Below are 72,089 nucleotides of genomic sequence, written 5' to 3' on the forward strand. Positions count from 1 at the left end.
CACAGAATGCAGAAATAGTCGTTCTCTTTCGGGCTGACGCTCTCGGCCCAGAAGTCCTGTTTTATTCATTTCCTTGGGAACCTGCGACAGTCCAGCCGTTTTAATTTAACACTGGGCAGCCTGGCTATCCGTCAAGCCACTCACGTGCGCTTTCTTGCTGTCACCCTGGACCGCAGATATTGGCGACGGGCAGTCGACATGACTATTCCGGCTCTGCTTCTCCGTGTGAACGTTTTCAGGAGGTGTGTGGAGCTAAGTGGGGGAATCACTCGGCATCCATCATTAAGCTGCACTGAGCACTGATTATGAGTCGTATTCTTTACCACTCCCTTCCGATCTCCCCTTCCGAATCCCAGTATGAGCTTCTCGAAGCGTTGCATAGGAAATGGCTGATGATAGCAAGTGGAGTTCCTCTGGAAGCGGCGAACGAGAAGGTTATACGGGAGAGCCAGTCTGCTACACTCCGCTTGATGGCGTCACAGAGGTTACTGACGCAGGTAATGTGTACAGGGGAAACAAGTGCTGGAAGAGAAATACTACGGCGGCGGCGAACAACGACGCAATGGTAGGCCAAGCCCCTTCAGGCACCTCAGCCGTTCAGCCCCGGCGGCGGCGTCAGTACACCTTGACGCCAGTACACCTTGGCCGAAGCGACCCGCCAGCAGGACGTCATTCGTCAAGCTCACCCACGAGACAGCCGCCAACCCGAAAATCACGCGAAGTTGCTGAATTCGCGGAACATATCCCTTTCAGGTTTTATGGATTCCTTTGACGGAGGAATCAACCACAGTTTTTTTGCCTTTTTAAACCCTGCTGCCTCGGAAAAGCGTAGTTGCTCATTTGTTAATTAGTTATGCTCATTTGCCTTTTATTTTTAAGTGCGAATGCACTTGATAAGCGACCCCAAACCATCCACCGCCGGCGGCGGCGGCGGCGGCGTTGGCGTCCGCAGTGCTCCTCTATATTTAAAAAAGAAACAGCATCCGGCGCCAGGTTTCGATCCGAGGACTTTGCGGCCGCAGCGCGACGCTCTACCGACCAAGCCACGGACCCGACGCTGATATCAGTGTTAGTGACGCGCCTTATATCTTTAACGCATTCAAACTACGTCGTCAGCGGCGTGCGTTGGCGACTCAGCGGCGTTATAGCGGCTTGATAACTGCGTGGTGTACACGTGATACTACAAACCCGATGGAAGAGATGGAAGAGAAGGCGGCGAGGCGGTGGGCTGCGGGGGCCGAGCGCAAGCGCCGCAAGCGGGCCGACAACCGTGCATTCGCACTTTCACATTCTCCCCCTCGGGGAAATGCGGGGGAATTTTTTTTCTATCCAATTTGGGAATAGGTAATTTATTCACTGGAATGTATCCAACTTCTACTCTCATGGTGCAAAGAAAATCCGGAACCTAAATCGTGGTTGAGTCGTTCACTTGGCACTCTGGATGCCGTATTCATGATTTAGCGTTACTCATGGGTTTCAGTTGGAGTTTGCAAAGAAAATGAACAAATGTAAGCGTTTGTTTAGAGCATCTGTAACACTGCGAATTGCTTCAGTTGGGGTGAACTGTGATCAAAACGCCAACAAAAAATACGAACGCGGAGCTAGTTTGTTTTCCATACCGTTTTTCGACGACATAGGGTGGCATAGCCTGTATGACGTGCCGTTTTATGGTTTTTATTGCTCAGTGGCAACAGCAACATTTTTTTGCTTCTACGAACGAAAGTTTCATAATTTCGGCAGCGAATGACTTAATTTCACGGCTAGTGTACCATATATTGCTGGCTTTAAACTGAAAATAAAGACAGCAATGTCACTCCAAATAAAATATAAAGCACCAAACGTTGCAGCAACGTTGTACCATTGTATTTTTAACGACGTTGTTCCTATATTGGCTGCAGGTTTGTGGAATAAGGGGATAGTTGAAGGGGCTTGAAGGCGCCTTTCTGAAGCCCCGATACCAGATTTTCGTTCCACGTTACATGTCATCGGGGTACGAGACAGGTGGGGAAGGATCGCGAATATCATTTTTCATCAAGATTCTCTTTTAACCAATAGCATTTCACCCGCTCCAAAAATGTCTGTCCGTGCCAAGTCGCGTTCACGTTGAAATACACAAAACGGATCCGCTGTCGCACGCGAAAATTGGGGTGACTTCACCTCAGATTCAACTGTCAAATGAGCGTAACCGAGGGTTGTCTACCAATGAAATGACGAAGGCTAGAATTATTTCACCGTACGCGAAGTACTGATGACTTGTTCAAATTCTGCTATGGCGAATTATGTTTCACCGAAGCCACAAAAATAATTGTTAACGGAGAGGAAACCGGATAAGTACATGCAAAATCTGCTATTGGGAACTGTTGTTTCCCGAGCCCAGTTTTAGAGTCTACCATTTTAAAGCGAAGCTTTATGTGCCTGATTGGTGGCGCTGAACCCAAAAACAGATGGCAGGAAAGCCAACTTTGGACAGTAGCCGGACACAAGAACAAGAGGAAGAAGAAGAACCAGATAATGACAATGGCAGAACGCGAAGCATTCTTCAGAAAAGAAAAAAAACCCTTCCCGTGGGTAGAATCGAATCTTCGTCCCCGCGGTAATAAAGCCGACGTGCATCTAATTGCGCCATTCTTTTTTTTTTTCGATTTATTCTCCACGTGACATTTATTGCACTACAAGTCACTTAAGGAGCCCATAATTACAACACTCATTTACGACAATGTACACTTTAGTTGAACACAAGGTAACTAACAAAAGTAAACGTAGTGAACAATTCTGTACATTTGGATTACAACGGGAGAACAGTGAACAACTAATAAGCAGGGCATATCAGTCAAGGCGAGAATCATTGTGGTCGTACACATCTTTAAGATTATTGATCATTTCGCAAAACTGTGATCTTCAAGGAAGCACAGGTTCACTGTTTCTATCCATAATTTTTTTGTTTTTCATAAACTATGCAAAGTGATTAGGAAAGAAATGGTCGAAACAGTTTGTATTTTCACTTTCGCTTTGACTCAGGGTCCACGAGAGAAAGCTTCGTGTTTTAACCATGTTTCTCTTACTTAAGGGGCCGTGATATTTTTGTTTGAATTACATTGGCAATAAGTTGACTCATGCACCAGCATTTTTATGTACTTACGATTACATTGAATATAACAAAGAAAACAATGCGCAGTACAAGTATCTCGACATTGAAGGAATCACCATGTTTTCTAGCTGCATCCCAAAACCAGAGATCTTGTTCCCATCACTTATTTTACGCCTGCGATATGTTTTTTTCATTTTTTGATTACATGTCTTGATGGTGTTTATTCCCGTCAGAAAGGCTTGTTTTTATGTTGGAGCGAACTTCCGGCGTCAACCGCAGTTATGTTCGGGTCTTCGTATTCTGTAGGTCGTCCTCACTCCGCTGAGCCGGCTATGGGTAGAGTTCAAGACTGCATAAGGAAAAAAACGGGAACACATACACATCATTGAGTACTGCATTAGGGAAAAGTTAGCACAGTCTGTATGAATATTTCGAACGAAGGATACCCAAAACAAGGATGGGAAACGAAGCATTGTTTTCTAACTGACTGAATAGCGTGGTTTATATTGCGTAATAACAGTTCACTTTCTACCTGTCCCTAAAGTACACGTTCTTGGATGTACATGAAACTAATGTCTATTTTTTGTAGCAAGAACGTATGTATTTTGGTCGTGTCACTTCAAAGATTGCACAAGTATAAACAGAGAGCAGCAAGGCATGCTTATCATAAAAGTGGAAGCATCAAACATTGCATGAAGTTGATTCGTTCGTAAATTTCACTGGCGCTGTTAACATATTCACTCCGGATTTTTAAATACACCTGGGCTTTTGTGCTATCTGTTTATACTGGATTTTCAAATTGCACAGCTGTCCCCTTCATACCAGTATACAGCAACATTAATCACTCATTGCAATAGAAGAAGTAAATCCCTCATTTTGAATTAAAAAACGCAGTTTTCTTCGAGAAGGACACGTCATAGAACCTGTGGGGCGCGCATCAAAGAATAATGCAGCGAACCTTTGCCCGAACTCACAGTTTTTCGTGCGAACATGGAGAAAAAGTGGGCAGAAATTTCCCTTTTATGAATTTTGGTCCTGTGTTTCCCGTCCTCAGAGTCAGCAGTTCAACACTTTCTTTGTATACGATTTGTGCTTCACATTTTCCCTTAGTAGCAGTTAGAAAACACGCTGTACAGTATTGTTGGAATTAGTAGCGCTTCTGAATGTTCGTATATGCCGTAAAAGCTCATTAATTAGAACTCGAAGGGGACCATAAAATTGTACGAATGAAGCGGAGTTTGAATTATCGAGAGGACGCTAGAATGAATGGAAATCGTGCCGCACTTCGCGGGCAGAGCACAAAGAAGTCACCTCTGGACTTGTAATCGCGAATTATGCGCTACTGCACGATTGTGGCAGGTGATTTTGAAATAAGGTTCGTGAGGTCGAAAAACGAGCGAAATTAATGAATCAGTTAATTATACGGTCGAAACAGGCACTGTCATTGCATTCATGTGAGCAGTGAGCCCTAACGTCGAAATAATGACGCTGTCATGTGCTAAAACAAGTTTATTTACTGGCAGGCTCGAGGCAATCGAACTTAAAAGTAATCGGTAATATGCATCTGCCTTGCGTTTCCTCTGTCACGACTCCACGAGCATCACTTGGAACTTGCCGAAGAGCTGCAGCGCAGCGTCGGCATTCTAATCTGCTGAGAAATAATGAGCTGCAACAACCAGCCTCGACGCTGATTTGAATGCACCTCTGGTAAATTTGGTGTGGTTTGCATTTGTAACACATTGTAATCACTCTGGGCCGACTTGTACTGCGAGTAGCCACGGAAAGCAGGAAATCCAAGTTCGAATTAACCGTTCCGGATAGCGACGTGTTCCAATTTACGGGAATTGTTCCCTCATTGAAATACCCAGGGCTGTGCTGAGACCAGGGCGTCAGTTCGAATTAACCGGACGTTTGTATTAAACGAGTTCGAATTAGCAAAATTTAACTTTACTCATTCCGATGGTCCGCGTGAATTTTTGAAGCAGTGTTTTTAGCCCTCACGGAAATATTCTGTTGTATGTGCAATCGCAAATCCGACTTTCATGCAAAGCAATGTAACGCTTTATCGGAGTTTATTCATAGCGTGGCGGAGACGCGTATGCATGGGTTTCCGGACAGACAATCCTACACAGGTCCTAAATACAAGAGCGTAAACAAAATAAACGAGGAGATGCAGACAACAAAGAACATCGGATTGTAGGTAGCTCCCTCAACCAAATCTTCAAGTTGTTTACATGGTTTCGACTTCGTCAAGACTAATCATAAAAAGGCTTATCTCACGGTGTGAACAGGCACGAATCCAGTTAGCTTAACTCACCGCTGGCGTTGAAAAAACTATTAGGCAGCTGTAATGTACCATAGCAAGATTCACTGGCTTCATCTTCTTTTTTCCGCCGTTCGACAACGGCTCCCGAACGTCTCCTTTAACCACTTTAAAATAAATGGTTTTTCACTTACGCCACTATAACACCGCGGTGGGGGCTCTGAAAAAGGCTGAGTCGCAGCAGAACAGTCAAACTATTTTGAACGCACGAACGAACGTACCGACAGATTTTTCTTAGGCAGAGCCATTCAACAGAATTATGATTTGAGCCGACAAGCTGCAAATCCAATGTAGAGGACCAAGGTGTCAGTAAAATTTGTCAAACTCCAAAAGTGTCACCTAACTGCTGTTTGTTGGTAGGATATAAATGGCAAAAGACGTCAAACTTTTGACCCGCAATGGTGTCGAAAATCCTGTGCCATAGCACGGGTTTCTAATGGGACCACATCTTTGAGGTTCTTGTTCACGTGACGTTTGTTTCGATGTTAAAGTGCAAGGTTTCCAAGCTACAAATAACAGCATCCGCTTATGCATAGTACAGCGAATATATAGAAGGAGATTAGAGGCTATGTCGTCACGCCTGTGACGTCATGGGCTGAATAAACTTCTCCTGCGAATGGTATACCAAGTAATGCTATGGGCACAGAAAATTCACTTTTATTTACCACGTGGTATTCGATTGGAGTGCTCAAATCTTTTAGTTTTCCCTATACCTAGCTCAAATTTAGGATAGCGTTATGATAAGTGCAACGACGCTTTACTGTGCCGGAAAATAAAGAGAAAGTGCTGAGTGCCAGAGAGATCTGGTCGAAGATAAGAGCAAGATAGGACAACCCAAAAGACAAAACGAAAGGTGGGGCTTAATGAAAGAGGGGAGGACATTTCGGCATGCAGAGCTATTCATTTGACTGATGTAAACAACAAGGTATAGCCCCTTCCAAGAAGTTTGGAATTATGGTTCGAAAAAGAACTGTTTCGGTGCAGCACTGTTGGTGTAAATCAAGCGTTACACCACTATAGGGCGTGACAGGCGTTTAGACTCGCCCTCAGATGGCGTTACGGTACACACAAAACACCGAACGCACGTGTGACCGTATTTCTGGAACTTAACAGAATAATATGCTGCTGCGTGTGGTGAAGTCCATAGATGTCACTTCAGCCAAGATTGTGTTTGCAGTTTCGAGTAGCAGATCCATATAATAGAGTCACCACCCGGCCCTAGCGACCGTAGCTATTAAGCGACAATGATTGATGGAATAATGTGTATACCACAAGTTTTACTACCACAATGTTACTCGAACTAACAAAACACACTGAGCGCCATTCCCCATTTAAAGAAGTATTTCGAAAAGCAGACACATTGCAAGAAAGGAGTAATTTGGGAAGTAATTTCTCAGAATGCCATGACGATTATTGCGTCAAGACAGAAAGAAACACGAAGCGCATAGTTTCGGTTCTACGGACCTCTACGACAGAAACTCTTTTTCGTGAAACAAATGTGATGTGGCATATATAACTGTTATGCCGTAGGGCAAACTCTCGCAAAAAAAAACTCATCACTCCCGGTTTTCGATCAGTGAAACTGCTGAAGCTGGTGTCTCTTCTGTTCTCGATCAAGGCCAGGGGATGAACGCTATTTACTTGCTTAGGCGCTTTGCTAGTGCTCATGAAGGAACCGAGGGGGGGTTGAACGCGCTTGTGTGCTCCGAAAAGCATTTCCACCCAATCCTAACGACTCCCACGCAGGCAATAATCGGACTTTTTTGTCAGAAAATAAATTTGTTTTTGCCCAGAACCCTTAGAATTTTATTATAGTATCTTCAGCGTACTTCTAGCGCATTGCTAAATTATCACCCGGTGAGTGCCGCGACCACCGCAATAACGATGTCACGCGTGGGAGCTGCTGGGATGCGCATCCCTTTACACATCGAATGTACTGAATGAACTGCTTGTAAAATGACAGCCGCGATTTTACGAATTTCTCGATTTAACAAAATAAATTTCGATTCCTGGAGACTTCATTACATTGGGTTTTAACTGTATATGCTTTGTGTTGGTGGCCTCTTTAAAGGCAAACATTCTTTGGAAATATGCGCTCAAATAACTTTAAAAAAAAACGAGACATGTCAAAACGCACACGCAAAAGCAGAGGCCGAAGAACTCCAACAAGCGCTACGCATATAAAAATGAACCATTGATGCACATAGATAAAATAATAAGATAGGAAGTTAAGAGGTTTCAAGATTTTTTTTTGTGGTAGTCGTCAAGTAAAAAGGTAAAAGGGCTTTGAACCCCCGATCCTCCCGAGCTCACCACGGGAACATGCGCCGTTAACATTACATTTTTTAACCGAGAACCATGTTTGCAGGTTGGCCATCATGACTGGTACTTGGAAGGACTCTCTATGACGGCAAGGAACCAACTCAAAATAACGAGAAAGAAAACATCGGGTTAGATCGCGAAAGCTGAGCGACAGCCGTTGCCTTGTTTTGTTTTTTGAAGCCTGTGTTTGTTATTCTGTCCAGGTTTCTGGGGGAATAACTAAGAATTTTGTGTTGCCATTTCATTTCTATTTTATTCTTGGTAGAATGCGGGAGTCGGAAATCTGAGAATTAGATTCGACAGCCTCAATATCACAATTAAGCCGTCTTAAGCATTTCTACATCGGTGTCCGTGTGTCGGGAGGGCGGAAAGAGGTTCAGAGAAGACTGGTATTGCCATTTGGAATGCAGAAATATTTGTGTGGTTTTATTGTAACAAAATTACCTTTTAAGAGCACCCAGAATTTACCGCAATATAAAATCACTCGTTACCCAAGTAGAGTCTTCAAAGGGACAGACTTAGCTAATCCGATGTCGAAGCGTTTATATTAAGCATTGGTATGACTTTTGGTATACCGTTTACATGACAAACTTTACGGTGCTGGTTTCGGTTTGATGGCAAAAAGTAGAATCTCTACCGCTACTAGCCCAGAATGATCATTGCCTACGTTCCTGTTATTACCAGTTGGAAGTGTGCAAATCAGAAACAAAAAAAAAATTCTTCAAGATTTCTCCTCACCCCAAAAAGGATAAAGTCGCCGCAATCCTCGATGAGGTGCTCCTCATGAGCAACGAGAAGCTATAAAAAAAATTCCCCGCATTTCCCCGAGGGGAAGAATGTGAAAGTGCCAATGCACGAGTTGAATTTGCGCGGTTCGGTAATGTTCGCGAAAGAGAGATCACACACACACACACACAACTACAAAGAAAGAAAGATGCATTTATTCACAGACACCTATTTGTGTTGTCGTTGTACTTGATTGCTAGAGCGGATCTCAGCTTTGAAATTTCGTGTCAGTACTCCTTTAAGCAGGTGCATTAGCCCTTCTCACGCCCGATTCTTGGCCAATCCCCCCGTGGGTATGTGCCATGTCAGCGGCCAGGCAGCGCGCGCCCATCTCCCCCCGTTGCCAAGGAAGACGAGGAGATTCCTGGCCAATCCCCCACGTGGGTATGTGCCATGTCAGCAGCCAGGCTGCGCGCGCCCATCTCCACGTGCGCGGACATCGCCGGTGGACGCAGGTTCAGGGTCGCTTAAGAAGTGCATTGCACTTAATATTTTCATAGTGACGAGAGCTCCGGACTGAATGTTTAGTGATATATGTATCAGTTCAAAACTTTTTTTATTAGCCCAGAAGCGGACAATGTATGTATTCTGGTCGAAAAACAATTTTCGTGAAGAAAGCAGGAAATATCGCAATACCTATATTAAGAAGCGTTCAACTTGATGCGGATGTCCAAAGGAGGTATGGATGCCCTACGTGGTGCTCGGTTTTTCACAGGAATACGGCAATTTCGGCATATAAGTTCATAAATACTGCTAGTTGGCCACACATCTTACTACATTACGTCTCTAGAGAAACCTTCCGCACTTAGCAAATTGAGCTTATACGTGCTAAATTCCGTTCTGAGTGAGTGAGCGGGTGAGTGAGCGAGCGAGCGAGTGACTGAGTGAGCGAGCGAGTGGCTGAGTGAGTGAGAGATCGAGTTAGCGGGTGAGCAAGTGAGCGAGTGACTGAGTGACTGAGTGACTGAATGAGCGAGTGAGTGAGTGACTGAGTGAGTAAGTGAGTGAGTGAGTGAGTGAGTGAGTGAGTGAGTGAGTGAGTGAGTGAGTGAGTGAGTGAGTGATCGGTTGAGCGAGTGAGTGACTGAGTGACTGAGTGAGCGAGTGAGTGAGTGACTGAGTGAGCGAGTGAGTGAATGAGTGAGTGAGTGACAGAATGCGTGAGTGACTGAGTGAGCGAGTGAGTGACTGAGTGAGCGAGTGAGTGAGTGAGTGAGTGAGTAAGTGAGCGGGTGAGCGAGTGAGTGAGCGGGTGAGCGAGTGAGTGAGTGACTGAGTGAGCGAGTGAGTGAGTGAGTGAGCGGGTGAGCGAGTGAGTGAGCGAGTGAGTGAGTGAGTGAGTGTGAGTGAGTGAGTGAGCGAGTGAGCGAGTGAGCGAGTGAGTGACTGAGTGACTGAGTGACTGACTGAGCGGGTGAGCGAGTGAGTGAGTGAGTGAGTGAGTGAGCGAGTGAGTGAGCGACTGAGTGAGTGACTGAGTGAGCGAGTGAGTGAGTGAGTGAGTGAGTGAGTGAGTGACTCAGTGACTGAGTGAGTGAGTGACTGAGTGAGTGAGTGAGTGAGTGAGTGAGTGAGTGAGTGAGTGGGTCAGCGAGTGAGCAGTTGAGCGAGTGAGTGAGTGACTGAGTGAGCGAGTGAGCGAGTGAGCGAGTGAGTGAGTGAGTGAGGGAGTGAGCGAGTGAGTGAGTGAGTGACTGAGTGAGCGAGTGAGTGAGCGAGTGAGTGAGTGAGTGTGAGTGAGCGAGTGAGCGAGTGAGTGACTGAGTGATCGGGTGAGCGAGTGAGTGAGTGACTGAGTGACTGAGTGAGCGAGTGAGTGAATGACTGAGTGAGCGAGTGAGTGAATGAGTGAGTGACAGAGAGTGTGAATGACTGAGTGAGCGAGTGAGTGACTGAGTGAGCGAGTGAGTGACTGAGTGAGTGAGTAAGTGAGCGGGTGAGCGAGTGAGTGAGCGGGTGAGCGAGTGAGTGAGTGACTGAGTGAGCGAGTGAGCGAGTGAGTGAGTGAGTGAGCGGGTGAGCGAGTGAGTGAGTAAGTGAGTGAGTGTGAGTGAGTGAGTGAGCGAGTGAGCGAGCGAGTGACTGAGTGACTAAGTGACTGAGTGAGCGGGTGAGCGAGTGAGTGAGTGAGTGAGTGAGTGACTGAGTGACTGAGTGAGTGACTGAGTGAGTGAGTGAGTGAGTGAGTGAGCGAGTGAGCAGTTGAGTTAGTGAGTGAGTGAGCGGGTGAGCGAGTGAGCGAGTGAGTGAGTGAGTGAGTGAGTGAGTGAGTGAGTGAGTGAGTGAGTGAGTGAGCGAGTGAGCGAGTGAGTGAGTGAGTGAGTGACTGAGTGAGCGAGTGAGCGAGTGAGTGAGTGAGCGAGTGAGGGGGTGAGCGAGTGAGTTAGTGAGTGAGTGAGTGACTGAGTGAGCGAGTGAGTGAGTGAGTGACTGAGTGAGCGAGTGAGCGAGTGAGCGAGTGAGCGGGTGAGCGAGCGAGTGAGTGAGCGAGTGAGTGAGTGAGTGAGTGAGTGTGAGTGAGTGAAGTTGAGGACGTATCTTGCCGAGGCATGCCAGCAATTGTTCTTTCTTCCCAGCACCTTCATAAAACTATACGAGGCCAACCCCCAAAAGTCTATAAGCTCCGCATTATTCGAAAACTGGAGGACCAGGAAAAAGGTGTCTCGCCCAGTGATCCAGTGTTCGCTTCGGGATAAATATTCCTCGCGAGACAAGCCACGCGCTAGAGAACACCGCTCTGACTGGTGGCCACCTGCGGGCCCTGCCTGGTCCACAAGACCATCTCATCATTGAGTTGCATACGCAATTATATTTAGGATGTGCCATACTGCCTAATCAGCCGCCTATAAAAGAAAAAAAGAACAACAGCACCCCGCTTATTTCCATATCTAAGCAAGGAAATGTTATGTTTCCGTTGTGCTCAGAGGTGGTGTGTGAACATTCCCATGGCACGGAATGCTAGCCGACGGTATGCGGAATGTAATTTATTGCACGGACCTGCGCAACACGGAGAACTGACCAATGATATTTACCGGATAATCTTTCCCTTGCCATCTTCACCTTACAAATATTACAACCATAACAGTTTTCTAAATAAATGCATTCGAAGCTTACGTTAATTGAACTCTTTCCAGCCTGTCCTTGCGATAGTTTGAGTGTTCATGAACACATCAGCATTATTGGAGTAGAAAATGCAAGAAAGTTTGCACAATTTCTGACTAACGCCAGTTCACTCATACGCCGCTCCGCTTCTTCACAATTTTTTTCTCGCGAGACTCGCCGATGAGCAGCAAATTGGGATACTTTTCGCGCTATTGTAGGACACTTTGTGGGGCCTGTATTTTTCTGAATATTTATTACTAACTTTGTCTACGGTAACCAATAATTCACACGTACAGTACTATAACGAACACATTTGTTAGCTTTTCCAGTTAGGTATTCTTTTGGAGATACAGGACATTGTATGATTGGTGCTGCATGGAATTTTCCGATAGATGCTTTAGCATGAATATTCACAATTAATTGAATATGCTTATCTGTATCAGGGCAAAAGTAATACAAAAGTCCAAAAGGAAGCGTGCGGTTGGGAAAGATATCTATTTCTTCCAAAAATTCCACTTTCGATAGAAACCAGGAGCGAAAATGGAGAAGAAACATAACAGCGTGTGCCGTGTGCAAAGCTGTGCGCTTCCTTTCTCTGTAACGTTGTGATTTTATGCTACAGCTTGTGAATATTCGATGCACTGAGCAATTTAAATATTTTGCGTAGTTTTGGCGGAAAGTACTAAAAGACGCCAGATCAACCTTAAATAATGAAGGCGTCCTCCATATTACAGCCGCTTATTTATTCGCGCAACCCACATTGGGGGCCGTGAAAAAAATTCCCGTGCCTTCCCGCGAGGGGAACACGAGTAAATGCAGAGCATTGGGGCCTCAGTACTGATTGAAGGCAGTGTTGCTTCCATCGCTTCTTCCGTGATGCTGGAGTAGCAGACACGAGTAAACGTGGGCACGAGCGTCAACCAAGGAAGGAAGGAGCAACGCAGTGACTGAAACACGAGCGACCGCTAGCCGCTATATTTGCAGCGCGCACAGTAGAGGGAGAGCAGTACGGGGGGGAGAGCGCGCATGCGCAAGCAGTGCGCGCCCTTCCACGCCCCACCGCGCTGCTATCACGCACCTGTTACGCAGAGACCGCGACGGAGCGAACGGGCTGACTACGACGCATGCGCGCGCCAGCTGCTGTTGAGAGAGAGGAGGGAAGGAGAGGCGCACCTGCTGCGGACGCGGAACTGTTGACACCGTCCGACGCAGGAACAGGCGAGGCTAAGAAATGCTCTGCATTTAAAACACATCATCAGGTTCATTGCCAAACTGGTTCGTAGCTCATCGTGTGAAATTGCGGCAGAAAGAGGAACTGGCACAGAATACAACGATAGCGAACGATGCGAAATTTCCAAGTAGGACTTTCGTTCAGAAAACGGCAATATATTGTGCAGGTGACCCAGATGACTGACTGCGCAATAAATAACAAAGTACACAACTTATACAAGCGCGAAAGAGTAACCAGTGGGTGGCTGAACATACTGGCCTTTCACGACATTTAGAAAAAAAGTTTCCTTGATCTCCATCTCCATGCTGTCAATTTGGCTGTTCCCCAGCGTTGTTTTGGTGGCTACGCGCGTCTTTTCCACACATTGCGAGCCGCATGGTGTCGAGCAAGCCAGTTTTTAATAATAGCCTGGTCAAAAGAAACATGTGCGAGTGATCCCTCCGAAGCACCAGATATTTAATATTGCCATACTTTAAAAGCAGAACTCGCCATTATTAAGCATCATGTGTTTGGTTTAGCTGCACCCGACTCCCTTCATAGAAACCAAGAACACAGCGCCCGTGAGCTTACGACACGGCTTCGAATTTTTACTTATGAATTTATTGGACATAATAATCTCATCATGCGGTCCCTGCCTGGGTTAAATTTGCGCTTTCAAAACAGCTCCTTTAACGCGACAATTTCTTTTGTGCCACCATTTTTGCATGTGCGCTGAATTGGCGAAGTTTAACTACTCCTAAGTAGTGCTAATCAGCGGGACGGCCTTTTTACTTGCCCACATGATTTTTTTCATCGAGACTTTCAATTTATTTCCTCTCACACCCTAGTTGCATTTCTTTGATTCTTAACCCAATCTTTACTAACCATGACTATGTCTACCTTATTACAAGGAAGCATTTTTTATTTCTCTTGCGTGATTTCCCTCATCGAGACCTTCGATTTCGCGCCCCACACGCGAGCTGCACATCACTTTGAATTCTAACCCTATCTATGACTCACCATGACTGTGTCACGATTACAACCAGGATGCAATTTTTATTTGTTCCACGCCAATTCCCTCATCGAAGCTTTCAACTCGGTATTCCACACGCCGTAGTACCACATCACTTTGAATTTTAAACCAATTGATGACTCACCATGATGGTGGTGACATTATTATGACAAGGATGCCTTTCTTATTAGTCCGACGTTATTTCGCTAACCTAAACTTTTCATCGAAACTTAATTTAAACCCATTTAATTACTCAACCAGAAAGCAATTTTATTGGTCCAATGCGATTTGCCTCATCGAGGCATTTAATTCGATGCCACACAAGCCATAGCGCCATATCACTTTGAATTTTAACACAATTTATGACTCACTATGATGGTGTCATGATTATCACCAGGAAGAAATTTCTTAATTTTTCCTATGTAAGTTATTTTACTCCGCTCCAGATATTTTGTCCCAGCTGAAAGCAGATATACTGAGCAAGTTGTCAAATCAGCACAAATATTCCCTTCTTGCATTGGACATCAGAGGTGCTTTCGGCAACGTAACGCATCAAGCTATCTTTCGAGGACTCAGCTCAATCAATTGTGGACGAAATCTTTACAACTACGTCACCGCGTTCCTCAACAACCACACCGCCACAGTGGGCGTTGGGCACCTCCACTCAGATATCTTCAAAACCATACCGCAGGAGACCCCTCAAGGCTCCGTTATTTCCCCACTACTCTTTATCTCAATGAAATATCTCCCACAACTTCTGGAAGCGATCCCCAACCTCAGACATGGAATGTATGTGGATGATCTCACACTATGGACCCCCCTCCAAGCTGCAATACATCTGACATAACATTGCCTCCAACCACGCGGTCTTGAATGTCCTCCAGAAAAATCGACCTTTTTAACACTCAGAAAAAGAACAACAAAAAAAAACGCGCAAGACATATCCGACCCGGAACTCAAGATCAATAACCAGCCATTCGCCAGCGTCCCCCACCTTCGCATATTGGGACTAACCATTCCAAAGGATGGCTCAGGTTCACAAACGATCCTCTTCCTACAGCGGACCCTCACACAGCTCATGCACCTCATACATCGCGTCTCCCATCGTCGCTACGGCCTTAAATAAATTTACACGCTTCGCTTCATACAAGCCATCCGCATCTTCGGAATAGCGTATGGTGCTCCATACCTAACCCTCAAACCAGCCGAGATCCTTAAGCTTAACTCAGCGATCCGCCAAGCATAAAAGACAGCCCTCGGTCTACTCTGAAGACCGCAACTACGAAACTCCTGCAGCTTGGCGTCCACAACACATGGCAACAAATCGAAGAAGCACACCACGCCTCTCAAATACAACGGCTCAAGTTACCCCCCACGGGTACGGCAACGCTCTTGAAACTACAACACTCTATACCACCAAACCACAACAAGAAAATTCGCATCTCGTTGGCTATACGACAAAACATTCGAGTTACTCCGAGCCCAAGGAATATGCAGCCCACAAACAACAGAGCACGCCGAGCAGCAAGAGCCCGCAACATTCATAACCAGTAAACCCCTTCCCATGCACTTGATATAGGGTCGCATCGCCGTACCCCCACAAATCTGCACAAGCCGCCAGCGTGGCCAATGCCAGAGGAATTGAGCTCACTGCAGTGACTGTTTTCACCAACTCCATCGAAACAGCTGAAGAGGTTGCCATGGGCCTTGCCGCCAGAACAGGCGTAGAATTTTTAACCGTTATTACTGGCTGCCAAGCCACTTGCAGGAACCACCTAAATCGGCGCATATCGCAATCCTCCTCGACAATTCTACAACAAGCAAAACCAGTCCCAGAACTTCGAATATTTTGGACTGAGGTCGCGAATCCCTCGATGGTAACGAGGCGGCACACGTCGCTGCCCGCGATCATTCACACCGGGCCGTTTCCCACGAGGGCCATGAACCCCCACATCTAAAGCAAAAGTTAAGCCCACCCCACAGCAAACATATTTCAAAACACTCGCCCACTTGGGGAATGATCGTCGCAAATAGCCATTCCCCTAATCTAACCTGTCTCGTCATGAAGCTACCAGCTTCCAGCGACTACAGACTTACTCCTACCCACAAAACATTCTTCTACGTGCCATGTATTCCACCCCATATCCCACGGCATGCCCCCCAACCAGGCATCATGTACCACATGGTATGCTAGTGACAGCGATCCCTTACCCTCCCCCCTAACCGCAACCCTGCCTATGAGCAGTGGGTGGAGCTGCTGACCAGCTCGACCTCTCACACCAGCGACGATTGGTGGAGAGGGCACGGATGGCCAGCACAGTCCAAGGCATCCCGGACTAAGGAAGGCTCCCAATGGGCGGCCTTAACAGCAGCACCTCGACTCATATAAAGTTTATTCATCTGCATCCTATGTAAATCCACGAATCGAGGACTTCAATTTCATGCCTTACTTACCCTGGATGAATCATTTTGAATTTTCACCCAGAATGTGACTAGCCATGACTCTCATGGCGCGGTAAATAATTAAGGTAAATGTGCGTCAACAGAAATTGATTTCTGAAAAAAAAATTCAAGGTGTGCGTATCATGACTAAAATCATGACAGCTTGCAAGCGGTTGCACATTTAAACGACACGGAAACATGCTTGTTGCATGTGTGTACGCAATGACATGCAGAGTTCATTTTCGCGATTTTAGCACGTGTGGCGCTGTTGACCGGCGCCAGCAGTGACACGTGTCACAGGTGGATCCACCATAGTCAAGCAAGCATGCAAACAAAAACAATGTCAGTCCCATGAACGCTTCGAGCTTCACACAATCGTGGGAACAGTTGGCTCTGCCACAAGGCATTTTTTAGAGAGGCAGAACAAGAATGGACGGCACCCTAACCATAAACAGTTTGGATTTGAATGAGCTGAGCGCAGGTCACCTTATTCAATGGCCTTTGTTTCTGCCCCGGGACTTAGCGCACGCTCGAGCCTGAATCCTCTTTCTCATGCCCAAGCAGTCCATATCGAGGGTTTGGCATTTAACATATACATAATTCGTTTGTAAGTGGTGCTATACCTCTTAGTCTAGCAAGTATAGCTGTAATAAATCGGCAGCGGAAATTCTCTACTACCCCACTGGAGTTACGAAATCATGTCTTTCTTACCAAACGCGAGAATTGAAGCACACGAGTTTGCGCCCGCCGTTTCGTGAACCCGCACGAATTTTCCAAACTCTGAATTCATACGGATTCTGAGTTCACCCAACCCGTCTGAGTTGGGAGCCTTTTTTTATGTTCTGAGCCCGAGTGAGAACTTATTCCGTCTCAGAACTCAAAATGTACTAAAGTTCAAACTGCACTCAGAACGCATATGGTCTCAGACTTCCCTGAGGCTCAAAACTGAAAATGGACTCAGAACTTCTCGGTCCATCTTGCGTTGAGAGCCCGAGTGAGTTCTGAGTCCATCTGAGTTCTAAATTCATTTTGAGTTCTGAGACCGTATGAGTTCTGAGTCCATATGAGATCTGAGTCCATGTGAGTTCTGATTCTGAGTACATATGAGTTGTGCGTCATTTTGGGCTTTAATTCCATTGATATGAAAATTCATTTTCAGTATTGAGTCGGTTTTTAGTTCTGAGCCCGAGTGAGGTTTCCGACCAGTTTTGCGCCCGCCGTTAGTTTGAGCTTGAGTGAACGCACAAGTGTTGCACAGCAATGAGTCTAGGTTTGAGTGAGTAGTGACTCTACAAATTTGTGAGTTTGATGAAGCAGGGCCAATTTTGCCAAAGAAAGCCACTGACGCACATAGATGAAACATTATGATAGGGAGGTAAGGGGCTTTAAGAATTTTCTGGTGATAGTTGTCAAGAAAAGGGTTATGGCTTTGAAAACGTCCCTCAAGAGTTGACCACGGGAGCACGCGCAGTGCACAATACAACCTAAAACCGCGACCCATGTTTGCAGAGGAGCACCTCGCCTGGTGCTTATAACGGTTCTCTATGATGATAACGCGTGTCCTCAAAATACAGTGGAAGAAAATATGGGATTAGATCGCAAAAGCTGAGCGATAGCCGTTGTCGTGGCTGAGTTCCCAAGGGCTGTGTTTGCAATTCTGTACACATTTCTTATGGTTTGAGTGAGGCTTTTTTCCGAAAGCGCGATATGGGTTTAAAATGCGCGCAGACGATCAAAAGCCTCTTATTTCGCCTAAATGCGAACACGGCTTGTGGACAGTATCGGGAAAAATTGCGGTCCTTATTTCAGGAAGCATTCCTGCGACGGATGTCCAAAGGAGACATGTGAGGCGTTTTTTTTTTCGAAATGAGGGATATCCAGAAACCGAAACTAACTCGGATGAAACTGCAGTTACAAGAAAAACTCGGCCACATGTCTCTAAAAAAGGGGTGGCTACAAAATAGTTTAGATAACACCCTGAAAATCGTGTACGCAAATCGTGGTTCACATCGAAAATAAGCCAGACCCTGCTATTTTACGGTTCAAAGTAAGCAAAGATCATTTCCGCAATGGGAGTTTTCTTTTGGATTGACTGTGCAAGCTTTTTCGTGGCTGCTTTTACAAGCTTTTTTTTGCTTGTTATAGTTCACTTCTTATAAATTCAGACGGCAATTAGGAGGTCGGCGAAAGCTCTGTACCCAGATTTCAACGACGAAGTGAATGAAAAAACTGAACGAAATGAATCCGAGTAAAATAACAGCGTAATTTGTCTCACCCGTACCTACAAATATCTCTGGTGATATTTATTTTTGTTAATCTGATATGTCTTATTTTACTACTTAACTAAATAGCCGTCGCTTACAAGCCCTGCGAAGTGCCTCCCGCCCCCCCCCCCCCCCTTGACAACGTGGTGAAGATATCAGCTTTCTTGTGAAGCGTTTTCAAAATCGATGGCAAAGCAATGAAGAGCCTGCTTACAATGTGAGTGCCTTCAGTTGGGCCCAAGAAAATTGTCCTCAGCAAGAATTCGAAAAGACCTGCTAATAGTGCCAAGTGTACTCACCTGATCTTCATGTATAATTCTACTGTTCTTGAAGTCCTGTTGCATATTATTAATGCCTTATCCACCAAAGATAAATCGCACCATTATTGAAAGTCAATTTAAGTAACGTTTTAGTGAAAATGCCGCATCAACTGTAGTGTTTCAATTAAATAGGACCCCAATCCAAACTTATCACTCCTATTATGCTCAAACTCACGTCATAATTTTTGTTTACCTGTGGCCGTAAACTTCCCCGCCCGCGCTTTTAAAATATATCGTATATTACCTTTGCTGGCTTTGCATTTACCACCGGTAACACACTTCCCCTTATTTCTCAAATTCGCGTTCGGTGGATCACCTCATTTAAAAAAATGGCTCATATATTCGCGGTTATTCTGGGATTTCCACTCTAAAATGACAATTATGACATATACGTTGGTACATAATCATTGTGGACAAACCACTCACTACATTCCGTCTCTAGTGCAGCCTTGGTAATGTAGCAAATTAAGCTTACGACACGGGCTAAATTCAGTTACGAGCGACGAGTGAGTGGTTAGAGGACCGGCCCCAAAAGGTCTCGCCTCGTGATCCAGTGTTTCCCTGGAAGTAAACGTCCTTCAAGATGCATTTATGTGACTTTTCTTGGAAGTTCTTTAGGCAAAGCTGGGTGCTCCATCATTCTCTCTGGAGAGCCCATGAAAAAAGGTGCGCTTTGGGTGCGCGAGCGTTTAGGAGAACAGTTCGGATATTAATGGAATTGGAGGGTGCATTTATGGTGCAAGATGTCTTACCTTAGCAGCATTCGGCCATCCTTGATGAAGCCCTGGCCCTCCAACTCAGCTTCTTCAAAGGATTTGCCAAAAATTGCAATGCCAACATTTGCCTCATGAACCGGTCTTAAAAAGGATTGCGTGTATATGCTATCTGGTGTTGTACAGTACTCCAGTTTCTCGGAACTCTCGGGGTGAAGGATACAGAACTTCATTCGTAGATTGAACGGCCACTGAAGAAACTCATCCAGCTTTCCTTTGTGCAGTTGAAAGCGGAACTTTCTGTCACCACATTTATATATAGCGATGCCAGCAGACACGCAGTATCCTCGCAGGTATACCGGCTCAAGCATTTGTGACACCCCGGTCTCTCCTTTTTGATGTCGTTCCAGTAGCGACGCATATTCTTCAAAAGTCCACGTGTACGATGCGCCGAAAGGCATGCTCGAGACAAGGGCAAAAGTAGTGTGCAGAAGATCGGTCATTCGACCGCATTTGGAATCAATTGCCATTGACATTCCTTCAAGCTCAGCCTTCGTGTCACGCTGTCCGTCTCCTATCATTTCTCTCAATTCAGAGAACGGCACCGCCAACTCATCCTGATCTATTCTTTTTTGCATCGCCTGCTTTACTGTTTGCTCCAGTGCCTCAATTTTTTCTAACAAGCTGTGATTCAGAGCTTGTTCATTAACATTGCCTTTGGTCCCTAAATCTTCACCCTGACCGGTTTTTCCAGCCCTTTGATTCTTGATTCGGCTAACAGTGTCTTGGAGTAGACTTCGTCTTGAGTGCCTTTCATCCTCGGGTGCATAGTCAGAAAGTGTAGCGCCAACGACAGTTTTAAAAGTGCGGCTAATTTCTTTCAGCTGGGCTTGAATGGATGACATGTCCATTGAGTCGGAATTGGGCATTTGCCGGCTGAGTTTCGTGACATCTGAGCATGTGATACTGGAATGTTGGTGTTCTTCGCAAACAGTTTGTCTCGCTTGGAATGCAGCTTCACAGGGTATCTTTGGAGAATCACAGTAGCTTTCGAGATGTGCGCACACATCGGAGGCAAGGATTTTCGCCGAGCATTTAGGACAGCTTGCCATGTGGTGTCCACACTCGTTGTGAAAGTGCTTGGAAATGTCCGCAGCAGCAGTGATGAAATTGCAGCCATTGGTGTGATTCCAGCATGAAACCTGCATTGCATATTGAGTGGCATTAGGTAATACACAGGTTTTTATTGAATGTTAAACCAAAGGCTAAGACAGGAACGAAACTTTCGTCTGTGCAGGAAATAAAATTGGTATACACCATGTGCTGAAGTTTTTAAACCCACCACGAAAGCCAGTGTTTCCAAAGGCGAAAGAAAGCGGTGGCCCCGGGTTCGAATCCTAGACCACGACGATTTTTTTTCAGCTGTGAAGTTTCGAGAAAGCTGTATAGCTTTCGTCTGAAGCCGTACGGTTGCATTGAGGTGCATGTCATACTTTCCTTTGCCAAAACTTACTCCACCTTGGGGATTTCCCCTAAATCGGGTGAATCAATGTTTACAAATATTTTTCATTTTCTGAGAAACTGGTGTGTCTTTTAAAAACTCGCAATGTGTAGTTTGGGTCATTCACATCTCTCGTCCTATACGTATATCTCAGGCCACTCTTTTGGGCAAAATAATTACTAAGGACCCCATTTTAGGTTAGTGAAACAGCCACTGCATCAATGCGTCAATAGGAGCGCTGTGGCCATTCGCTCGCGCTAGGAATGTGCTGTAGTCTCGTAACAGAGGTTGAGAAAAACCATCCCTTCAATGACGGTGGTAGCTGCCTTTACTGACCGAAACCGGTATGAAACCCAGGGACAAGCGGTAACGTCATCTTCATCATCATCACCATCACCAGCCTATCTACGCCCACTGCAGGGCAAAGGCCTCTCCCATTATTCTCTAATTACCCCGGTCTTGTGGCAACTGTGACCAATTTATCCCCGCAAACTTCTTGATCTCATCTCCCATCTAACTTTCTGCCGCCCCCTGCCCCGCTTGCCCTCTTTAGGCAACCACTCCTTTAACCTTAATGACCAGCGGTTATCTTGCCTTCGCATTACATGCCCTGCCCACGTCCATTTCTTCTTGTCGATTTCTACTAATATGTCCTTAACACGTGTTTGCTCCCTAACCGACTGCGCTCTCTTCTTCTCCCTTAATGTTACACGTATCATTTTCCGCTCCGTTGCCCACTGAGTCGTTCTCAATTTAAGTTGAACCCTCTTAGTGAGCCTCCAAGTTTCTGCCCCGTAAGTGGGCACCGTTAAGATGCAGCTGTCATACACTTTCTTCTTCAGGGACAACGGTAGGCTGCTATTCATTATCTGAGAATATCTGCCGTATGCACTCCCCCCCATTCTGATCCTTCCAATTATCACTGCCTCATGGTTGGGATCCGGGGTCACAACTTGGCCTAACTAGATATATTCGCTTACCACTTCCACTGCCTCGCCACCTATCTCAGACCGCTGTGCTGTCCCGAGGTTATTGATCATCACTTTGTTTTCTGCATATTAATTTTCACGCCCACGGGTCTACTCTGTTCGTCCAGGGCGGAAAGCATGCTTTGCAATTCGTCCCCCGATTTACTTAACAAGACAGCATCATCAGCAAATGTGAGGTTACTGAGGTATTCTCCATTAACCCTTACTCCGACCTGTTCCCAATCCAATGTTTTGAATACGTCTTCTAAACATGCTGTGAATAACACTGGAGAAATGGTGTCTCCTTGTCTGACGCCCTTCCCTATAGGTATTTTACTGATCTCCTTATGGAGGATGATGGTAGCTGTGGACCCATTGTAGATATCCTCGAGTATTCTTACATAATGCTCATCTGCCCCCTGGTTCCGTAATGCCTGAATGACTGCTATGGTTTCGACCGAGTCAAATGCTTTCTCATAATCTTTGAATGCTATATATAGTGGTTCAGTATACCCAGCGGTTACGTGTAGGTGCCTTAACCACTGCTCTAACAATACGCCCCGTGCCACAGCGATTTCGAGTAAACTGAAACCCGCCAATTTTCTTTAAAGATTGAATCCCCATGGCTTCCCCCAGCGAAGATTTACTGCCATATAGCGCTTCTGCCATGCTGCTTTCATTAAAACGTACCTTAATACAGACTTGAAGCTTTTCAGTAAGACAGTTCGCCATTGTCTTCGGAATGGTCCCCAGCCCATTGAAGAAAATATAGGTCAATGACAGCGACAGCTGGAATCAGAAGCTCGTGTTCGCGCCTCTCGATTCTCTTTTGACAGCGAAGCCTTTTACCAGAGGCTATTCCTTCTTACCCACTCAGGGCGATTGGAAACGGAAGAACGCAGCTCCCGTAGAATGCTGATCGCCGATACACCCACTTAAAATTACCTGCTGCTTTACCATTCAAACAAGCAAGGATAATTAAGTCAACACAATAATTTTTCTGGCTTCTGACGTTTCACAAATCGGCATAACTGGCGGGGCAGTTTCGACGGCACAGGGTTACATTTATGGCCAACGTGTTTTGTTGTCCTAAGAAAACGTTTTCTTTCTTTACCTTGGACTGTGTATTTGGTTCACCTCCAATTTCTTCAAGCCTTTGGTTACTGACATTCACTTTACAGCTTAAACTCCCAGGTGATCCCCATGGTGTAGATGTACAGCGCTAGACCCAATAATTAAGCATGGTTTTGAGTTTTTAGAATGTTTGTTAGAAGATACTTTCCTCTCGAATTAAAACTTTTCCTTCGACGGAAAAATTTCCACATGCACGTTCTCACGTAAATGAAAGAAAACAACTGTTTTTGTGGTTTCCTTTGCCATTGGAAAGGGGATTGAGACTCTATCACGGCTAGTGAAAAAGCATTATTGCTTCGTTAGGCAAGGATCTTCTGTCATGGGTGTTTATCTCCCAAACATAGCGAAAAAATGGCTTACAGCAGAAGCAAGAGACTTACAAAGGATATCTCCAGTATGCTAGCCTAACACGCGTACCCTACACTGTTTCAGAGTCTTGCCTCTAGGTACAAAAAGACGCTTCTAGTGATGCGTTGTGGGCTTTGACCCAGAGCCTGCGTTAGAGACATATATTGGGGCTACAGCGATCATTTCAGTATTGTAATTATAGACGAATCAAAGGAAATTTACTTTAGTAGCAAATGCACTGGGCATAAATTACCTAACAAGAAAATATACAGAAAACCAACCTCCGCGTTTGTACACTCAATATTTTAAACAAACCAGATAATGAGAAAAGAAAGCCAAAATTTACCATAGAGGTCTTATTAAGGAAGACAATCGCCCGACTGGAGGCACACTGAAGGTATTTATCCAGCTCTTATTAGGAAAACAGCGAAGCGAATTACTCTAAAAGCGTATATGCAGGCCAGGGCGATGGCAAATGCTGTGAGTTATAGAAAGAGAAGAAGGAACGGGCGCAAAAACGAACGCATCATAAAGATGATAACATGCCTAGTTAATATGGACCCCGCAACCAGGACACCCCGCAACATGGACAAATTTTGCGGCGGCCGGTCTCTCGCCATGCAATTCTGTCCCGTCAATATAGAAACCCGCCGTCCGCACTGTGGATGTCTATGTTGGTGACGAAATAGGTAAATACAGGCATTTTTATCTCTATTATTGACACGTCTCCCCAAAGTAAAAATAGAAAAAAATGACTGGTGACCTCCAGAGGACCAAGCGCTTGCACGAAATTCACTGTTGCGCGAAGCATGCATTTATTTGGAAACCTTCTAACTTCCAGTACCGTTGAATTAGATCGGAAACATTCGTGATCTGCGAACAATACTCTAGCGTACAGACGGCCAGGCGACACCCTTTTATTCTCAAACAAGATTGCCCGGTGCGACATATGCCGGAAAAAGCAAGTTCTTTGGCTGAGGACAAGATAGAGCTAATAGTTGGTGCCAAAATTCGATATGCACAAAAGGCAAGGCTGTGCACTTCTCTGCTGAGTTCGGCGGACGCAGTGGCGGGTGGTATGCGTAAACGGACCATGCTTTCCTCTCAGCTGAAAAAGTAAATATGTCACTTCCAAAGCGACGCACCTTGAGCATGTGTTCCTTATTGTTTGTGTTTTTTTACCTTGACTCGTCATGAACAATTCACATTATGGATGATTTTTCTGGGGAACGGAACGTCCATGTTGTCGAGACATGCTCGAAAGCAGTCTTCAGAGGAATAGCTGTAACGAATATTCAACCCACGGCCGGACACGATGCTGGAAACGCAATTTAGACGCTATAACATCGCCCCGGAGTAAAAAAGGACCCATCTCCCCGCGAGGGGGACACGAGTAAATGCGTCGCATAGGGGGTGGGTGTATTGCGTTAACGTTTAGTGTTTGGGGAGTTGGTGGTAGTGAATGCGTTGTATCAGCAGCTTCTTGACGTAGTTTGCATGAGTCAAGGATATAAGGCGCGTTCGTAGCCTTTCATTCTGTGTCGGTTTTGTGGCGCAGTGGGAAGAGCCCCATGTACCTCGCGTTCCGCCCACAGGTAGTGAATGCGTTGTATCAGCAGCTTCTTGACGTAGTTTGAATGAGTCAAGGATATAAGGCGCGTTCTTAGCCTTCCATTCTGTGTCGGCTTTGTGGCGCAGTGGGTAGAGCACCATGTACCTTGCGTTCCGCCCGCAGGGTCGTGGGATCGAAACCAGGCGCCGGTAAGTATTATTTTTTTATATAGTGTAGGGGGAGGGGTGCGGACCTGTTGTTGAGAGCGAGGAGGGTAGCGTGATGCGGGAGAGGAGGAGCGGGGGAGAGGGCGCACCTGGAACGGCTGTTGCGGACGCCGAGGCACGCCGACAACGCCGGGTGACATCGTGAGTTAAAGAAATGCTCTGCATTTAAAAAGTGAGCGTCACGCTAGCCACCGTGGCGGTGTATGTGTCGTCTTGTCTAAAATCGAGCAGCGGTGGACGCATGCGACAGGCACTAATACGCAACATCAGACGAACATAAATCGCCTACAAAAAAAAGTGGTTGCTGTATGCGAACAGTTTTGGTGACGGGTGCGCGTCGCTCGTCGCTGTGGTCGCCGCGGTTGTTGTGACGACCTGTACGCAGGGGTGGCTCTTTTTGGATGGATGGGCATAGTGTATAAAGACATCGTAGTTGCTAGGTGGCATCTCCAACCCGCGCGTTGCTTTGGACGCCACCATTGCCAGGTCGCATTTCATGTTTTGGGCTGAACACGTAATTCGATTGAAAGGAATTGGATTGGAATGGATCGTCAACTGTGCACTCTCACTGGAGGGATTAAGTAAATCAGGGCGAAAGACTAGTTTCGGAGATGAAAGAATAGGAACAGTTGAAATGTTGCCTTCATCGCGCGGAGAAACATAAATAAAACCAACTTGCATTTTCTCTTCATGGCTCCTTTAAAAAGTTCAACTACGAGGGTGTGCAACACATGCACACACACGACGCGTGACATACGCCGCCACCAAGGAAGTCACGTACCATGCAGCACCGTAATTCGTCCGTTCGTGTGTGCGTTTCTTTTCTTTTGCTCGGTGTTTTGGGTGGCACAGGTTACGTGCTTGCGCGATATACGCACACACTCGTGCGTGGAGTGTAGAGTACGGCTTCTTTTAGACGAAGGGGGGCACGCCCGGACGCGCACCGCGAGTTCAGCGGGTCGGCCGGGAAATTTGGACCGCTTCCTGTGCGGGTGGCGTCGTGCAGGCGTAGCGGGGACACACACACGCACACACGAAATGTACAAAGACATCCCCCTCGCGAGGGGCACGATCAAATGCACAGCATTTCCGAGGGGGTGCGCCGGCAAGTCGTATCTCTTGATCGCGGGACCCGTGTCGCCATCTTTTGGAGGCGCGGGACAAGTTGTGGCGCTTTCGAAACAAACGAGAAATGAGTGAAGGATATAAGGCGCGTTCGGTGCATCGAAATGTGTGTCGGTTTCGTGGCTCGGTCGGTAGGGCGCCGGGCACCTTGCGTTCCGCCCGCGGCGTCATGGGTTCGAAACCGGGCGCCGGAAACTGTTATTTCTTCCTGGCTGCGGACTACGACAAGGCGCGCCTGCGGACTACGACAAGGCGCGCATGCGGACTACGACAAGACGCGCATGCGGACTACGACAAGGCACGCCAACGCCGCGTGACATTGTGAGTTACTAAAATGCTATGCAATTAAAAGCAGAACGGGTCTTCGTTCCTTTCTAGCGCCGCGGTTTGTTGCCCTGCGGCTGTCAGCTACAGCGTGACTGCGCCGTGTGCTGAATTAAAGCCGAACGGTGCCTTACAAATTTATCAAGCGCGACAACCACCCACGCGAGAACGAGGGGCAGTGTGGCGTCACTCGTGGCACTCTCGTCATGAGCGAGAGTAGCGAGATAACAGGGCTGTGGTGCACGGTGATGTTCCGTGCAGGGAATTTTCCGTTTTCGGGGAATTTTCGGCTGTACTTGTGCCCAAAAGGAACAAACGGAATCTTTAATAGACACAGGGTATTCTAGGAGTAGTGGAGTAAAAAAGGAAGGCTGCGTCTAATCTCACGGCAGCCGTGAGAATTACCTCCGGGAAATTCCCACGGCAGTTTCCATAAAAGCTTGCTGAGTATTATTACGTCCCAACCTAACCTAACGTAACATAACCTGACCGAACCTTACGTAACCTAATTAAACGCGTAATAACCTACCCAAACCCCGCCAAACTGCAACAAATCTAATCTAACCCAGCCCAGCGACACAGAACACAACCTGTAATGAACATAATTCAACCAATTCTAGAAGTCCTGTGTGTCGATCTCTTGATATAGTAAACACCAGAGTAAAAAAAAGTAATAACAAAATCACGATGACCAAAAAATTCTGAAATTAAAAAAAAAAAACATCCCTTTTCCGCCGCCAGGGGGCCAACGCCACCGAACACGAGTTGCTTCGGCTCCCGTTTTATCTCCCTCCAAGAGCGGACCTTCAACATTGACCACCATACGGCCACTACAAACAGTTCCGGTACGTCTTCTGGAATACGTAGACAGCCGACTGAGCCCCCAGACTCAGCCAAGCAGCCAGACTCAGCCAAGCAGCCCATCGGAAACACCTCAACAAATCTCCCTCTCTCCCAACCTTCATGAAGTCCTTCGAAACATCCAGCAACAACAAGCTGCCCTCAACGAACGCCTCAATTCATTGGCGTCAGCTATAGCTGCTATTCAAAGCCCCTCCTTATGCACTAACCCCCCCACAACTCTCCCACCACAGACTTTACAAACCGAGCATGCTGCCGCCATCCTTGAAGAGAGCATACCAACACGAATAATCCCCCTCATCGACCAACGCCTGGAAAAGGCCATCGGCGACTTCCAATCGACCATCACAACAACCCTGACTTCTATTCAGAAGATGAGCGAAGTGCTTACTGCCCGCATCACAAACATTGAGAAGGCCCTCGCTAGCAACTCTTCCGTTCCCATCTCGCAATCCAAGAAAGCCAAACTCCAACCACCCAATACGCATGATCCTATTGCCCTAGCCACTGCCCTCCCCAACGACGATGTCTAACTCCCCGGCCCTGACCATCTATCAGTGGAATTGCCGATCCTTAAATAACAAAAAAGCCCAATTGGGATTCTACATCACCCCTGCCCCTCCCGATATCATCGCCCTCCAGGAAACCGACACGCCTGCCCCTGGAATTCGCGGGTACACGGCCTACACCCAAGATCCCTTACACCGCACGGCAATACTAGTGGCCCAGCACCTCACCGCCCAAGAACATAGTCTAACCTCCCCCATCGCCCACACATTTGTCGAAATTCTTCCAACTCGAAGAAACGAACCCAGCGTTTTTGTTCTAAACGTATACAGCCCACCTCTAAGTTCTTTGCAAGCAATCGACACTCTCGTGCACGACGCCAAGCGGACAGCGCATCAAAATCCTTTCTTTTTGCTCGGCGATTTTAACGCCCCACACTACTCTTGGGGATACTCCCAGGCTACAAAAAAGGGAACAGCCCTCCTCCACGCCACCCAGCATCACGCCCTCGTTCTTTACAATGACCTGGCCACTCCAACCAGACTGGGGAACAGTGTATCACGCGACACCTCCCCAGACCTGACATTCGCAGCCAACATAGGGCATTTGACTTGGCAAAGGACTCCAGACACCCTCGGAAGTGACCACTACCTCATTCAAATCGTGATACCTCAATTGCACACAACCCGAAAAATTGGCTTCACAAAGATCACTAATTGGCCCGCATTCCGCAAGGATCCCACCGCCCTTCCTTCCATCACCGAAAACCTAGAAGAGTGGACATCGGCCCTAGAAAATCTCGTCCAGAAGCATACCGAAACAATTCCCCTCACCGACAAGAATCCTGCCGCCGACGCCCATTTGCTCCATCTCTGGGCAGCCCGCCGAGGGCTAGTCAAACGGTGGGAACGACAAAAGCATAACCGCACCCTCAAGAAACGTATTGCGGCAATCACTTTACAAGCAACCCAGTACGCTCAAACGTTGCACACACAAAACTGGCACTCCTTCTGCGACGAGCTAAGAGGCACTCTCAGCACCAAGCGCACCTGGCACATCCTCCGGAAACTAATCGGCGAAAAACCCACTCGAACAGCCACCAACCACCAAATTCATAGACTCATACATAACAGTGACCGGCCTCCCCGAGAACTCCTACATTCGATCAGAGATCACTTGTTCGGCCACCCAGTCACGCACCCGCCCCCTCCGGCCACCAGCTACACGGGTCCGCCAAACCAAGCACTTGATGCCCCGTTCACCCACACCGAACTCCAACAAGCCCTGGGACGCCTCACTCGCAATACCACCCCGGGTAGGGATGGTATCACCAACAAGCTCATTCGGAATCTCGACGATGAAGCCCAAGAATCCCTTCTCACTCTTTTCAACCACCACTGGGAAGCAGGCACCTTGCCCCCTCAATGGCGTCACGCAGACATAACTCTAATTCCCAAACCGCACAAGCCTGTTACCCCCACCAATCTGCGACCCATTTCTCTAACATCGTGCCTGGGAAAACTTTTCGAACACATGGTGCATTCCCGGCTTACTTCCTACCTCGAAACTAAAGATCTCTTTCCCCATACTATGTTTGGCTTCAGAAATCACCTGTCTACTCAAGATGTGCTCATCCAACTAAAAGAACAAATTATCGACAACCTCAGCAAGACTTACCCCAGCACCATCCTCACCTTAGACGTCCAGGGCGCATTTGACAACGTGACGCGCGACGCCATATTACAAGGGCTCCTTCACACGCAATGCGGTCCTCGAACCTTTGACTACGTGCGCGCCTTTCTTACTGACCGAACTGCAACTATCCGCCTTGGCCCATACAAATCCCCTACTTTCAACACACCAGCCAAAGGGACTCCCCAAGGGTCGGTTATTTCCCCCTTGCTATTCAATCTGGCCCTCTTTGAACTACCTAAACAACTTTCCACCATACCAGATCTACGCCACGCCTTTTACGCGGACGATATGACACTTTGGATAAACAAAGGCTCGCCAGGCTACCAACAAGATGCCTTACAACAAGCTATCGACCTCACCCTCCAGTATCTCGCACCTCGCGGCCTAACCTGTGCTCCCCAAAAGTCCGCTCTCTTGGTCCTCCGCGCCAGAACGCGTGGTCGACCCCCGAGCACCACCCCAGACCCTCAAGTTACTATCAAAGATGCACTGGTGCCGAAAGTGAAAACCCTGCGAATTCTCGGCGTGCCTTTTCACGTGGATGGGTCTGGAGCAGCACTCCTCCCACAACTGCAGGGCACGATATCGCAACTTATCCATCTCATCCGGCGAATCTGCACACACCAACATGGACTGAGGGAACAGGACACTTGCCGTCTCGTTCACGCCCTACTTCTAAGCCGCCTCACATACGGCACCCCCTACGTCTGCCTCAAACCTCAAGAACAGAGCAAGCTGGATGCACTCATTCGCCGGGCTTACAAGATCGCTCTGGGCCTCCCAGCTTTCGCCGCCACACAGAAATTGCTTCAACTGGGGCTGCATAACACCCTCTCTGAACTCCTCGAAGCACAACAGACAAGTCAATTGGCACGCCTGTCCCTCACTCCTACCGGCCGAACTGTCCTCAGGGCACTAGGCCGCCCCACGCCGAACCCTCATAACGAGCTTCACCCCCTCCCTCCCCATATCCGGACCAATATCAAGGTGGCACCAATTCCACGCCACATGCATCCCATATACAACCCAGGCCGACGCAAAGCCAGAGTGCAGCACCTTGAACGAAAGTACTCCTCAGCCCCGGATGCCCGCTATAGCGACATCGCCCAAACCCCATCACACCCCCGCTCGACCCTAGCAGTCACGGACAACGAGGGCACCGTTCTCAACGCCGCTACCTTCTTTCATCTTTCTTCGAACGCTGCTGAAGCCACCGCCATTGCCCTCGCGGCGGCCACCCACACACCCACCACCCACCTAACCATAATCACAGACTCTCAACAAGCCTGCCGATATTACCTCCAGGGAAGAGTACCCCCGGCGGCGCTCAAGCTCCTGAAAGCCATTCGCGACCTACCTACAATAACAATCGTGTGGACCCCGGGACACGCCTCACTCCCAGGGAATGAAGCGGCACATGCTGCAGCCCGCGAGCTTCACTTCCGGGCGTTCCCTACAGGGCCAGGCGGCTCGGACTCTACGACGGCCACTATCCATCCTCTTCCACCTTGCTTCACCGACATCTTATCCCACTACCGCCACGCTCGCCGAAAATATCCTCCGCCCCACCCTACCCTGTCCGTCGAAGAATCACGAATCTGGCGCAGACTACAAACTGGCACATACTATAACTCCACCATCCTCTCCCACATCTCCCCCTCACGCTTCGAGTACAACTGCCCGGACTGTCAAGTTCCAGCCACCACTGCCCACCTCGTCTTCCTGTGCCCTCAACACCCTGTTCCTCTCCCTTCCGCTACCCCCGAGCAGTGGGAATGCGCGTTGACCAGCTCGGACCTGCAGGAGCAGCTCAGGCTGATCCAGCGGGCCACGCGAGCAGCGGCGGCGCGCGGCCTCCTGAACTGAGGACGCCACCCACCGTTTTTTTTTTTTTTTTTTCAATAAACGTTTTGCCTCCTCCTCCTCCCTACCTTGGACTGGAACCTGCGCTTTTTCGTGTAACACCGAGCACTATAGCACAGTTCTACAGGGGGAGCTGCAGACAAGGCATTTTAGGGAGATATTTATCAGATTGAATCTCCGCGTAGCGTGCTTAGCCAATAAGAAGCGACTGCCGTGAGAAATTTCTGACGGTAATTCTACCGGTTGCCGGGATAATAGACACTACCAAAAAGAAAATAGTCAGTAACCGGACTTCGCATCATTTATTACTTTAGTAAAATATGCTGTTGGGCTAGTTGGTGCATTGCTTATGGAAAACGAGCGCTACAAACCAGGACAGAAAAAACAAAGAACAACGAGTCATTATTTTGTTTTATTTTAAGAATTGTCCTTAAAGGGACACTGAAGTGATATGTAAACATTGCGGGATTACTAGCGCAAATTGTAGTCCGGAGTCCCCAGGCCATGTTTCGACCACTCTAGGCGCGTTTACACGATTTTATTTAGTAGAAAAACTAATTCGAAAACGCTGTCCTCCTCTCTTTACGCTCGCCCATTTTGTGTGGCGTTTTCGTGTGACGTCAGAAGGGGATGAGCTGGCAATTGGCTGCGCCACGGCTGCGCTACTGCACGGCTCCCCGGCCGACAGAGTCAGTCGGCCCAGCGTTTCGTCCGCCGGCCGCCGGCGGGTCGTCGCAATCAAGGAGGTTAAAAAAAAAATTGCTTGGTCGCAATTCGTTCGCTTAGTTGAAACGAAGCCAGGACACGTTTGTGAATGGAAGAATGTGCCTTTATTTACTTGGTTTGTTTGTACACTGTATCTAGCTCCAAGTCAAGGTCGCTTCACACAAGCGCTGCACATGCGACGCTTCGCTGACTGGTACGCCAGTAGGAAAATATAAGGCCTCTTGAAGGCGGGAGAAGAGTCAGCGAAGTCAATATAGGTACTAAGCAAATAAAATCAACTGATATTTTTACCGTACAGCGTAAAACTAGGGCGCGGGAAGCACTTTTTTGCGCTGGGCGAACAAGCACAGCGGTCAGCAGCACGACTACGCATCTGCGAACGCTTTTCCGTCTACGAAATGCAATTGCTAGACGTGAGCTACTGTGGAAACTCGGGCGACGCTTACTGCACGATCGCAGTACAACAAATAGTCACCTAAGCGGCTTGAAATGCCAAAGCTAAATAAAAGTGTAAACCGGTTGTACAATATATACCCTATATTAGCAATGCCTTCACGTCCCGCTCCGTAGCCTAGCAGTCTGAGGCGCTAGGAATTCATTGCAAATGTTTTGCGAGTCACAAGTTCGAATCCCCGCGGGTACGTGCTTTTTTTTTTTTTTTGTAAGTCAACTTTTTTGTTTTCCGCCGATGTTTTCTATATTGAGTTCACCTTTTTTGGGGCCGCAACGTTCATGGCTACACGAACTAGTTCACAAAACGCGCGCAGGCTGGCACTGGCGTGCTAGCGAGTTCTCGTTGGCGTGCTGTTGCCATAAGCACCGACTGCTTGCAGGCAGTGGGCACAGGCCAGAATGAACAGACCCTTGGCCTGGTGCGAACACGCTTTTTACGATACAGGCATGAGGGAGGCAAGCTCCAAATATGGGGGAAAAGCGCATGACATTTGGGCGTCTGCGGGTACGCGGAGGGGGTTCATGCACTGCGTAGGTCTCGGCTTGTGAATGCTACGACTACAAGCCGTCCTGGGAGGCTTATCTTGTGCATTTTACAGCCGACAACATGGCAGAAGCGCGGTACGATGATTACTGAGATATTGAGAATGCCCATCCAACAAAGCCATTGGTTATGTTTTACAGAACCGAAACCGAAACCGAAACTTGTGTGATTGCTAACCTTGGGCATCGTCCAATCACGGCGCCCCTCCTCTCAACGTCACAGCCTTAGTTGGTGCGGCCGCCGCAAACCGCGCATGGTAGTTTTTCTTCTTTCCAGCTTTGTAAAATAATTACCGATTTGTCAACCGGATAAACGATGAAAAGTGTGCTAATTTGAGCCAGTCTACGCAGTGCAAGCAAAAACGGGAGCTTGAAAAATTCACTTCAGTGTCCCTTTAACAATTCGTCGGATTTATGTTCAAATATCTGTAGTCGTGTTCCCGCAAGCCACATCCACCCCAGTCCGCTTCCAATACACTTCATAAAATAGGAGTGAGTATAGACGGAAGAACACTCCATGAGGAAGGGCTAGTAAAGCATACAGTTTCTTATAATATACACTAGAGTGTAATCTGGCGCTTGCGTCTATGCGGCTCACATCAAGGCAGTCTGTGTAGTCATGGACCGATACTGTTACCCAACACTGTTTTTTTCCATACGGATTGTTTTTACGTAGATCTCTAGCATGAAAAGGAAGCATGGTGTTTGGTAAAAACCGTGAAATGCATTGTCAAAGGCTGGTGAGCAACACGTGTAGTGGAATTCAGTTCACGCTGAAACTTTCATTTTCTGAACGGCGTCTCCGTCCGGAAGGCTACGTATAGTAGACATAGGTGGCGCTCGCTAACGCAGAAAACCGAACATCAATCCACGTAAAGATCCGTCAAGGGAAGATAGAGAGCGCAGGGAATTTTGCAGGGAATTGCTAGACAGGTACGGGGAAAATACGGTGCAAATTACGAACCAATTTGTGAACCGAGAAATGAGACTTTTAAGTAATACACTTTATAAGCGACCCCAAACCATCCACCGCCGGCGTCGGCGGCGGCGGCGTCCGCAGTGCTCCTCTATAAAGAAAAACAGCATCCGGCGCCAGGTTTCGATCCGCGGACTTTGCGGCCGCAGCGCGACGCTCTACCGATCAAGCCACGGACGCGACGGTGATATCAGTGTTGACGCGCCTTATATCTTTAACGCATTCAAACTACGTCGTCAGCGGCGTGCGTTGGCGACTCAGCGGCGTTATAGCGGCTTGATAACTGCGTGGTGTACACGTGATACTACAAACCCGATGGAAGAGATGGAAGAGAAGGCGGCGAGGCGGTGGGCTGCGGGGGCCGAGCTCAAGTGCCGCAAGCGGGCCGACAACCGTGTATTCGCACTTTCACATTCTCCCCCTCGGGGAAATGCGGGGGAATTTTAGGTACCTATACTTGAAAAGCGTGGACAAGCAGTGGTTAAGGAAGACTAGAAGGCTAACGATGGAATGCGGAAAGAACAGTGGAAAATCCAAAACAGCCAAGGTAACGAAAAAAGAGGCAAGGCACATTGAAACAAATAAATGGAGGGAAAAAACGGAAGCTAAAACGTCGTCAGAGATGTACAGGGCCGAGAAATTGAACATCAGAAAGGAAAATTTCTACGATAATTCACAGGGCAGCGCTTTGCTTTTTTTCTCCCAGTACGGAACATCACTACCGGTGCGCCCAAGCAGCCGCTCCGGCTGCCTGAGCGGTGGTCTATTTACTTTTTCGGCCAATAGCTCATATACGGCCTAATCGGAAGCCCGGCCATAGGCTCTAAGCAAGCAGTGAAGTCCCACTCGGATATTACAAGAGCTGTTGTACTTCCCAGTTCTCCGCCACCCTCCCCTGGCTCAGCCAAGCTTTGCCAAAAGGCATTTTGTTTCGAATGATTGTGGGGTTTAACGCACCGTCGCAACGCAGGCGATGAGGCGCGACGTAGTGGAGGGCTCCGGGTTAATTTCGCCCACCTGGGCCTCTTTGACGTGCGCCGAAATCTCGAACACACCGGCATTTTTCCTTTTAGGGTATTTTGTTTCCCTGACATTGTCGCCTGTATCAGGCAACCTTCTATATTCGGAATTGAGGGAACAAAGCAGTCAACAACTTAACACCTACCTCATCTGGGAATATGGCTTTGGTTCTATCTGAGCTACCTTGAACTGTCTACCATGCACTTCACCAGGCTGCTGCGATGAATTAACTGTTTTGTCGTAAGAATAAAACCTCCTAGCTTCATTTTGCAGGGGTGACAAAAGCCGCGTTTCTGTGCGGCAAACATGCTAGGAATGACAAATAAGATCCTAACGACTACATCGCCTGCCTCACCTGCTTTTCCAAGATGCTTCTGGACGGATGGTTTACCCACGTCACTTCCTCGCCCGCGCAGGCGTCTCCTTCCAGAGGGCAGACAACCTTTTCACTTCGCTGACATTGCTGGTAGCACGGTTTGCACAGGAAGTGTCCACAAGCAAGAAGCCCAACCAGCTTTGATACGAATCCACACGCGCTGCATATTTTCGCCGCTGGAAGAGGTTCGACGAAATAGAGCGGTCGCCTGTCTACTTCTTCCGAGAAGCCCACCAGAGTGTACTGGTGGCCAAGCGGAGCCATTCTGACCGATCTCAGCAACGCCCAGCACAGAGAGACGACGCCCCTTGTTTGTCGCGCGTATGCGAAGTCAAAGAGCGACGCACTTATCTCGCCTTCCTGTCGGGTTTGCAGCGACCTCGCCTCTTTTGTAATCTCGACATTTATCAGACTTCGCTTGCGCCTGAAGGCCTTCATGTGCTAAAAGACAGCGTAGGAGTTGCTCTCGTTCCCGGAATTTCGCAGTGTATGTTATTCTTTCACGAGTATAAATTTTATCTGTATTAGGTATCAAGAATGGTTAAAAACGGCGTGTTTAAATTGGGAATACGCCATTCTAACTTTTCAATTACTGCGTTCTCTGGGCAGAAGATAACGGAAATCAACGACGCTATCAGCAGTACTCCATCGCGCTTTTCTTGGTATCCTTTTCAACGTAATTGAGATCTTGTTTTTGTGCGAGGTTAGAACTGAGGAGGTGTAAGTAGTTGAAAGATAATGAACTGTAGAGGGAGAGGGCATTGCACAGTCACAGTGAAGCTGCTCCTTGGCGCTTATCCGGATATCAGCACAGCTTGCAAATAAGACACGTGCACAGTGTGCCGCCATTGCAATGCACATTTGGTAAGAAAAAAACATCCCAGTGGTGCTGTGACTTTCAACATGGGCTGAGGAAACATCGCTTGATATTCTTTATTAGAATGATTGATTGAAATATGTTTTTTATTGTCCCTATTACTGAAGGGTACTGTGACAACTCATGTTGCTCCTAAACAAATCGATACTGTAGTTAGGGAACATCCTCTTTTTCAACTTCAATAGAACGTACCAGTTCGTAAGCGGTGCGTTTGCTTCCTGAACGGCATGAACACGTTTTTTTCATAGGCTAGAAATGTAGCTTCGTCTCCTTCAAGGCTGAAGATGTTACCACCGAGGAAATCACCGTGCGTGGCTTGAAACTTTCGTGCCCTCGTTAACACAATCCCGGTCAATCTTGTCTACGCTCAGCCCGATAGATTAGTAAAGGATTGAGGCATAATCATCAAACTGCACTTTTGACGTCTGGTTCAACGCAAAATCAGCCTTTATTCAACTTCCAATGCTGATTGGGTGCAAAAACATCTATACACAGGCACATTTTTCCTGGAACAGCGCTTGGAACAGGGTAGGTGGTTATCATCGGTAGATTTTTGTATTTCGAACTGTCTGCTTATCTTATGTTATCCTATGCTCTTCGTCCCCCCGAAGAGGGTCACCTTTGTAGGTATTGCATGCGTATCATAGCATTACAGAGCTAGTAAATGGGCAATCAGGATTTTGACCACGTGACATGAGCCGCGTACGCTAGAGGCACGTACCGGAATCATTTTTCTACCAGGCAGAATACCTTCCCTTCCATGATGAGCGGTAGTGACTTCACCCTGAGAAAGCCGGCCCGGCTGCCATGAAGCTCAGCTCTTCCCCATCGGCAGCTGCATCCTCTTATTTCGAAACACAATGGGCCTTGAAACTCTATCGTACGATTGAGGAGGCCTTTTTGGAACTCCGTGGAGCTAGTTAGGTTATGCCTCAGATTCCATCGAGGAATGAAGCTTGTGGGATGGGGGGGGGGCAAAGGGGGGTGGCACCGTGGTTGCACATTTTCGTCATTGTACAGTTTCAACCAATTTCATCGATTACAGTCCAGATAAGTGGAAACACAAATGACTAGTACACCGACAGTGACGTAGCGTTGGCTAGCAAGAATTGCTCCACCGTTTCCACCGTGTTGAGTATCAAAACTGATACAGACGAATTATTTATTACAAAAACAGAAACCAATTGCTAGCAAATACGAAAACGGATAAGTACATGAAAACACCCGGTGCTATAATATTGTTTCGTGAACACAGTTTTACGATTTTATAAGTTTTGTTCGAACGACATTGGCCCAAAGTTGCATATGTAGCCCGCGTTTTCGATGTACCTAAAGAACATATCCAAAAAAACGTGTTGTGGTGCCTAAGTCTCTAAAGCAGTTTAATACCCAAAGGAGTTTCTTTAATGGCTTCTGTGGTGCAGTTGCTCCGCAGGGGCACAAAATATGGCAATTGGCGGAAACTAATAAAGTTCTTTTGACAATCGAGAAAATACCTCTTGGTTACTGTATCCCAAAAACAAAGTTCTTCGTCTTTGAATTGCTTGCACACTTTTGTTTATTTTTTATTGTTTGTATTTCATGGCATGAAAATGTTCTTTCATTACATAAACGTTTCTTCTCATTTTTGGAAGCAAAACTTCTGGCAGCAGTGGAACTTGGTTTCTGAGTTTGCATTCTCAACGCCATCTTCAATGCGGGGTGCCGAGTATTGGTTCGAGCTCAAGACTGGAAACAAAAAAATAAATGTGATACTGGTGAACTTTCCTAGGAGTCCAAAGATTCAATTAGGAAACGACAAAGCATGAGAGCTTCCCCCGCTGACAAAATAGAACTAGCGGAGCTTTCGAAGTAGATCAATAAGCGTAAGGCTCAAACTCTGTCTTGTCTACCAGACACCGGCTCGAATCCTGCTTGTGCCTTTGTGATTTTTTTGCGATTGTAAATGCTATGTGTACGGACGCGGACGGACATTGTGCGGTCGTAAGGTACTCCACACCTAAAACAACCGGCATCTTCCCTAACGTGAAACCTGGGGAGGGGGAAGCATGCAGTGTATAAGTGTATTCAAGAATTGTAAGTCTCTCTTTTGCCACAAGGCACACGCTGATTGGCCGCCCGAACAGCGCCGGTGGGGGAAGCAATAGCGCGCTTGCTAAGGCCCTGACGCCCTCTGTTGAGTTGAACCGGATTTAATCAATTTGCATGCCCCATCTGCCCCAGTTTGGGGCAGTGGCAGGGGTCAATGCGAGCGGAGTACAATGCCCGCGCCTCGACCCGGGGGATGGTCCTCCGGGATCAGCGATGCCTTGGCACCACGTAAGTATGCCTCTTCTTGCTTCGACCGACCACCCGACCTGATCAGGCCTAGCGTCGAGAGCCGGTGGGTACTTGAGTGTAACACGGATGATAACCCGTCTTCAAACAGCTGCTGCTTGTGCTTGACGATTGCTTGGCGCGGACAGGGAGCATCATAGAAATGTTTAAATTTGTTTAGTTTACTTTGAACCGGTCTCATTCATTATATACTGTTCTTTTAGTACGCGTTACGTTCTAGCTCGAGGCGTTGGAAAATGGGTGTACCGGTGTTTTAGTACCCCGACTACAGGAGACGATTACAGGAGACGCCGAAAGCTCGAGCCCCTAAGGTGCTTCGCCCCTAAAATCAATGAGCTCACTAAGGTGCTTCCTCTTTCGGCAGCCGTCCAACCTCGGTACCCCGGTTGGCAAATGATGAATTGGTGTGTCTAGCTAACGGAATCTGTGAGGTCGAGAGAACTTTCTCCCAGCTGAAACACCTTGTAAGGGCCGGTGTAGGGTGAAAATAGTTTTGATGACAGACCCACGTGGCGGCGAGGAGACCACAGAAGGACGATGGAGCATAGGGTGTACTCTGCGTGACGGTGGCGCTTGTCGTAAGCAGCCTTTTGGTGGGCTTGGGAATGGTTTATGCGGGCACGGGCATTCTGTCAGGCGTAGTCAGCGCGAGCGATGGCATTGGTCGCGAATTTTTTCGCAGAAACCTTGGGCAATGGAAGAGCGGCAAGGAAGGTTCCCTTCCGTACAAAAGGAAAAATGGGGAATATGTGGCGGTGTCATGTCGTGACGAGTTGTAAGCAAACCTCACAAACGGTAACCTTAGATCTCAGTCGCGTTGGTCCGGTGAAACATACATAGCTATCATGCTGATAATCGTACGATTAAGGCGTTCAATGAGCCCATTCGTTTGTGGATGATACGAGTAGAGAACTTCTGCTTAGTGCCGCACGAACGCAGGATGTCCTCAAAAACTTGGGCTAAAAAGGACCGCCCTCTATCAGTGAGAAGTTGGAGAGGGGCTCTATGGTGTAGAATAACGCCATGTAAAAGGAAATCTGCAACTTCGGTAGCACAAGAGGTTGAATTGTAGCACAAGAGGTTGATTGCAAAACGAGTTGCATAGTCAATGGCAACGGCAACCCACTTGTTTTACAGAGTGGAAGTAGGAAAAGGTCCTAGCAAATCTAGGCCGACACCGTAAAAGGGTTCAATGGGGACGTCGATGGTCTGCAGAAGGCCGGCGGGGGCAACGGTCGGGGTCTTCCGTCGTTGGCGAGGATGACATGAGGTTACGTAGCACTTCACCGATCGGGTACATGTTCGGCCAGAAGAACCGGTGGCGAACGCGGTAGTAGGTCCGCGCAATGCCTAGGTGGCCTGCAGTTGGTTCGTCATGAAGGTGCTGAAGGACGGACAATCGCAAGTGTTGAGGAACGACGACCAAAAGATCGGGGCCATCTGTACGAAATTTTCGACGGTATAAAGTCCCGTCCTTGAGGAGATAGACTAAGCGAAGCATCCTTCTGGGGAGAGTGTGGGCGTTCGATGATGTGCGGCAAGCATTCATCGTGTCGTTGTTCGACCCCGATGTTGAGCAGGCATGAGGTAGAACATACTTGGTCTTCAATCTCATTTCCAGAGTGTCAATGAGGCACTTGTAGGTACCCTCGAGGGGCATCTAACTGCGGTATTTTCAACGTCAAACTATTGGCGTACTCATTTATTCTGACTGATTAAGAAAACCCGCGAAATATGAAAAATACCACGTGACGGCGCCTTCGCGCGCATTAGCGCGCATCGTAAAGCAATGCCCTCAAACAGGCTGCCTCTGAATTAGCCCAAATGAGATAAACAAAAGAAAGAAAGAAGAAATCGCGACCGAGTTTGTGCCTTATCTGCACACGCGCCCCGCGAATCTCGATGTTGGTGCTCCTTCGATGCATGCCATCATCAAGGTGATGCGCTGTCTCTTCGGGCGGCTGACAGGTGAAGCAGTTGCTTTCAATCAGCTTATTTGGGGACGCTGCTGTACAATGTGCGCAGAAGCGCGGTCACGTGGCATTTTTCATACTTCGCGGGTTTTCTTTATCAGTCAGAATAAATGAGTACGCAATTAGTTCGACGCTTAAAATACCGCAGTTAGATGCCCCTGGTGGGTACCTGCAAGTGCCTCATTGACATTTCAGTGATTAGGATAGTAATTCTCGAGTTAGATAAATAATTAAAAATAATTAGTCAAGTATCATTAACGAAAAAATTACTCTCCGCTTCTCCACAGTACTGCAAACATTAGCACTAGGTTTTATTCGAGTAACCCCATTGCTCTTTTTTTAAATCTTCGTGCATGATAGCTGAGACACCCCGTATAAAGATAATACAGTGCACCTGACATGGGAAGGGCGAATATTCATGCAGCATCGAGCACTGAAACAGGGCTAGAGCAGGTTGTTTGAGAACTAAGAGCTTTGTGGGGAAATGTAGACATCCTGGACCAGGACAAATTTTTGTTCAACTGCGAAGCTTCTGAGAAAGCTGTACAGCTCTTCTTTGTTGTCTTACGGCTGCATTGAGGGGGATGTCAAACATCCCTACTCAGAAACTTACTCCACCTTCGGGACATCCCCTAAATCTGGTTGATTAACTCCTGTCCATCACTTCGAGTTGTTGATCAGTTTGCTCTAGCGCTAGAAACCGCTCGCCTCCTGGTTAGCTTAGTTGGTATAGCGACTGCTATAGATAGGTGGTGGCCCGGGGCTCGTATGCTGGACCAGATAAAATTTTCTTCAACAGCGAAGTTCCTGAGAAAGCTGTATAGCTTTCCTTTGTGCCCGTACGACTGCATTGAGGTGGCTCTCAAATTTTCCATCTCGGAAGTTTACACAAAATGATTGGGTATGCGTGGTCTGCGGGAAAGAAACCGAAACTATGTGGCACATAGGGCTGGAACGTTAGTGTACCCATACAAAGCTATATGAGGGGAATATTCGGCTTCCCGAAGCCCCCAGGATTTAAGGGTAGCACAGAGGGGGTAAAGGTCAAGTCCGTCGAGGCGACTAAACGCCGACTACAATGTGTTGGAAGAAAAGCAGAGAGAGGAATATTGCCAAGTCCAACTACCACTTGTAACCGACCAAAGTTATTTTGAGCCTGCCCCAAAACCAAGCCTAAGAATACGCGAAGAGCATACAACACAGATATATTAGTTTCCTTGTTAGTTTTACTTGTCAATACCATGTTTTAAAGGGGATACAGCATACAACATAGTTATATTAGTTTCCTTGGTAATTTTACCTGTCATTACCATGTCATTAAGTGGATACCATTAGCAATCATCACAAATCATCAATACCAGTTTACTGTGTCGCGACTTAGCGCTGTTTCAACTTACCATGAACCAACTCGCCCAGCTTCAAAGTGCCGTGAAGTTGTTTACAAACACTACGTGAGTTTTGGCAGCTAATTGCCAATACAGGTTCTGAAAACGGTTTAACCAGTGAATTCGGGTAGATTCTGGTACACTTCAGCTTTTATATACCTCTCTAGGTATAAGCATATTTCTTAAAACATCTCCACAGCGTTGGCTAGATCGCGCGTAGTACGTTTTGATGTGTTACTATTAAATTTATGTTTTTTTGCCTACATCCTGCCACGTTTTTATTTTTATTGCAGATTTTGTTGGATCACAGGAGGAACTCTGTAGTTTGTTCTCCTAAATTGACGCAATTATTATACACTGTTGCAGACTTGGGTTTAGGGGAAACGTTTAACACCCCCATGAATATCTGCAATCGTAGGCATGAGAGGGGACAACCATTCATAGTTACTTTTGAGAATAGTTGCCCTGATTCCCGTGTCCCACTCCCTTGATTCCGGTAAATATTCACCGCTGTCACCGGCACAGAAAAGTCTTGCGTGAGTGGCCGCAACAGGCCTAACCTCCGCTGCATGTGCATCCAGTTTGCATTTTAATCAATTTCTACGCACCAATTCAGTGAAACAAAAAGTTTCAGAAATCCTGCGGACGCTGAAATTCGCTGCATCGAGGTACAGCCAACTGTAAAATTCCCCATGAACTCAGGAGAACTTTTTGAGGCAGGCTGTCAAAACATATTGATGTAGCATTGATTCCCCATATAGTGCCGTCAATAAGAAAAACCTCCCTGTGTAAAATTTCCCATTTCCTGGTTTAAAAACTGCTTCAGAATTTTTCAGTTTTACTGGAGCACCAAAAAATTCTTTCTCCAAAGACAGGAAGAAGGTCCAGCGGTAAAACAACACGTCACTGGAGAACTGGTTCTCGAATACAGTTTCATCGTTTACGGTTGGACGGTATCAATAATTACATGTGAAGTTCCCCAAGCTTTTCTCTTTTTTAACCATTAAAGCACACAATAAAAATACTGCAACTCACAAGGTGTTAGCGCAGTGGAATCGCCAGCACAAGTTTAGAAAGCGCAGCGATCATGCTGTTCATTTGTGGGAGTAAAAATTATTTGACAATTACAAAGTTACAATATTTCTTTTTTTTTTCTTGCCTAAGGAAAAAAAGGAAACTCTTTTTATTATTGGTTACACTCGTAGAATATTTCCCAATTCCCCATAAGGCAGACCTTAAAGACATTGCTTGACCTTAGACATATTTATTTTCGGGTTGGTTGCCAAATTCCCGGGGAAAGCCTGCTTGAGTCGCTGAATTCGTTCTGAAAGCCGTCTTCATGGTTCCTCGTCGTCGCCTATAGGTTCCAGTGCAAGGCTGAAAAAACGCACAGCATTGAGTAGAGTCACTGCGTATTAGTTACCATAGCTTACGTTATTCTTAAACCCAAATAAAATAAAATTGACACAATAAATATATATAAATTGCATAAAATACATGTACCTAAGAAACATTTTCGACTGTCTTAAAATGACATGGCTTATATTACATGGTAGATAGCCCTCCCATATACCATGTATGATGGCAAATAAAAATGATTTGATTTGATTGGATTACGGGTGGTTATTGGACTCAAAGACGCGCTTGAATTTCGAAAGGCTTGTACCTGTTTGAACCAAGGTTTTAATATTTCTGTTTAAAAAATTACCATTTTGAAGCCGTTGTTTTCATCTGTTGTTGGGTTTAGAATGTAAACGGTGAACTAGAATGCTTGCCCAAAAGGACACAGAAACGGTCGACATTTAGCTGACATTATTCTGTCAGTAGAACCAACGGAGCGGATTAGGCATGCACATTCACTTCAGGTACATTAACCAAGCAGCCACAGTTGCGTGCTCAAGCATTTCTACTGCTTAAAAAAATGCCCCCAAATTACCACTGAAGACGAAAACATACTAATCACTAACGAAGTTTATTTTGGGGGGAAATTTACGACACATTCTTGCGCGACCTGTTATATCATGGAATCTGTGCCCTGCACTATTGCGAATGAAAAACAAGGAAGTTACACTTGCCCATTCTTGAACTGGGAGACATCGATTCATCGTCATCATCATCGTCAACCAATGTACGCCCACTGCAGGGCAAAGGCTTCTCCCATTATTCTCCAATTACCTCGGTCCGGTGCCAACTGCGACCAATTTATCCCCGCAAACTTCTTAATCTCACCTGCCCATCTAACTTTCTGCCGCCCCATGCAGCGCATGCCTTCTCTAGGGATCCACTCTGTTACCCTTTATGACCAGCGGTTATCTTGCCTTCGCATTACATGCCCTGCCCACGTCCATTTCTTAGTCTTAATCTCTACTAATATGTCCTTAACACGTGTTTTTTTCCCTGACCCACTCCGCTCTCTTCTTGTCCCTTAATGTTACACCTATCACTTTACGGTCCATTGCCCGCTGAGTCGTTCTCAATTTAAGTTGAACCCTCTTAGTGAGCCTCCAAGTTTCTGCCCCGTAGGTGAGTACCGGTAAGATGCAGCTGTCATACACTTTCTTCTTCAGCGACAATGGTAGGCTGCTATTCATTATCTGAGAATGCCTGCCATATGCACCCCACCCCATTCTGATCCTTCTAATTATCTCTGCCTCATGGTTGGGATCTGGGGTCACAACTTGGCCTAAGTAGATATATTCGCTTACCACTTCCACTGCCTCGCCACCTATCTCAAACCGCTGTGCTGTCCCGAGGTTATTGATCATTACTTTAGTTTTCTGAATATTAATTTTCAGGCCCACGGTTCTACTCTGTTCATACAGTGCGGAAAGCATGCTTTGCAATTCGTCCCCCGAGTTACTTAGCAAGGCAACGCCATCAGCAAATCTGAGGTTACTGAGGTATTCTCCATTAACCCGTACTCCCACCTGTTCCCAATCCAACGTTCTCAATACTTCTTGTAAACATGCTGTGAATAACATTCGAGATATTGTGTCTCCTTGTCTGACACCCTTCCTTATAGGTATTTTACTGCTCTCCTTATGGAGAATGATGGTAGCTGTGGACCTATTGTAGATATCCTCTAGTATTCTTACATAATGCTCATCTACCCCCTGGTTCCGCAATGCCTGAATGACTGCTAGGGTTTCGACCGAGTCAAATGCTTTCTCATAATCTATGAAGGCTATATATGGGGGTTCAGTATACTCAGCGCACTTCTCTATCACTTGATTGATCGTGTGAATATGGTCCATTGTTGAATAACCTTTACGGAACCCTGCTTGTTCTTTAGGTTGACTGAAATCTAAGGTTGCAGAAATTCTGTTAGCGATTATCTTGGTAATCGCTAACAGAATCGCCTACGAGGACATCGATTACAACTTTTCAAATCAGGGTTTTATACGGCTGTGGTCGGGCGGAGAGTAGATATAGCGCTGACTACTGTCAAGTCAAGAATTACGCATCTGCAGCGCTATTTTCGGCAAGAGTCGCTTGTACAGCGATTGTGTACTTATTTCGTCACGTACGCGTGCCCATACGGACAGACGTTTCCGACACCAACACATATAATCCCATCTCAAACAATTTCGAAAGCCAACCCTGGTCGAACTGTGTGAAACCCTCACACTTGTCCTTCCCCTGGGTTACTACGAAGAAGTGAGGCCCCCGTGAAGGTGTTCTTCGCATTTTGGTAAACGCCCTGTATATTCGTAAGACTTGTTTTTATAATTTTTACAGATTCACAGAAGAGCAACGGGAGTCTGTAGATTACCGTCACTGCGAAGCCATGCGAGTCATATCTGGGCTGCCTCACTTAATACACAATGGTTTACAAGCTTGACCTTCCCTTAGAAAGGAAAACTATAGAAGACTAAGCAGAAAACTTAGAGGCCTCGCAGCTACCACGTCGCACTCAAGCCGGCAGGGCAGTTGTTCGTCAACTTGGTCACTCGCTGGACACGAAGCCGGCTCTAGCAACCGCCTAAACCATGGAAGCAAAGAGTTGTAGTTGACCACCGGCCCATCCCCAAAAGCACAAGCTCAGCATCGGACACGCGGCTAACAAGCAGCAAGCACATACCTTACAGGACTGCAGCGTACCGACGACGACTCAGGAGTGCGCGCGAGATAAACTGGCGCAACGTTTCAGAACGATAGGGTCGGTACAGCATGGTGCTGCGACAAGAAGACCATAGCAAAAGAAACCAAGGCTGTACGCGGTACCCCATATGAAGGAAGTCGAAGTGAGAGCCTTACAATTCGCGACCGAAAAAGATCACAGAACAGCCGCCAGAAACACCTCTGAGTCATAAATCAACTGTTATGCTCTCTACAGACTCTAAGGCAGCCGTGAGAGAATGTGGCAAAAATAACAGGCGCAGCCCGACGGTAGCAAGACTCCATGCAGTTGCAAGACATCTTCGAATAATCGGCCGCACAAGTGCAGACCTTTGGGTCCCAAGCCATAGTGGGATACTGGGAAAGAAGGAGGCACACAGGACGTACGGTGAATTTTTTCCAATCCCGATAATTGCCCACAGTCTCTGTTTCTACTGACGAAGGTTTTCCCCGCTATCCAAGCGTCGACACCTCCATCTTTTGCGCTTCAGGGCAAAGAGTTGGAAGAGGAAAGAAATGGCTTTGGATATTACTATGAAGAAACTATGCCAAAAAACTTGCTGAGTGACCTGCAGCGCTGCGACTGCGACTGCCCAAAGAGGATGACCCTAAACCATCCGGTTTTGTTCAGTGGGCAGCGGTCCCACCCCGACGTATTGGGACGACCACTGCCATAACGCCGAACTTCATAGCCTGTTTTCAGCTACACCCCAGCGATGCCATATGCAAACTGTCAATCACCTGACAGCCGACAAGTCGCTGACCCCAACTACTTGTTATGAAACTGCCCTGTTTTCCAGGACCTGCGAACCCTGACCCCTTCTCAATGAATCTATTAAGTGCAGAGTACTTTTGCGCTCTCCTTGTCATAGCTCGCTCGCTGGACCCCACTAGAGCAGCAGGGCGTTCCTTTGTAGCCCTGTCGTCATGGCGTACCCCAGAGGCTTCGAAAGTCAAACTCGTGAACCGCTGGCGTTTGTCCTACGTCTATCTCCCCGTTGTTTAGCGCAAAGAAAACTATAGGTACATTAGAGGCAAAATATACGTAATTAACCGGCAGCGCCTGCAGTGATTTAGTTAGGAACGCTCGTTGGGCTGGTTTTTACGATAGTACGCAAAAAAAGCGGCCGCGCAAGCCAAAAAAATGGCGTGTTCGAAATGACGCAGAAGGGCTCCACGCGCAAACAGAAAATGGCGGGTTCGAAATGCCGCAAAAATGCTCCAGCTCCGCAAGAAAAAAATTACGCGTTCGTAATGACGTCAAATAGCTCCACAAGCATGCATAAAAAGAACAAAACTACCGCAGTTTCAGGCAGGGGGCGCGCGAGCACTGCAAAGTCGGGAAATTTGAATTCTATGGGGTAGTAGCAGTGAGCGGATAACGGCGGTACAGCCCATTATGGCGAATCACTGCTCTCCACTCCCAACCGCTTTTACATTGAGTGGAACGGCTGCAGTTTTTTCCAGTGCGGATCCTCCTAGCGGCCGTCACAGCGAACTTAAAATGTCGGCAAGGCAAGCCCGCAAAAAGGTGTGGCTTTCGGAGAACTCGTGCACAAAATATTCCGGTCCTGCAGTCCCTCCAGCACCCATCCGTCACCCGTACCTTACACATGAATGTCACCGTAGCAGGCGCACGTTCCCGTGAATAATCTGCAGCGGCCGAAAGGCCCCTGTTTGTTTACTTATTTCATCTTTGTTACTCCCTCACTGGCAGTCATGTGTTCACAGCGTGGTCAACCTCAAACGTCTTTGCCCCTTTCCTTAGAAAGCGACTTTTGTATGCACGTACGAACCGACCACGAGCTCTCGACAGAGATAAAATGAAAACCTGCAGGGCTAGACAGCATAGCCGCTCCCCAAGGAGAAAACTGAGGAGAGTCCTTTTGTTTTATTTTGCCGGAGGCGCCTGGCAAGAATGGTGGACCGGCAGCCAGAGAATGCGCAGATCGCTATTGGAAAAAGATCCATTGCCACATCAAGTCAGGCAACAACCGTCGCGGGAAGGGACCCATCCAGAATGGTCTACAAGGAACAGGAAGACGGCCGTCGACTCCCTTCTTTACTTCATTCCAGAAGCCGGCATACAGGACCAACTCCCCTCTCTGATTTAGCCCTATGTCGATGACCAAGGTAAAGGCAGATTTTAATTAGGTTTATAAATACATACTACAACAATACCGGCCATGACCCCAGTCAGACAAGGTTGTAATTTGACTAAGTCCGTATCATACTAATTTCAAGAAACTTTTATGAGCATCAGTTATATAAGCTTGAGTAAGAGCTCTGCGAAAATAGATTTGAGATCATTGAATTCTTTGTGCACCATTCGTTATCAAAGTTACTACTGATTACCAGTATACGCTGAAAGCTTCCATCAACCTGCAACTTGGAAGAGTTACCGGTTAAACATAAAACAACATAAGCCACATATCTTCTTAACATCTCTATTATATTTCGATTCGCACTGAAAACACCACAATTTACACATATGAAAAACGTAACGATCATAAACCTTGTACGCAACGGAAAATATTTACAAGTTGCAGAGAACTGGAGCCTAAAATTGGGTACATTATTAGAGGGCTGGCGAAAACGTGGCTTTGCAACAACTATTGAAGCTAAGTGTTCGGCCATTTTTCAACAAGCGACGGTGAACTTTGTTTTCTAATTCTGCGGATTGGGAAACGGTCATAATAATCTGAGAAGGTTTTGGTTTCTGCAAGACGTTTCTAAATACAGCTAGCGCGTGTTACGCTATTCTTTGGCATTTTCGGGATTTTGTCAGATGCTTATATTAAATACAATGGTCAGCCACGCTAGCCTGACTTCTCTTATTAATAAAAGTGGCTTGGTGAATCTTAGCAAACCAGTGAACAGTATTTGAGCTCAAGGGCTCATTTATTCTCCGGCATATCTCACCTGAGGAGCACTCTGCCGTCCTCGATAAAGCCCCGGCTCTCCAGCTCTTCTGCCGTGAAAGCCACGATGGAACCTCCAATACGACTGTTATACCGCCGCACCGGTCTTGAAAAATGGTTCTGAAAGCCTGGAAAACTGCTCGGTGTAGTGGAATACTCCAATGTTTCGGATCCGCGTGGGTGAAGCATGCTGAAGACCATCTTGAGGTTGAACGGCCATTCAAGAAACCCATCAATTTTTCCCTTGTACAGTTGAAACAGGAAGTACAACCTTCCACTGTCGTATAAACGGATCCCGGCCGACACGAAGTAGCCCCGCAGGTATACCGGCCCTACCATTGCCTCCGCGGAGCACTCTTTTTCTGCTTTTTGCGTAGCGACTCAAATTCTTCGAACATCCAGGTGTGCTTTGTGGCAAACGGAATCGACGAGAGTAAGAGAGCGGGAGTATAACGCAACAATTCACACGACCGATTGCACTGGGAATCAATCTTGAGCGAAAATTGCTGAAGCTGAGCCTTCGTTTCACGATGTCTGTCTCCCATTGCTTCCCTGAATGCGGCGAACTGCGGAGCTAGTTCACTCTGCCCCATTTCTAAGCGGCCAGCCTTGAATAAAATTTGCTTTACGACCTCATTTTGCTTCACAAAGCTGTCATACAATATCTGTTGGTTAGCGGTGGCGTCTTCCATGAACTCATCAAGTTGGCGTTGTTGTTTGGCCATTTCAATCCTTATTTCGCTGAGACTTTCTCGCAGTTTCCTTGTTTCCAAACTTCCCCCGTTTGTTTCTCCGTCGCAGGAAGTTGTGGGGGCGCCACCCATTTTTAAGGAGTGGCTAATATCTATCAGCTCCGCCTGAATCGAGGACATGGACATTGAGTTGGAGCTTGTCACACTTTCGGAAGCTGTTGTACTGAGACACTCTTGTCCTTGCGGAACATCTTGTTTCTTGGAGACTCCAGATCGACGGGGTGCCCCTCGAGAGCCGCAGTGAGACTCCAGATGTTTGCACACTTCCGTGGCAAGAATTTCTGCGGCGCATTTAGGACATTTCGCCAGGTGGTGACCGCACTCATGGTGAAAGTGTTTGGAAATGTCTGCAGCAACCGTGACGACATTACAGCCATTGGCTTGGTTCCAGCAGAACACCTGCGCCAGCAACAAGGTGTTTGGTGAGCTGATATAATGGTCTACACTGGATGATAATCACTACGTTGCAATAAAACATGGACGAAGAAAGAACACGCACAAAAAATAGAGTGCCGCACTTCGAACTAGATTTTATTGAAAAAATACGCTGCTTGTATAGACAAAAAAACTAGAAAACTAAGAACATTGTGACGTAAAAGTGCATACCATTCCCAAAAAGCCTACTTTATCTGACCGCAATATGGACGGAGAACTAACGCAGTTATGCCCTGCCTGCCTGATAAAATGAACGTCAAGAATGTCGCGCTGAAGCTTTCGGCTGCTCTTCTCAAAACCTTTGTGTGATCAAAATCTTGAAGCTAATGTTTCCAGGTAGGAAGGGGATAACTGCGTTAGTTCTCCGTCTATATCGCTGTCAGATAAAGAAATAACCCGTTTAGAATTGGGATCCCCTTTAGCGCCACAGTGTTGTTAGTTTTTTAGTTTTTTGTGTATACAAACAGCGTCTTTCCTCAATAAAATATAATTGAAAGTTTTGCACTGAGTTGTTTATACGTGTTTATTCTTCGTACCTGTTTTATCGCATCGTAGTAGTTTTTAAGCATAATGTACTAACTCTCCCAAAGCAAGCTTTTGTTCTACATTGCAGTAAAAGCAGTGTTCTAAAAAATATGTTGCCTGATAGACAAACAGACATTTGAAACATCATGTGGTGACAACATAAATCACATTAGTAAATCTTGTTACGAAATAAGAAATACGATGAACAGTCGAAGTGGACTCCCGCTATGGAATTATGTGCGTACGTGCAGGCTATGTACTGCACACACACACACACACACACACACACACACACACACACACACACACACACACACACACACACACACACACACACACACACACACACACACACACACACACACACACACACACACACACACACACACACACACACACACACACACACCCAAACACACACACACACAAACACACACACACGCACGCACGCACACACACACACACACACACACACACACACACACACACACTCGTTAACCAACGCCCCGGTCACCCATTTTTGTTTCACCCGCCAACGAGAACAACACACGATGGTCCTCCTCGATTTACTAGTTCTGGATAGTTCGAGGGCTGTGATAATAGGAATAGGACTTCCATCGGACCGGAGGTTTCGTTGGAATACATGGGAAAATCTAGGGCCGGATTGCGTCCGAGGCAGTCGACGCCCGATCGGCGACGGCTATCAAGGAGGCCCAACGTCGCCTTACTTGGAGCGCATAGCTAACCAGCCTGGACACGACGCGATGCATGTCGGTGGATTCGACTGTTGAAATGCAGTCGGTCTGTTCCTTGCTTATGTGCTCTGAAGTATTAATCATCTTCATCGCAGTTCCAACACTTAGGAACACTGACTTTATATAACTTTGAAACATTTAACCAACCCTTTTTGCTAAATTATAGGGGCGTAACTGAGCGATCTAAATGAGCATCCTCTATCAAAAGTCACACAACCAGTTCATGTCTGTGCAGCATGCAGATCGGCAGTTACTAATAATGCATTTGTTGCCAAGTCTGATAAGGAAGGGGTTCTTGGATCTGCACACTTACCTTTTTTTTCAGTACACCTTTAGCCGGAAGGTCTTCCCAAAACACTTGCTCTTCCCGGCAGTCTTCCCCGTCGAGCGGACAATATATCTTCTTACTCCGCTTGCATTGACGGTAGCATGGTTGGCAGAATACATGCCCACATACAAGGACCGCCGACACCCTGGGTACGAGTCCGCAAGCGCTGCAAATTCTCGTCGCTGAGAGAGGCGCCACGAACAGCAGTGGCCTCCGGTCTATTTCTTCGGAGAACCCCACCAAAGTATACTGATGGGTGGCTGAAGACATCTTTAACATGGGAAGGATCGGAGGCCCTGGAACGAACACCGCGAGATTCGTTGGCTACCTGCGGTCTGAAGGGCAACCCGGACGCTTATCTGGCATGGGTACCGTTGCTAAGGCCACAGCGGCCACGCCCTAGCTGCTGTTTATCTTTCGCTCAAGTGGCTCTCCCGACCTCACGGGAAAAAACGGTCGGTTATGTAAGAGACCTCCGCTATCGCAAACACGAAGGTCTCACTACGCTCACTGCAGCATCGCATCACGGCTCCTTTCATCAAGATAAGATTAAGGGGGGACGTGGCCAGTAAAACTATTTTTGTTATTTATGGATCAAATTTATTCAAATTAGGAGATTTTATGAAGTTATTAACCCAATAACAAAACTTAAATTAGGTTAAAGATATCTTCTATACTTGTTGAGTTACCACACTAGTTACCTTCACCAGGCCACTCCAAGAGTAATTAAATAATTAGACAAGAACTCAACAATATTTCTATCTCAGCATGACCAGGAAGGTCTATTGTATGCACGGAAGCTATTTGAATATTGCTTTATTTCGTTTTGGTATCAAAAAAGAAAGAGAGGTTTCAATTTCTTTTTGACATGAAAATATTTCTGATTTCGAAAAGAAGGTGAAATTTTCTTGTTCTTTCTGTAGGCCTAAAGGATATAATGCAATAATCTAATAGCTTCCTTGCACAAAATAAACAGTTCTGATCTCACTGATGTAAAAATCTTGCTCACTTCTCGCCTAAATAGTTAATTATGCTGATTGCAGGTTTCAGGTAATCAGTCTTCTAACTCAAAAAGTATAGATGGCATCTTTAAAACGATTTCAGTTTTGTGGTTAGAATGGTTAGCTACATAAATGATCCTAATTTGATTCAATTTGGTCCATAAATAAAAAAGTCGTTTTAATTGCCACTTCCCCCCTTAACAAACCAAGCACGAAAACAAATGGGTACGTGATATCAACTTCCGTTATACTTCTTTTTAAGCGCAACGGGTACTTTGGGTGGAAGAAACAGAAGCGTTCAAAAATTTCTAATGATAGTTTCAGATATGCCCAGTGTTTATTAGCGACATCTCATAAATCGTAGACTCTCTAATGGATCAAAAGGTTAATTTGCTTCAAACCAAAGTAGCTTTTGTTGTGTCATCCAGCAGTACTGCTTAAGGGTGGGTGCACAGAACGTGGGTGTTGAGGGGCAAAAAAGGCGGTTTTCAAAAATGCCACGTAGGGTTTTCCTAACGCACACAATAAATGAAAACAAGCCGGGTGGAGAATTCATTAGGTGAATGTTCCGGTAAATCCTTCAGAAGTACAGCGTTTAACGCCTAAACACTCCGCCGAACAAGTCACGGTATAAATACGATGTGGTAACATTAATTTACTCCGAGCAAGGGTGGTGTAAAAAAATATAAAACGCCACCTGGGGAATTTTACGCGAACAGTTTCCTCCCAATATGAGCGGAGTAAAACAACGAGCCTTCTGCGAGATCTCGGTGCATAGGAGAGGGCAGTTGGCCGCTCCTGCCGGTGAACGTGCAGGGAGACAGCGAGCTGCGATTTGAAAAACGTGGCCTGCAGCGCGAGGTCTCCAATAACCAAAAACCTTGCCATTTAAAACGCATACAAGGTATAAATGTACGAGCAGAATCAACCATCCATGGGCAGAGCTGGAGCAGCCTGCACGGCAATGGGGCTTGGCACCAATCCTGTGTGCTGCCTGCCCTTCCCCACCTCCACTACCCATGCAGAGCTGCAGCCGGGCTGCACCTTACTGCAGATTTGCTCCTGCAGAAGGGCAACCAGATTCAGGGGGCTTATCATCACCGACTTCGGGCCCGCACTCTTGCGACTGCGAGAGGCGGACCAGCCATCGAGCTCCAGCGGCTACGTGGAGCGGGCGCTGGCGGAGAAGCTTCACCTGGTGGGGTGCCGCGGTTGTGACCTGCGGCTCCACTGGCTGCTAACTCATGTAGGCATCACCGTCAATGATGTGGCTGACGCCCTGGCCAGAGCTGCTGCTCGCAGGATGGGGTCCCTGCCTCCCGCGACCTGAAGCCCCTCGACCCCGCACAACCCCTCCTGGCGCGGGAGGTGGAGACGATGCACCCGGACCCCAGAGCCATCAGCGGCCAAGCTCCACAGGTACTGCCTGGCCGCATCAGCAGGGACGCCCGCTCCATACTCCTCCGCATGCGGCTCGATTGCTGTAATGTGGCAGCCCGGTTGCACCGACAAGGCCGCCGGTCGTCGCCCACGTGTGCTGACTGCCCAGAACCCGAGACTCTGGAGCACCTGCTCTGCTCCTGCCGCGACCTCAATGCCCCGGGAGCAGAGCTTCGGGCCGCACTCCAGCGTCTCTGGCTGCCCAGCCACACCCTGATGCACCTGCTTTTTCCGACGGGTTCAAACTCCATCCGGCGGGAAGCATTTCGACTTGTCCTGGCCTTCCTCGAGGAGACCGACCTCATCAAACTGCTGCAGCCCAGTGCTTGCCGCTCAGCCTTAGGCACTCCTTCTCTCTTTCCTTCTCCCCATGTTTCACTGTACCCATTCGTTCCCACCTATCCCCTTTCATTCCTCCTCTCCCCTTCCCCCGAACTGGGTTGTATGCTGGTGAACTCCCGAATGCGTTCAAAATATCCCCAGTCAACTTCTATTCCCCTTTCTATATCAATAAAGCACTCACTCACACGATCAACCAAGACGGTTCCCGACGCAGTATGTGATTCCCGCACTGGCTTCAGTGTGGGGGATTGTGGTGTTGTGTGCGTGCAGGTGCCCGAAGAGGGTACTTCAATTGCCGATCGGATCAACAAGTGAATTTAAATGTGGTGATGTGAAAGCAACCAATTTTCCAACACAGCGAAGGGGATGTCGAAGTCGGCAGGCAGGCTTCCTGGCCTATACTTCGCTCTTTGGCAGGCGCATACTTAATGTTATCAGCTAAAGCAGTGAGGTATCGCAGAACATGGAATTCCAATTCTGATTTAAAGATGGAATTGTCTCGGACGGCGACGCAAGTATCATGGCGTGAAAGTGAACGTGTGTGTGTCTGGCCGCAGTTTTCCTGCAACTGTTGAGTTACTTATCACACGCCACGAGATTTTCGTGTGTTTATCGGGCGGGCTTCGCTCATTTCTAAAGCTCCTTGCTTCGAAAAACACTTTTGGTCTTTTTTTACGCCTTGAGACTTCAGTAGTGGGCTTTTTTGCGCTTGTTACTCATAACGAAGTTACTTGTACGCCCAAACTTGGGAACATCTAGAGGTGTACCATCCATTTTTTTGTACCATCCGGCCAGTGTATGTGCCTGTTAACCTGTACCTGGATACCCCTTCCGCACAATTCGCTGAAATCACTTTGAAATTTTGGTGCATTTCGGTTAACTCTCTCGGAACATCCAATCGTTCGAGAGTCTTCGAAATCGAATAAGTTGATGCCCCATTGCCGCGAATCATGGCCTTCGGTGAGTCGTTGCGTCGTTGGAGGGTTTTCAGTTTTCCGTCGTTGTGCAACTTCAACTGCAGAAGTAGCTGCTTTTAGTTTCCCCCGGGTGGGCTGGGGGACCTTCCACGTGCGAACTCAGCATTGCTACGGCGCGGCGACTGGTGTGGGTAGGGCGACGGCGAACGGTTGAAACGAGCTGGCCCACGGTTGGTGTTGCACAGGTATTCGATCTCAGATGGGTGCTGGCCGGGTCGGGGGCGTGGTGCGTCGACGGAGAACCCTCGCAAACCGAGCCTCTTGTAGGGGCAGCGACGATAGATGTGGTCGGCCTCTCCGCAGTGGTAGCACAGCAGACGATTGTCGAGCGTTCGCCACACGTCGGTCTTCCTTGGGGCGGGGTGTTGCACCGCAGGTGGTCGCGCCGGCGACAGGGGACGACGGTACGGAGCCTCGTGACGATAGGGCGCAGGTGGGCGAGGGCGACAGACAGCAGCCGCGTAGGCCATCGCTTGCGGCTCACGGGATGCTTCTGCCGTCGTTGAAGTTCCCAGCGCTTGCTGCACTTTTTCTCTAATGACGTCGGTAAGAGAAGCGACTTGTGGTTGCGGTGGCGTTGGGAGAAGTTTCCGCAGCTCCTCCCTCACTATTGCGCTGTTAGTCTCGCGTAGGCTATCTGCTGGTATCCCCGTGGTGTCGACGTAGTTCGCATTCGCCGTGCCGACAAAGTTGCGGTCGTACTGCTTTGCACGCATTTCGAAGGCCTTTTCAATTGTGCTGGCTCCGGTCACGAAATCGACGACGGTTTTGGGTGGGTTGCGGAAACGTCCAGCAAACAGTCCTGCCTTCACACCGAGCTTTAAGAAGCGTAAATTCTTCTCTTCCGCAATTGAAGCGTCAGCACGCCTGAATAGTCTCTTCGGCGCTTCAACGAACACAACAATGCCTTCATTAGAGTGTTGTGTCCGCGTCTGCAGCAACAATTCGGCCCGCTCTTTTTACACAACCATAGTGAACGTAGTTACAAATTGCGTTCTGAATTCGTTCCAAGATTCTAGGGAGCTGTCATTGCTCTCGAACCAGATCCGTGCTGAATCTTCAGGGTAGAAGAACACTTGCCTCAGTGTCTCCGAGTCGTCCCATCGGTTAAACAGCCTGACCCGTTCGACCTGCTCCAACCAGTCTTCGGGATCCTCCGAAGGGGACCCATGGAATGATGGGGGCTCCCTGGGTTGCTGAAGAACAAGGCCAGGATTGGTAGCACTGGTCATGGCGCCTGCGTTGATCATGGTGGTGGTCACGACGTCGTCTTTCTTCAATTTATCCGGAAGCAGTACAAACTCCGCCTGAAGACCTTGCTGTCGGCGGCTCACACGAGCTGGGCTTGCTTGTCGGCTTGATGAGGGCTTATGGTGCATTTCCCAAGCACTTCCACCAGATGTCACGAAGTAAACGACGACGCAGTTGTCTTCAAGGAAAACAAGTTTATTGGATCTAACTTGTGCTCCCCTAACAACTCAAAGAATACACAGGCGGCGAAGCAGCAATCAACAAATTGACTTGGGCAGGCGAGCTCCGGCGATTCGGATGCCGCGGCGTCTGCTCTGCAGGCTTTTATGTTTCGGCGCGAAGGTTTCTGGAGCCATCGATTTACATCCGGAACATTGTAGATCAAGGAAGATTATTCTGGGCTAGTGACGTTAGGGCGAAACAGTCTGCTTATCAGAATGAGATAGCCCGCGCGGCATAAAAATAAAGAATGGAAGACGCGATTCGCTTGGGACACAGATAACAGAGCCGAGCGTAGCCGGGCAGTAAACAAACAATGAATAAACAAACCCATAGATGATTCGCGGCATTTTAGCTGGGGAAACGACCAAGAAAAACCCTTCTTCCAGCTGCAAAAACGCCTGCAAACCCGCCCGTGCTCGCTCATTTGGACGAAGACGCCGAAACGGAAATATACACGGACGCCAGTGATATAGACTTGGGTGTCGTCCTCGTCCAAAAACAAAGCGGCTGAGCAAAAGTAATCGCCTTTGCCAGCCGTGGCCTGTCGAAAGAGGAGAAAAACTACTCAGCGTCTGAAAAAGAGTGCTTCGCTGGCCGATTTCAATATTTCGGTTTCAAAATATGGCCGATTTAGAAATTTCGCCCATACGTGTATGGTAGACCATTCAAGGTTGTGACAGACCATCATGCGCTGGGTTGGCTCGCCAATTTGAAGGAAACCTCAGGCCGTCTTGCGCTGTAGAGCTTGCGGCTGCAAGAGTTCGATGCTACAATCGTCTATACATTCGGCAGGAAACACTTCGACGCCGACTGCCTGTCCCGCGCTCCCGTCGACCCACCACCACAAGACTCTGATGAAGACAGCGCGTTCTTCGGACGCGTGACGGAGAGCGACCTAGCCGCGCAGCAGCATGCCGACCCCGACTTACACGTCATAATCGACTACCTCGAAGGAAGCAACGTCGCCACCCCTAGGACCTTCAAACGCAACCTACGAGCATTCAGCCTGAAAAACTCCGTTCTAGTGAAGAATTTTAGCCCCGGAACGAGAACGAATTATCTTCTTGTCATCCCCGCAGATATTCGTGACGAAATTTTGGAAGCATGCCACGATGACACATCTTCCTGACATCTCGGCACAGCCCGCACGCTTGGTAAAATCAAGGCGGAGTACAACTGTCCCTGTCTTACATCCGACGTCACCCACTGCGTCCGGAGCTGCCATGACTGCCAGCGACGAAAGACACCACCGACGAGAGCCGCCGGACTTCTGCAGCCGATCGCCGTACCATCTAGGCCCTTCCAACAGATTGGAATGGACCTTCTTGGCCCGTTCCCTACGTCCAGACCCTGAGAACAAGTCGATTGTCGTAGCGACAGACTACATGACGAGCTACGCACAGACCAGCGCTCTCCCGAGGTGGACTGCACAAGAAGTCGCAAAGTTCTTCATAAGCCAAGTTGTGCAGCGACATGGAGCCACGGAAGTCCCAATCACGGACTGCGGAACGGCATTTACTGCGGAGCTGATGCAAGGAATCTTACGCTACAGCAACACGGATCACCGAAGAACGACGGCGTACCACCCCAGCGATCGGTCTAACGGAACATCTGAAGAAAACGATCGCGGATATGCTGTCAATACGTCGACGTTGAACACAAGACTTGGAACTAAGTGCTCCCGTATGTCACGTTTGCAGGTCACAGCACGGCTATCCAGGCAACATCGCCGATGACACAGTTTGAGCTTGTCCACGAAAGACGGCCGACTACGATGCTTGACGCCATGCTTCCGCATGTAGAAGACGGCGACCTCAACCCTGACATCCAAGGATACCTTCAGCGTGCGGAGGAGGCCCGCCAGCTCGCCCAAGTTCGTTCAACACACAAGCAGCTGGTGGATGCCGGGCGCTACAACCTCGGACGCCGACACGCCGAGTACCACCCAGGGGATCATGTTTGGGTTTGGACTCCCATTCGACGACGCGGACTCAGTGAGAAGCTTTTGCGACGGTATTTCGGACCCTACCAGATTCTACGACGTGTCGGTCAACTTACCTACGAGGTGATCCCCGATGGTGATTCCGTAACGTCACGACGACGCACGCACCCCTTAGTCGTAAACGTGGTTCGCTTGAAACCTTACTATGCAAGATGACAGACTTTTTAATTGGTTGTTCTGACTGTCTTTTATTTAAGCATCGGGTCGATGCACTCTTAGAGGGGGGGTGGGGGTAATGCTGGGAATCATGTATGGGTTTGTTTATCTATTGTTTGTTTACTGCCCGGCCACGCTCAGATCTGTTATCTGTTTCCCAAGCGAAGCGCGTTTTCCATTCTTTATTTTTATGCCGCACGGGCTATCTCATTCAGATAAGCAGACTGTTTCGCCATAACCATCGCCTTTTGTATTTTTACAATGCCAAACGCATCAGCCCGGACCGGCCAACCAAACCCTGTCTCTCTACTCGGCCACTCTCCCACAATTGCTAGCCTTCTGCCCGCTTTAGTCATGTGACCGGTTCATCTTGGGCGACGCGTGGTGGATAGCGGCAACGTTGGCAAAACGTGCTCCGCGGCGGGTCTGAGTTTTCTAACGCTCGAGAGAGCGTCGTTACTTTGACAACCTCAAACATCAGTTGCCTTGGCAACCAGGCACACGCCGCTCTGGAATTTCGTTACGGTCGGGTGATCCCGGTTCATCTCGGGGCCCCACCTTCCGACATGTGGACACTGCAGGTGTACCACTCCCATAGGGAACCGGGCGATGCGTTTGGCATTGTAAAATACAGGAGGCGATGCCCTAACATCACTAGCCCAGAGTAATCTTCTTTGATCTACAATGTTCTGGGTGTAAATCGACGGTTCCAGAAACACTCGCGCCGAAACATAAAAAGCCTGCAGAGCAGATGCCACGGCATTTGAATCGCCGGAGTTCAGCTGCACGTCACTTTGTTGACTGCTGCTTCACCGCCTGTGTATTCTTTCAGTTGTTTTCCTTCGCAGTTGTGTTCAATAAACTTGTTTTCCTTGAAGACAACTGCGTTGTCTTTGACTTCGTGACAATATTTAGCGTACTTGTGCGCCAATTCAGTTGTCGTTTCGCGTTATAGAACTATCGCCGTGGCCATAAGACAATCCACCAGCATTAAAACTAACGCGGTGATATGAGCTTCATTTGGTCGCCCACGTTCATCGTATTTGAAAGACGGAGTACTATACAACGTGAAAACTGACCCTGCGTTCGGCTAGGCTTTCAATCCGTGGAGTCCTGTACCTAGCTAAGCAATTTATCTCCGCCTATAGCAAACCACCAACTTACAACGTTTTTCAGTGTGAAGGAAACCTCTCCGTGGTAAGCATGTGGCGCACCACTCGCTGGGATTCTTTTCGTAAACTTTTCTTTAACGTTGTTTCCATCATGCAGTGTAACGTGTTCTTTATGTGTTTCCCGGTGGCGTATTCCCAAACCATATCCCGTAGAGGCACAGGCCGACCACAACCCCCCCGTTCTACGCAGCGACGCAGAACCGTGACGTCACTTCCTCTATGTGCGCGACTTCATGCGAAGTGGATTTTTTCTTTCCCCCTTCCCTTGTTTCGGCTGCTTTACGGGCGGCCGATGGTTTCGCTCCATGCGCGGGGCTGGCCTGCAGCGCTGGGGAAGCTGACGCATATGTGGCAGAAGTTACCCTTTTGTACCTGAGCACCCGAGCACTCCGCCCTCTTGCGCGCCTGAAAGTTGACGTTGACCTCCCATCGCGTACCTAGATAAGCGCCCGCCGCGGTGGTCTAAGTGCGCCCACTCGGATGCACGCTTTTACGTACATGCGGCTATTATATACGTTCTGGAGAGCAAACACTCTCATTAAAGTTAAGACAAACATTTGTTTTGGTCTTTTGTGGTCTCCGAACGCGAGCCTAGCGCACGCGCTGGGAAGCTGAAGCTCGCTCTCCGCGCTCTCTTGCGCGCCCGCAGTCGCTCGTCTCCCATGCTATTCCTAGTGAAGCTAGCGCTCGGCGCGTTGCTCAAAGTGCGCGCGCGGATGGATGCTTTTGCACGTACATGTAATTATTATAGAGTTTTAGCAGTCCGTCGGTTCCGTCACGTACGTTGCTAGCGTGTTGACCGGGACCCGTCTGGGCACTTGAGCATTCGTCACGGTAGCGGGATTAGTTCCGCCGGCCTGCCTTCGCCATGTCCGGGCCTCCTCACCCTTCCTACTCGCCCTTCCGCGCGCGCAGGCGCAGACCGTTCCCGGACAACACGGTAACAACGTAACGAACGGAACGGACGGACTGTTAAAACTCTCTATTGTTTACGTTTCGGAAAGCAAGCACTCCCATTAAAGGGACAAAAATGTTTTTTTTGGTCTTGGGTGGTCCTTCGGACTCCGTACCGAAGCGCAGAACGTTTGCTCTCATTCGGTCGAAACCACACGCGTACGTCGGTCGCTCGTTTGCTGCGAACATCAGCGAGCGTGTTATTCGCCATACTCGTCTGTGCCTCGCACTCGTGCGAGGCACAGCATTTTACAGCAAAGCTGTATAACTCTACCCCCGACGGTTTCATCGCCATTGGCAAAACCGACCTCCATGAAAAGATGCCGAGCGCATGCGTCAGGCTCATCAGACATACTGGATAGAGCTCAGAATTCGCATAAAGGGACATTAAAGTCGGAATGAAATTTTGTTTTACCTGAAAGATCATGCGTTCGTGCCTTTCTCGGCTTTTGTTCGCCAAGCAGCGATGCCCTAAATTCTGAGAAATAAGCAAAAAAGTCTTGCATTTTTCTCAAAAGCTTCCCTTTCATTTTCTCTTGACGTAGCCATGGCGTCCCAAACTATGAGTGAAGCACAGGCAGTACCGGTGCGGTCTAGAGGATAAAGGCTGGCAACGTTAGTTTTTACGTCTCAGAACCATGGCGGACTAAGGCACATTTCTCTTGCCGAGGAGGCTGGCTTGGACGTTTATGGTTTTGAAGCGTAAGCTACACTGGCCGAGGTTTAGCAGTTTCGCGTGGGCCGTGAAGGGCCGTTCTGCGCAAGCGCGAGGAGCATTGGATTGGTTTGGAACGGATCGTGTCGGATTCGATTGGCTTGGAATAAATTGGATTGGATTGAATTGGCCTGGCTTGGATTTGATTTGATTGGATTGGAATAAACTAGCTTGTGTTGGATTGAAATCCAATCCGGGTGTGTAGAGAATTCGGTCTGCCCATTCGCCGGTCTGCGCATTCCAGAGGAGTGACATCATAGCTTCGGCAGGCGCCCTGGCGCCGGCGCGTGCCTAGCCGTGCGCCTCTGTTGCGTTGTAGCTAAGCCTGACGCTGCGCAGGAGCCGCTTGATAGCCGTTTCGCGAGGCTTCTGGGGAGCCGTGCTGCGCGAGAAGCAGTGACTGGACTGGACTGGACTGGACTAGACTGGACCGGACCGGACTGGACTGGACTGGACTGGACTGGATTGGATTGGATTGGATTGGATTGGACTGGACTGGATTACATTAGAAATCGTTTTAGCAGCAGAAAGCATGATAATCAGCTAATCCGAGACAAACAGGAAACCTAAGAATAACCAGCTGAACCTTCGCTCACGCTACGAATACACTGGCATAGCCGAGCTAAGCAACTGCTAATTTTTTCACCGACGGACTGAGAAACGCTTTTAAATGCTCTAGCGGCCGGTGTGTCCGCCTACTCAGTATTACCACACCCCATCCAGCCGGCTAGCAGCGAAGCTTCTTTTCAAAGCAACAAGCGCCATTCCGAATATCAAGTGATGGCGTCCAGGGTTTCCGGCTGGCGCGCTCAGGAAGGGGCCTCCAAGTCATTAGAGAGTTTTAGAACAGGGGAAGCCGGCGTTGCAGGCCCCCAAGAAGTTAGGGGAACCCAAACGCAAGGCGCTCGCGCGCGGAGAGTTTTAGAAGAGGGGCGCCCCCAGCTGCCCGCAACCGGCTTGCGTTGCTCGGGTTGGCTCGGGTGATGGCAACTTTAGGCTTACATCGTGGCGGATATTTGATCGCCGCTATCTGTGCAACTAGCTGCGAATGACAATCCGTAATACAACATTACACCACACTATCATTTCCTTTCTCGCATGTGGAACTTTATTTCAGCTATAACTGCCGTTCGAGCGATCAGTGACCACGACATCTGCTTAGCCTGTTTCGATACTTCCGTGCAGGTAGCGCCATCTCTCGGCCCCTCGGCGCACCGCGCGCCGCGGCGATCGGTCGGATCGCCGAACGTCCGCGCCGGTCAGCGTAGGCTTAGCATCGCGGCAGATATCTGGAGCCTCTTTTTAGCGATCAGATTGATTCGGAAGAGCAGCGACAAGCGGTTGCTACCGTGGCCTGCGCCGGTCCGAGCAGCTGAGTGTGGCGAGCTGGCAGGCGCGGCCGGCGTGTGCGCGGAGTGTTTCTGAAGGCAGAAAACGCTTCACGATTACCTGCTTTATCCGTTTCTAGCGAACGACGCGCGGAATCTACAAATTCAGCTCAGCGATCGTCGTAGTTGATCGGGTGAGTCGAGGAACGAGCCGCAGGTTTCGCTTCAGCCATGGTCACGCGCAGTCTCGCTGGCTGCGAGAGCGACGCAAGAACGCAAACTCCACCTTTAGGGCGCCCGCTATTTCAGCAAAATAGCGTTCACGCTAAACGCAAACCCAAAACCCCAAGGACGGCTTGGGTTCTGCGCATGCGCAGTACGACGCCCCAAGACGCTTGGGGGCCCCAGAGCGTGGGGGCTTCTATTCTAAAACTCCCTATTGTGCAAACAAGCGCGGAAAAGACGTTAACGAAGAAACGAAACTAAGTTCTGTGTCTTGGTCAACGTCTTTTCCGCGACTGTTTTCGCGATGAATCAACACCAACTCCCCGCCCCCCCCCCCCCCTTTCACCTCGTCTGGCGTTCAGAGCCTCCTCATATTACCTTCTCTCGCGTGGCGCGAACCCAGCGAGAAATAAACACTGCACGGCCGCCGTGTCGGGGTCGTTGAAGCCCGCGTTCCCCCTGGCTCAAACGTAACAGGGCAAATCGACGCTCGCTTTCCGTATTATTAACGGCGGCTCCAGGCGAACGGGCGGATCGGTCAGCTAACCACGCGCAGTAAGTTCATTTCACGGGCAACCATGTTCGAACCAGGAGCATTTTACCGATATCAATACTTTAAATAGAGGGTTACTCCTGCCCCTCCTTCTCCGCCTCCACGTGCGGAGGACGGGAGAAGACACTTGAACTGCGTCCTGCCAGGTACATTGCTGGCAGAAGCTCTGGCGCTCAGCGTTGTAGGTTATTTAATGGATTTATTGAGCACCGATGCTTTTCAAAAAAAAAAAAATCACGCCATATCCACGGAATGAATGATGATAAGTGGGGCGAAGCTCGGGAAGGGGAGATCATCGGTAACCGTAACTCTCCCGTGAAAGTTCGCCCATTACATAATTAAGAAAGACGCAAGACTGTGTGCGTACATTGTACAAATCAACTTTTATTTTCGGAGTCAATGCTCCCAGGCCCAGACCTGGTGAAAGACCCCGCGCCATCGAGGACTACCCCGCACCTCCACCACAATTTGTCACGTAGGATGGGACACAACGGTAAAGAAAGAACTTTTATTAAGGGCGAACGTGTGCCCGAACAAGACGAGAGTACTGATTGTAGGGTTTAACGCGCCGACGCAACGCAGGCGATGAGGCGCGCCGTAGTGGAGGGCTCCGGATTTATTTTGACCACCTGGGGATCTTTAACGTGCGCCGAAATCTCGTACACACGGGCGTTTCTGCTTTTCGCCTCCATCAGAAAAGCGGCCACCGCGGCCGGGAATCGAACCCGCGACCTCGTGCTCAACAGCGCAACGCCTTAGCCACTGAGCCACCGCGGCGGGTGAACAAGACGAGAGGAAACGAGCAAAGGTCCTTGCGTCTCGTTCGATCTCCGAGAACGACTGCCTGCGTTCGTGGCGTGATCTCTTGCGTGATCTCCCCCTCGCAGTGCACGTGCGCTCGCGCCTCCGTTGGCGAACACAGACAAGCTCGCGCTCCCGGTGCCGAGTTTGCGCTGCCGGTTGCAGCCGGTTCTTGCGCGTGCAACGCGGCCCACTTTGCGACATCTCCGAAAGGATGCGGCGGTCACGTACCACGAGACACAAGGGATGGACAGACCCATGACTTAAGGAGCTTCGCCCCTAAAACGAAACTGAGAGCATGATTGCTGACAATAGTGAGGGAAGCAGCTGGTAACGCAGTGTATTAAAAAGCTGTAATCTGTTTTTTATATACAATTAGGGCACCGAATGCCTTGAATTACATTTATTTTTTTTATTTGACGTACTCGACCACTTAGGAGCGGTTTATTTCAAGAAAATGGTCTATAGATGCTCCTCCAATTACCTGTCGCCGCTGACTACTTTTGTGACGTCACAAACCATATTTCCCAAATGCGTACGAAGCGACGCCTCATGTTTTCCCGTTTCCAGATTTTTCTGTCTTATTAAACGTCGGTTAGTTGCAAAAATGGTGTATTTAGATTCTCGGCAACGTTATCCATCGATACAGGCTACTTGTTTCCACCCTTTACGGTCCCATTAAGGAAACCACAAATCAGGCGTTAAGGAAACCACAAATCAGGCGTCGGAACCGCATTATGGACGATAAGTTGCCTGTGAACAAAGGGACGCCCCCCCCCCCCTCCTAACATGTATTCCTGGTAAAGATTATGTTTGCAGCTTATCTTTGTAGGCCGGGCAGGACTAGTGTCACAAAATAGAGCATCTCTTTCTCAAGACGTCGCGCGCATGTGTCAGGCTAGGTAGGACTGGGAATTGGGGACCAGAGAAGCCACGAGATGAGGTATCAGAGTACCGCCGCTGAGAAACGCAAGTCAACAACGGTGGTCATTTTGGCGCTTATCAGTGTTGCGAAATTGCCGCATCTCCAGCCTCGCCGTACACTTCGACCGGCTCGTTTGTTAACGACACTACCGAAGATGCAGCGAAACGGCATCTTTGGGCATACTTCTGCTGCTGAAATGCTGTTACAGGCGCTATCTTTGACGCGCATTCGGAACGACGTCAGTCGTGCGCAGCAGCAGAGAAAAATCCACAACTTGTTCACCGGCTATAACGCATGAACCACAAAATGGCGGCGCACTCGAAACATCGCAGGGTAAACAAATGGGACGCAATGCGAACTGATGAATGATCATTGGGGAGGCACGCAACAATTGGAGAAGAGGATGCCGATACTCTGTACCCTTATCAAGCGACACTAGCAGAGAGAAACTGACAAGCCGCCCGAGAAACAAACATTTCATACCATCCTCCATCACCACTTTGAGTGGCTCACAACAGCTTCGCTGGACATCCACTTTCGCAGGGCGGGATACCGACCAATTATGGGGGCTAAGGTGATAGATGCCGCATTGCGTTGAAGATACGCCACTCTGAAAATGTTCCACGGTTCATCTGGTCCGTAAAACCGGGCAATGCACATGTGTTTCATTACGCAGGCAGCTGCAGTTGTGGCGCACACAACGCCCACAGAGCGAAACTACATAAACGGCCCCCCGGCTCCCACGCGTGTTTTCGTCTCACCGGGTGCGGCCCCTGGGATGCTCGCTGTGAGGCGAACTCTTGAAACCGAAATTTCTCTTCAAGTTGATAAAAAGTAACTACGGGGTTAACACATTACAAAACTTTGAATTTTCATCTCGTTACGCGATGAGGCAGAGACACAATCTGACTATAGCACCACTAATGCGGTGGGAGAGCAGGCGCCATCCAAGCCCCAACGAAGAATCACCATTTGTATAACGTTGCGTTCCTTTCAATAAATAATTTGTTTAGCTTATCAAAAGTGCATATGCTTGTGTTTTTTCTTTACGTCATCGTCACGGACAGCAGTAATGGTCAGCTGTATGGGCGCTATCGGTGTCGACGAGCGCTATCAATATCCGAGTGCGTGCATGAATGCGCCGACTGTGCGGGCGTTAATACTACTCAAATGCCCCGCTCGGGCCGTGATATGAACTAGTCATGGTGGGAGGTTGACGATCAAGCAGCACTCTTAAAAACAACTGCATTCACCCACATGGCAGGGCCCGACGAAGGCGTACACTCTGCAAATGTGTTCATATCCCAGCAGGCGGGAAAACCCTTAAGACGGCTGTTTGCAATTGTTGCGACTATCCCCTGCAGGTGGTAGCCCAGTTCGAAGTACTACTTCGAATGAAGACTTGCTCACGTAAAGGAGACTAGCGTTGAGGGTGGCGTTCAGCAGCGCAATGTATAGGCAAAATTCCGCAGGATGGGAAGGAAGGCAGAGGCGGGAGTAAAAGCGAAGGAATCGTCCTTTATTGAACTTTAAAACCAGTGATGAGTCGACGCTGCATGATGTAATGAAGCACGGTTTAAAAAAATGGTGCCGCGGACTCCGGTCTTCCTTCTTGAGAGCCGCGAAAGCTGTTCCGCTTGGAACAGGGGCGGCTGGAGCGGCGCGGACGCCTAGGGGGGCTGCATGAAGAACATAAGACTAAGGTGAGCATAAAAACAGCGAAACGCACAAAGGAAGATCGGAAAGCATGAACTAGCTAAAGTAAGGGTATCTCGAAAACTTGAAATCGTTGGGATCGTTTGCCCGGAAGAGTTGCACGCCTGTAGCGAAGTCTCAGCGACGGAACCACAGCGAGGAACCGAAGAACAAACAAGAATGTCGCTCGGACAAGCAGCCCCGTGCGAACAAATGGCGGCATGTGAAACAACTAAGCCGGTTAGTGAGGGCTTAGAGACTGCAGGCACTATACTCTACGTAACACAGGTAAAAGAAAAGAAAACACCACACCGGTGGAGACGTCAGGTGTCACCTCAATTAAAGCCTCAGACGAGAACGGCATTCAGCCCTGCTTTGAGGAGTAATGCTTCCACGAAATCTGCCACGCTAACTCGTAGAACAAAACTTGTTAGTGGGCTATACCGGGGCTATACGCCGGAAACAACAAGAGGCAAGCCTTCCAAAAAAAAAAAAAAAGGCAAGCAAGGGGAGTTACCGATGTAGGGGTGCTCCCGAGGCCCGAGGGCTTCCGCTCGATTTGGACGCGGACAGTCCGAGGAACGTTTCCTGGCCCTGGAGCAAAGGAGTCCTCGTCGTCGCTTTCGCCGGCTTCAGCCGCGGCCACGGGGGGTGCTGCCCCAATGATCACAACTTCTTCCACAACGGTGTCGGGAGAGGAGTCTGACATTGCACCTTCCACCTTCTCCTTGGCTTTGGCTTGTCGTTTGGCCTGCCGCATCTTGGCTTGGAATCTAACCATGAGGTTAGGGCGGAGTTTATCCTCCGCCTTTTCCGGCTTTTTACGGCAGGAACAAGGGCAGCTCAACAGCTGACCCATAGCGACGCTTTTTCTTGCACTTGCAGAGACTGTCCGGCTAATCCGGGAACCTAGAATACTGACGGCTTGCTGACGGAACGCCGGAACGTGAGAATGCTGGATGGTCTAATCGACGCCTATTTAAACGGCCTCCTTCAATGACGTCACCACGCCACGCCTCAGTATTATCGAGGCTATGAGGCATGACACAACGTGTCTGACAGCGGAGCTCGCTTTTTTTTTCGCTCGTGTATTGGCTGCGCAATGCTTGCGTTCCATGATTCGTTAGAGCTCGTTTTTTTCACTCGGTGATAGTGTTTGATGGCACTCTTTGCTAAGTTTGCATACGTAATCACGTCAGTAATTGTTTTTTGATAGATCGGAAAGTTCACACTTTGAAAGGCTTCGATAGAAACGCATCTGCGCATACGTCTTTTAATTCGAGATTGCTTTTGGCGAAAAGTTTGGGCGAATTTAGGAGGCAAAATTCAACTTTGTCTATTCGATAGACGTTGATGTTGAGAGTAAAACGCTGCTTTCACGAAAAAGGAAGAAAATTCGGAAAAACAGGTGAATGAATTCTACAAAGCGGCAGAAGTGAAGCGTGGCAAATGCTAAAACAGATTTATCTGTGTAGTGACTGCATGTAAGCCTTCAAGGGGAACAATAAAACGAAACTCAAAGCACCACTCGAATCACGAAGTCAAATTCCTGGGCTGCGTCTTTGAGTGGCGGCCGCCGACCGCACAAACAAGCTACTGTGATGTAATAACAACTCAGTAACAAAATAAATTCTGAGTGTCTACATGTTGTGTTTCTCTTCTGTTATTATCAAGCTTAACCGTGTGCACGCCCGGCTTTATAGATAGCGACATGCCCATAGCAGCCGGCGACAAAGGGATCCAGCGTGCCTAAAACCATGGCCTCCGCGATCAGCTGCCGGCGGCGCGCCGATCACAACGGCGCGCCGCCGGCAGCCGATCGCGGAGGCCGTGCTAAAGCTTGTGGAGGGACGGCGCGCTCCGTAAGGTGGTGCTACTCTTTGCATAAAATGTAGCGTTCGCACCATTGTATATCGATTATACGGTTGGGCACCTGTAATACCCGCCAACACGAAGAATTTACGGATCAGACTAGACCCGTTTCTTAGCTGTAGAAACTTCAGCGTTTCTGCTGCTCGACTAGGTTCTGCTGCTCGACTGCTGCTCTTACTGCTCGACTAGAATTATATTCAAGCATTTGCGTTGATTTAAACATCCCGAAACTTTATCGACTTTTGATTTGCGTCGAAAAGCCGTTTTTACGTAAATATCGTCTATCACGGGCAAAAGTTCACAGGAGGCTTGAATTCGTATAAAGCAGCTCCAACAGGGCCATTCCGTGCTGTGAAGCGCCAACAATCTTTCGTAAAAACAATGTTTTTTTTTTATCGGAGAGAGCACCAAATGATGGCAACCTCTTCAAAGGCTGCGGCGTTTTTACCATAACTGCAGCTGCTGCTGCAGGGGCTTCCTCGGAGTGGCTTGTAAGCCCAACAATTGGCAAAGCTGGCATGGCCATCTTCCCCGGACAATGCTTGTGACGAGAAGCGTAGTTATCTTCAACAAGATATGTTTTCAGTCACTTCCCCCGAACGGATGCGGTGGAAGCCTGGTGAAAAGAAATTGCCTTTACCGGGCGCCTGCCGGTCATGCTCAGCTGTACGCACCGAGTACCATTGCGCAGGATGCTTCAGTATATTTTAAAGCGATAGCGTTATTAGGCTCATTTTTAGATTCCACCGTGGCTCTTACCCGTCCGCTATCAGCCGTGCTCATCAGGCGTCCACGGAAGTACGTCATTGCTGCCACCCGGAAGCTGCGGCTGAGGCAGAAAGATTCTAGTGCTCCGCTCAACCTGTAACGGGACGCTACGGCAACGGAAGTTTGGAAAGGAGGAGAATTATGCAACGTCGGATACGAAAGAATGGACACGCGTTTTCACCCGATTCCGCGCCTGCTAGGTGAAGTTGGCTCTATGCCCAGTCGGGGGTACCATGCTCGGCAGACACGATCTTCAGCCATGCCCGCATCTTACGCCATCATACCAAAGCGTGTTTGCACCAGGAGATCAAAAATATAAATTTCCCGTGATTCATGCACGGAAGCTACTCGTGGCCAACGAGGCATGTCGTAGTGGATGTCTCCGGAAGAGTTTTGACAACCTTAAAATCTTCAACGGGCGTCGAAATCTCGACACACTGGCATTTTAGGTGCGGAGCACCTTAGTACAGCACAATGACCGTCCGCGTCCGTGCGCATAGCATTTAAATTCGCAAAAAATCACACAGGCACCGGCACGAGTCGAGCCTGTGTCTGACAGACCAGAGAGAGTTAGTGTCAGTCCTCTTACCCATTGGTCTACGATCGTCACTTAGTAACGCATTTTTAGTTAGTAACGCATTACTAACTCCGTATTTTAGCGCATCCCAAACAAAAGAAAACTTAGGCTGGAATGCCCTTCAAAATCGTAGAAAGACATTCAGACTAAAATGTTTGCACAGTATATATCATAATAGAAGCGGCATCAATCGTGGTAGCTATATGAAGGCACCAGAGTACACTTCTGCAAGGAGCGATCACCCACTTAAGATTAAAGAATATAGATGTAGAACAGAACTTTTTAAGATGTCTTTTTCCCTAAGACGGTCAGTGAGTGGAACAGGTTGCCTATTGATGTGGTGTCGCTGTCTTCAAGTGATGCATTTGCTTCAGCCGTGTGCTTTGCATTTTCGCATTTGGGCATTAATTTCCTTTCAGTGCTTTCCTTTTTGCGCCACCAGAAACATGTTTTGCTTCGCACATGTACGATTATGTTTTGTTATCTTTGTTATCGTTGTTGTTCCGCATACATTAACGGTTCTTGCTCTTGGTTTGTGTCACTGATGTGTTCTGAATTGTAATTGTTATTTTCATTTGTTAAGTATTAACCGCTTGCTTTGCCTATGATATATATGTACTTCCCCCCCCCCCCCCCCCACTGTAATGCCAAACTGGCGCTGTGGGTACCATGATAAATAAATAAATAAATAAATAAATAAATAAATAAATAAATAAATAAATAAATAAATAAATAAACAAATGAATAAATAAATAAATAAATAAATAAATAAATAAATAAATAAATAAATAAAAAAAATAAACGCAAACTGAAACGGCTTACTTCCTCGCCTGTAACGTTGCGGAGGACCTCAGGACCTGCCAATGTCCGTCCGCATCCACCCGTGCGCACACCACCATCAAGCGGAAATCAAGCAAAATTTGAT

At 48.1% G+C, this 72,089-nt stretch overlaps 2 protein-coding genes and 1 long non-coding RNA gene across 3 annotated transcripts; all 3 read right to left on the reverse strand.

Moving 5' to 3' along the window:
* Nucleotides 1-2,653: 2,653 nt before the first annotated feature.
* Nucleotides 2,654-36,076, reverse strand: LOC144141640 (uncharacterized). Its single transcript, XR_013316663.1, has 3 exons — nt 35,761-36,076; nt 19,622-20,784; nt 2,654-3,437 (listed from the first exon to the last, which is right to left on the reverse strand). It is a non-coding gene; the product is annotated as an uncharacterized LOC144141640 (long non-coding RNA).
* Nucleotides 36,077-43,595: 7,519 nt separating this feature from the next.
* On the reverse strand, nt 43,596-52,546 carry LOC144141641 (uncharacterized). The gene is made up of 3 exons (XM_077673180.1): nt 52,174-52,546; nt 49,395-50,544; nt 43,596-43,730 (listed from the first exon to the last, which is right to left on the reverse strand). Exons 1-2 carry the CDS (start codon nt 52,465-52,467, stop codon nt 49,726-49,728), a joined length of 1,113 nt encoding a protein of 370 aa, XP_077529306.1. The 5' UTR covers nt 52,468-52,546; the 3' UTR covers nt 43,596-43,730; nt 49,395-49,725.
* Nucleotides 52,547-67,750: 15,204 nt separating this feature from the next.
* On the reverse strand, nt 67,751-68,906 carry LOC144141642 (uncharacterized). Its single transcript, XM_077673181.1, has 2 exons — nt 68,465-68,906; nt 67,751-67,931 (listed from the first exon to the last, which is right to left on the reverse strand). The coding sequence occupies exons 1-2, from the start codon at nt 68,804-68,806 to the stop codon at nt 67,923-67,925; spliced, it is 351 nt and encodes a 116-aa protein (XP_077529307.1). The 5' UTR covers nt 68,807-68,906; the 3' UTR covers nt 67,751-67,922.
* Between the last annotated feature and the right edge of the window lie 3,183 nt (nt 68,907-72,089).

Source organism: Haemaphysalis longicornis, unplaced genomic scaffold (assembly GCF_048455015.1).
Source record: "Haemaphysalis longicornis isolate Haplotype H1 unplaced genomic scaffold, Haemaphysalis longicornis Haplotype H1 scaffold_6, whole genome shotgun sequence".
Taxonomy (NCBI): Eukaryota; Metazoa; Arthropoda; class Arachnida; order Ixodida; family Ixodidae; genus Haemaphysalis; species Haemaphysalis longicornis.

Bases quoted from the DNA above. Each gene is read 5' to 3' on its own strand.
- LOC144141642 (XM_077673181.1), bottom strand. From the start codon at position 68,806: ATGGGTCAGCTGTTGAGCTGCCCTTGTTCCTGCCGTAAAAAGCCGGAA.
- LOC144141641 (XM_077673180.1), bottom strand. From the start codon at position 52,467: ATGTTAAAGATGTCTTCAGCCACCCATCAGTATACTTTGGTGGGGTTC. The intron at 50,545-52,173 runs GTAAGTGTGCAG...TTGCTGGCGCAG, and splicing joins AAGGTGTACTGAAAAAAAAG to GTGTTCTGCTGGAACCAAGC.